Source organism: Excalfactoria chinensis, chromosome 2 (assembly GCF_039878825.1).
Source record: "Excalfactoria chinensis isolate bCotChi1 chromosome 2, bCotChi1.hap2, whole genome shotgun sequence".
Lineage (NCBI taxonomy): Eukaryota > Metazoa > Chordata > Aves > Galliformes > Phasianidae > Excalfactoria > Excalfactoria chinensis.
The window spans coordinates 105,038,111-105,110,199 of NC_092826.1; the positions used below are offsets into that span (position 1 = coordinate 105,038,111).

Consider the following 72,089-nt stretch of genomic DNA (forward strand, 5'->3'; position numbering starts at 1 on the left):
GTATCTTTTGCTAGATATTTTCCTAGAATGATCCATCTTTGCAAATTTCAGCTCATTCTCAAAGCAGCAGCCAAGGATTACTCATGTGGTCAGCACTGATGCAACTCAATTTTACACACACGTCTACCAGTCATGTGAGAAAGAAGTCATCTATTTTGGTATGTGCCAAGTACCAGTACTTCTAGGTATCTTGTTTATTGATTTAAAAACGAACCCGGTAATCATTACTAACAAGGGGTAGAGAAGGAGGAGGAAAATTATTGTACTACTTCCCAAATCTCTGTTCCTAAATCAGAGGAAGAGAGTGACTGCTTTCTTTGTTAAATTTTCCAATTATACTTTGGACTATCACTTCATACACTGGCAGAACAGATCCACATCTTCTGTTTTCATTTGCTACTGTCTCTTTAGTTAGTTTTCCTTACATGCAATTAATATCCTATAAAGCATTTCCCAAGAGGTAGAAACTGTTAACAGCACAGCCTAAGCACAATCAATAAAAAATGAGGTAAATGATTCCCTAAGTTAATAATTCTGCTTATTAATTAGAAAAAAACAAAAACAAAAAAAAAAAACAAAACAAAACAAAAAAACAGGAATCTTTTTGAAGTCTTTTTTTATATGAAAGCAAATTCTTCTCTGCTTTAGTTTACTTGAAGTCAAAGAAATGCTCTTTTCCTGTCATCCCAGCTCTGTCATCAGTGTGGCAGCGGATTTCTTTCCAGCACCATGGAGAGTGCTTCCATTAGCCCTGAGGGGCATCCCTTCAGTTCCCGTGCATGGAAGAATGTATTTAAGTAAAAAAGTATTTACAAGGAATAAAATTGGATGTACAAACGTGTAAGTATGTGAATGTGTATGTTTATTCATCTTGTTAAGCTGAAGACAAGATAGGTGAGTGTGCTAGTGATTTATGAGTGAAATTCCCCCCAGGGAAATGTTTTATTTTTCTGAGTTCTGCATACACTTCATCCTTGTTACTCTTTGTCTGCAATGGAAAGAATGGTTTACTTAAGAATAGGCACACCAGTTTTATGGATTTTTTTGAAATAATACCCTGAAATAGGAATTTGAAAGCTTTTGATTACAGAAATATTTCTCCAAGCCATCTTTTCCTCACACAAAGAGACACTTTGCCTGCCACATACCTTTGTTTATATTATTTGTATTGTTTACATCTCTCAATCATGGTTATGCAACTTTCTTGTGGCAGCAGCAGCAACTGGACACATGGACAGAATTTTATAGGAAGTATTATGTTTTTACTTCACTATACTGGACGGACCTCTTTTAAGATCACTAACAACACTGTAGATCCCAGCATGAAAATGATTCTTTAAAAATTTTATAAGTAAAATAAAAATGGACTCTGGAATCTGTTTTGCTTTGGGGGATAGTTTTCCCAAACAATTTTTCTAATTGTGTTTTTTTAAGTAGTTTTAAATACTCTGTACTGCAACGATATTATAGCTCTAAAAACAGGAAAATGTGTGTGTTAGCAGGTGTGTTCAACAAAGTACAATGAGTTTTAAGTCAAGTATAGTTCATATCACTTTTCTTCTCACTGTTCCATTGTGATGATTATTTTCAGTGCTGAAGAATCCCCTGCTCTTCAATGTTTTTTGAAAACAAATTAGTCAAAGCCAATGGAATTCCTCTCAATACCTAATCAGAAAATAAACCCAGACAAAATCTTACAAGATGTGTTGGTCCTCACTGTCATGCAGTTCTGAAATTGCTTTTGGCATTCTCATAAATGTGATTATACTCATAAAGAGAAATACAGGGTGAGGAGAGAAATGTTCAAATGTGTATTTCAGTTTAACTGCCTTTTTTTTTTTTTAATTCTTAGATGTCATTTTTATCTCATATGTTCCAGACAATGTATGTTTCAGCAGATATTATTCCTTAAGAGAAAGCACTCTGAGCAGAATATAATTGATTTACTAGTTAGGTGTCAAATGGTTGATTATTGAGAAACACACACACACAAATGCTAATTCTGGGGAAAAAAAGTACTACTGTCAAAAGAAAAACAGTAAAAAAAATAACAAGTCTGAAAAAAATCTTTATTGTTTGTGTGTAACTTAGCAAAATGCAGTGCATTGGAAAATAAGTATTATATATAAATTGACTGGAATGTGTATGAAGGTTGAATGAAAGAACCACTTTACAACTGTTCCAGCATTCTTCCTCTGTAAGTATAAGAGTGGATGCATCCATGCATTAAATATTCTTTTCTAATAAGGATAGAAAATGACAGATATTAGTTACAGGTTATTAGTGATTTGAAAGGGGAGGTGTAACACTGGACTCTAACGGCAGCTGCAGAAAACATTTTTGAGGAGAAAAAATAAAATAAAAAAAGGGAACACTTTTTATCACTAAAAGACAGCAGATATGAAAAAGCTCCAAAAGAATACCAGAAACTCCAGATCCATTTCTAAAATCTTGAGCAAAAAACACTTCATAGTTGCTGACATTAAGGAAATGCTATAGAGCTTGAGCAAACCTAATCCCTCGATAAAAGGTTGTCTCAAAGGGATGAAACTTGCTAAAAGATTAGATGGAATCTGAGTTTTAGGCCAGAAATCCATTTGTAACAGGATTCCCTTTTACAGTTTACACAATTTAATATTATTGATTTGGGCATTACAGTGCCCAAAAGCATGTCACCTACTTGAAGAGCTCTGTAATTCCTTTAGTAAAATGACTGACTGTGAAGAAGCCCTTTCCCTCTGTGATAACTGACCCAGAGGATATTACCGACTTCAAAGAGAAGGCACAGATATAATTTTTCCCCTATAAAGGCAGTTTACATAGAAGAGAGAACACAAAGAACCTCACTTTAGGAGAGTATATATTTAGGAAATATATTGATTTAATATATATACTTATGAATAGCCTTTCTTTTTCTGAGCTCTTGATTAGAGTTTCCAGTGCCTGACCACTCTTTCAGAGAAGTAGTACTTCCGAAAGTCCAGCCTGAACCTCCCCTGGCAAAGCTTGAAGCCATTCCCTCTGGTCCTATCACTGGTTACACAAGAGGCCCACCCCCAGGTCACTACAACCTCCCTTCAGGCATTTATAAAGAGCAGTAAGGTCTCTTCTGAGCCTCTTCTCCAGACTGAACAATCTCAGCTCCTTCAGCCACTCTTCATAAGACCTGTCCTCCAGACCCCTCATCAGCTTTGTTGCCCTTCTTTGAACACACTGCAGGGCACTGATGTCTTTATAGCCCCGCTTCTTATTCTTTTCTGTTAATCAGTACTACATATCTGTATCCACAGGTTTATTTTAATGGAAATAAACTCATGGGGAACAAAAATCATGTCTTCTTTTAGCACCGACAGACAACTCAAGTTGTAACATTTTGAAGTACCAGTATAAGCAGGTTTGTTCTTCCTGGCCATTGTCAATTTTTTAGTCATTGAATGATAGTCAACTGGCATGAGAAATAAATCTTCTTGCTTCTTATAACTACTTTCACTATTGAATGCTTTTGTTATTCAGAAAGAGAATAATAAAATATAGCCAAGGATGTGAATCAGTTAGTGGAAATTCAAAGTAAAGATTTAATTTTTAAAAAAGATAATACTTTTAAAGTGAAAAGTTTTATATTAGGATGGTTTATTCTTACAGAAAATCCTCAAAACTAGTCAATAGTTACAATCTTTCTATGTCTAAGGTAGTTGCCACAAGGTTAACACCATCTGTAAAGATCTGCAATATCTGTCATTCCATTTATTACTTATTGATACTGTCTTGCATCACATTCATCTCTTGCATATACTGAATTTGAATGAAATTAATTACAATTAAGAACACAAGACTTCTGCTACAGTTCAAGAGCACTACATAATTTCAGGTTGTTAATCTTACATTTCAGATTTTTATGTTGAAAGAATTTCATTCCAGATTTACACCAGAGAATAATTACAAAAACACGGCATAAGTAATTTTCATCTACATACTAATACATCCTGGTTCTAAATCTCATCATAAATACTATATTTATTATATGTAATTCCCAAAACTACACAGCAAGTAAATTTTCCAGTAGCAAAGCGCATTAAAATGCTTTCTGCATAACTTTATTTTAAAAGCACATTAATAGACATTTTGCTACTGTCAAATAATGCTTCTCGGACAATAGCCATTTCAGTAAAGAAGACAGTATAATTTCAAAAGGCCATATTTTCATTTTATCAAGTGTTAAAGATTACATTAATATTATGTTACAAGTTGTTGACTTTAAGGGACACAATCCTCAACTAAGTGTTCTCCACCATCACTGTGGTGATAGTAACTTTGATGAAATCTGATCGTTCTGGGATTGAAGTGAACAAAACTCCTCATTTCACCATAAGCTCTGTAACCTGGCTTGGTTTTTGATCCTCTCCACAATGAGGCAGAAAATCTGTTTCCTTTAGAAAAATGGTTTTCAAACAAACACATGAGAAAAAAGCCACGTTTCACAGCAGCCTTGGTTGTTAAAATGAGTTGGTCTATATTTCGTCAGCTCCTGTAATTTATCAGTATTTTCCTATTCCTGCAGAATTTTATGGGTTACAAAATCCCCAGGTAGAGTTGTCAGATTACTCTGTACAGGTCTATGGCTGTATTTTTTCTAATGCATACAGACACCAAACAGTGCTGAAGACCAGACTGTTGCACAGGTAACAAAAGTGCTTGTTGCTTGTTGATACACCTATCCATAGGTGGAGACATAGACCTTCCAAGGACCTATTTGAATTTCATGCTGCAGCTTGGCTTCGGAAAAGCTGAAGTAACACATGCTTCTTTGCTCCGTGGGGATGACAAATGAGTTAATACTGACTAACTCCTTGTTTCTTCACAGAATTCATCTCATAGGTTGTTAAAAAAGGTTCCAGTGCTCAAACATGACCTATTTCTCATCCACCCAAGTTTTCTGACCAGAATAAAATGACAGGCTTGTATCATATCCATTTCACATCTTCAACTTTGTAAGAACTTGTTATTGTTTTCTCAGCCATAACACATTTTCCTACCTCTTTTCTGTTGCTCTGTTTGGTCCCAGGCTCACAAGTCTCATTGGAAACAGTTAACACTTATTCAGCAAGATGATGATATTTCCTTATTCAGCAAGATGCATTGATATTGCAAACTAAAGCTTTGATAACGTTAAATTAGATGATGATAAAATAAAATTTAAGTCTAAGATATACAGCAAAGACCAAGAATAATTCAGATGGCTAAAGCTAATACACACAGACTTGACAAAAGCTAATACATAGGGGTTAATAAGTAATGTGACTGTTGAGGGATGACTACTGGAAAGAGTTTTCATTCTTTCCTGCTGGAAACTGGAAGAAACTGGCTCCTTCATCTGCCACCAGAGCTTGATAATTACTGGTAAGCTGCAGAGAAAGGAAAGAGTGTGTGAATCCATTACAAAACCAATAGTTTCTATTTACTTCCTACTATATGTAGCACTGAACTGAATACCATATACTAACATTCCAAGATTACCAGCTCTTTTGTATGTGCAGCTGAACTGCTTCATGACCTTGCTACACCAATCCAGATCCAGAATTGGCTGATTTTCCTAATTCAGTTTCTGTAGAGGTCGAACAACAATATTTAAGAAAATAAAATGTTAAAAATATTCAAATTTTCACTACAGGCATGTCATAATAACTTCACATACTTTTTCTTTTATAACAAGAATAGTATTCAAGAATAGGGAACCGGTGAATGAAAATAAATGCAATTAATATACAAGTGGGGGATTTTGCCCCAAAGGGTATGGTATATTCTTCTTGGTATTTGTGTTGACATGATGATCTGCTTTCTCTGTCTTAAGTAGATGGGATGGCTGTTGGTGGGTATGTGTTAGAGAAAGTGTAATCTATTTGTAGAGGTTCAGAGGTTCGGAGAGAAGTCCAGAAGCTGTAAGTGATGGTTGCCACTTATTCTCTACCACTGAGAAACTGTCACAGATATACAAGAAAATGATTTCTAGACACAACAATGTAATCTTTTTGCAAAACTGCCTTCCTTTCTCCCTGTGTAAATTTCCCTTTCCAGACTGACTCACTCTTTCTACTTAGCATCTGTACACAGAGGATATTTTCACTCTTGCTTTAGGCTGGTCTTCCTTTTTGCAATTTTATTGCCAAGAGATATTTTTTGCTACAAGTCACATGTATATGGGATTTTGCTACACACTCAACCTATTTAAAACCACTAGTAATAAGAATAAAGGATAATATAAAATGGGAAGGAAAACTGAATCTAAAATCAAGTTTTATTTTGGGAATGTATTGATGTATCTATTTTAAAGTAAATTAACTTCCAAATGCAATTCAGTTTGTCAGCAAAACTGAGTAGAGTATTTTTCAGCAAAGAAAAGGACACACACATGACTTTTGGTGACTGCCAAAATTTTGAAGAGTAGAATCCTGAATCCAGGCTGCTAGAAAGCAATGTATCTTTTTGAAGCTGACGTAATAAACTTACAAAGTATCTCACACAACAGGTAATGTTTATGCAACAGCTTCATTCCTTTGTATTCCTACATAAATGAATCCAATTGCTACTAAAAATTTTAAAAGCAAGTTTCTGATTTAAATCCATCACAGCTGTATAGCCAACCTCTTTGTATATTAACCTTTCTACTCATTACTTAGGATCCTACACTAAGTATCTGTCACATATTAAATAATGACAATAAAAGGTTTAAGTATCTAAATTTATTGGATTTATATATTGTGCTGTGTAAAGAGTAGATATGAGACCTGAGGCTGATAGGAAGCATTATCTTTCCATCTTTTGTTAACTGAGTTATAGCTCTGCTCAGATAGAAACAGAAAACTTCTTAAAACAGAAAAGCTATCTTTCTCACCTGAGTAAATTGAAAAAATAAAAATAAATAATCATAGATGGATAAAAATATTTTTAAAAATTATGATAAAACATAGTGAAGGTTATGCTGAGGTAAATTGTCAGTTGTCTGTAGCGGACTGTCAAATACAGCATTCAAAGAGAAATAATTAAGGACACTGATTATCAGATAGTTTTGGAACAGTCTCTTACAATACTTACACTACTGAGAATCATGAAAAATACAGAAAATGAGAAGATGTCTTCTGCAGAAAAAAAAAAAAACATTTATAGTGAAATTATCCGTCATCTTTCATATATACACCATCTGCTTGTGACATAGTTTTCCACAATGCACCCATGCTAGAATCATGTATTTATATAGACTAAATGACTCATATTTTGCCATCAGCTTATTACTCCTCTGTCAGTTGAGACAATGTTGTTACAAAATTTGGCTGGAAATAAGTTATTTTCATTTGTGGTCATGTGGTTCCTGTAACAATGGAAATAGCAGATAGTTTCTGAACTTTTGTGCTACAACCTGGTTAAAGGAGAATAATTCCTCCTTCATCTCACTGTCTTCAGTCTCTTTTCCTCATCTGCTTGGGAGCTCCAGAATTGCAAGAGATAAACATTGTCACTTGGAAATAAGAAGAAATGTTAGAGCGTGACCTCTCAAGGTGTCTGTCCTGCATTTTCAAGTGGCAGGTTTACACTTCCTTTCCTTTCAGCTGTAACCAAGCTGTAACCAGAGCTGTGACTATGAAGACTGGACAGACCACCTTGCTGAGGAGAAGATGGAGAGCATAAGGGTAAATTGTGGTTATTAAAGAATCCCCAGCCAAGTTCACACCAAAGGGATTTTCCCAGGGCAAAATGATCACAGTTCTGTCTCATTCCCCCCCTGAGCACTTCCTCATCCTTCAGCGTCCATCAGCCCCACGTCCTCACTCAAGCCTACAATTACTGTAAATGACTATGACTTTCATTATTGCTTTGCATTTTGCCTAACCAGTATAGACAGGTTGCAAGAAGAAGCCACAAGAAAGCTGTACACTCCTGACTGAACAGAATTTTTACTTCTGAGGCAAATCAGAGCCTATGTCAGTATCTGTGCTGTAATCACAGCTTGGGACTACAATGTGTATTAATTTGCATTAATCACATCTCATTGCTATTCTAAGCCTGGGCTACTTTGGGGAGTATGTTTGAGATTGAGTAAAGCAAAGAAGCCCTGACAAAAATGTAATGTTAAAGAATTACTTTAAAATAATTGATAAGATTTCACATTTAACTTGTGAAAGCACTGCAATGTGAAACTGAATGGAGCTCAAAGAATTACAGCAACTAAAGGAATAACTGAAAGTGTTTACAATATTTAGTGGAAAAATTTGCCTCAGAAAATGAAACTGTAATATTTCTAGAAAACACTGTTGAGTTGGCTTTGCTATCTCTCATTAGAGAAATCATCTTTTGTATTGTTTGCAATCTCATATACTTGCAACTTTTCCCTTCTCTGCAATTGTTCTCCACCTCACTAAGCTAACAGAAGCTCATCGTTCTAATTCACTCTTCCTTTGAACCACAGGCACACAGAAAAATAACTCCTGTTAAATGCAAAAGTACTGGGTTCTCTTTTCAGTGCTGAAAAGAAAAGGTATGGGCTTTTATAATTCAAAAAGCACTGTTTGTTATTCTTCCCCTTTGGCTCTTTTCACACACACTTATGGCATCTGACAGCCAGAAGTGACATTACTTACGCTCTCTTGAAGCTCTCACTTCTTGATAGCCTTTATATCCTTTTAACTAACTGTTCTTAAAAAAGAAAGCCACCCATTTGTTAACAGGGCTTTATTACTACTAAATGAACATTTTTGGATCTGCAGGTGTTGTCTCTTTATAAGCCTAGCTCTTTCTTGCAACCTTTTAGGAGTCTGGAGACAGGGGAGCTAGTTGGGTTGACCTCAGCAGGCACACTGTACACTTGTGCAAGGGTGTTGCCAGGGATGACCAACCACTCCAAACCAATGCTTTCTCTCTGGTTTGTTTTCATGCTTTTGCTGGCCTATGCCCAACCTTCCGCCCTGCTTACAGTCACAGAGGCCTTCAGATCAAGAGAAGACAGCTGGCTGCCTCAGGTGGGTGTGTAGGAGCCACAGCTCTGAGAAGCCAGAGAAACTGAAAAATAGCTTTGCTTCATGGCTGCCTTCTGATTTCTCTTCCCTGGTTGCTCTGAGCAGCAGTACTAGAGCAAGAGGGAAGACAGAGCTGTATGGTCACAGAAGTGCTTGCAGAAAGGACACTTGCAAGGAGGTTCTTGGAGCACAGGAAGAGCAATATCTGTCCTCCTCAGGTGGCAGTGAGCTTCTAGAAAAGCCCAGGGGCTTATGGAAACACACTGAAAAAATTCATCCCCACTTTATTTATTATTATGTTTTTTAATGTGTCAATGTTTATTTGTGTGAATCTTGCCAGAAGTGAAACTAATGAAAAGAAAGAAACAGTAGATTTGTAACATTGTCAGAAAATTATCAAACTAGACATATGGAAGAACAAAACAAACACTGCATGTGTTCAGCATGCATTTTTCTTTTCATTTATTTATTTTTTATTTTCAAGTGTATGGCTGCTTTCATGCCTCACGTGTTCAGATTTCTTTTGTTGCTGTTTCAAGGCTACCTAATAGCATCTGTCTTACATTCTTGCATTTAATCCAATTTTCGCTTATTAAATCAAATACTGTTAATGTCCTGAAGAGAAGGACGTCAGGAATAGAAAATATATTATCCATAAAATCACTAAAGTGACATTTATATACTAATTTTCAATACAGTCTGCATTTCATATAAATGGTTTTATTAATTAAAAAAAAAAAAAAAGAAAGAAAAGAAAAAAAAAAGAAGAAAACAAAAAACTCATGCAAATAGAAAGCTAATAATTATGTTATGACAACATAAGCAGGTGTATTGAGCTAAAACTTATTCTGCAGACTGCATGTGCTGTCTAATTTGTTTGACTAATACCTTCACAGTGAGATAAAAATAGCAACAAATAATTATATGATTATGAAGAGCCACAGGGCAAACACCTACCTAAAAGTTTGAAAATGGCTTCCAGCAGCCCTAATTGTGGTACCCCTCACCTTCTGCTACTTTTTTGTGGATGGAGGTGGTTCGTGTGATGTCTGGTAACACCCATCAGCATCTCTGAGCACCCTGAGCAAATGAACCTTAGGTAACATAGGAACAACTTTTAAGGGGCAATGTAGATGTATCCATGCATGTATCTGCACATCACATCTATGCTGGGGAAGGTCGTAAGTCCTATTCTGTTCTCGGTGATAATTTAAATTCTTATAATGAGGCATGTCAGAATAAAGTATATTCCAGTTTTTAAATGTCATTAGTTAGAACTTCAGCTTTTTTGTTCCTACATACTGGTGTCCTACAGCCAGCACAGGAAAGGAGAAGTGCCACCAAGAATTCCTTTCATATCAGGGAAAACTCCATTGGAAAATACTTGTTTCATGCTTCATGCACTTCCATTTAAAAATTCTTCTTTTAATCATAGTTAGTACTTATAAAACCTGTCTAAATATCTCAACAAAATGATTTTATATAAAAGAAAGCTTCAAAATTTAGACTCATGGTTATATTGTATTTATGGCTTAAACTTAATCTTAAAACTGTTTCCTCTTCTTTTACATGTTGTGTGTTCGAAGCAGGTGCACAGAATGTCACCAGACCAGCTTTCTTAGCAACACCAAAGTCTTGGTTTTACTCTTCAGAGATATTCCTTCACTCTTCTGACTTCAACTACTCAGGGCTTCAATAGGACTCAGTACTCCTTAATTTAAGCTTGTTTTTGATGTCATGGACATGAAAATTCTAGGCATCAGCAGCAGGTTTATATTCTTACCCCCAGCCAGGATCTACATTCAAAACTCCCAAAGTAGTTTAAACTCAGCTTTGAATGAACTATTTGTTGCAAGCACAAGAAGACAACAAAGACAAGTTCAGTAGTAAAGAAAGTACTCTTGGATTTGATAGTTTAGGTGCAGCTCCTTTTCCACAGAGGCTTTTCCAACTACCTCAGGCAAGTCATCCAATGATATCTATGCAACTAAGTATGTTCTGTGAATATGGATGTTAGCATCTCTGTTGTTTGATATCCAAACTCTACTGGAGGTAGTGAAACTTCCCAATTTTACTAGAGTGTTGTTAGCGTGCAAATGCTAAAAATTAGATGTGCAATAAGGTTTTGGTGGTAAGATCCCTGTTCAGAGTCTCATGGTGTTCTGATAGTTGAGATCATTATAGCCTCAAGCAGAAATTCAGAATCTGTATGTGTGCATATGCACGTACTTTTATGAACAACAGAAAGATCCTCACTAAAGGGAATTATGCAAAGTGTGCTTTATATTAACTATGGCATTAACAATTAATATAAGTGATAATTAGAATAAATTAGAAATTGAATACTACAAGCTGTGCACTTTTTACTATTAAATTAATTATTCAGTGCTACAAATTACTTAAGATATCTTCAGTGTTCCACTTATGCTTCGATTTTGCATTATTTTATTATCAGTGCTGTATCTGCAGCTAATTAAAATCTGGGGCATTCCACTTCTAGCTTTTGCCCACATTAGCTGCTGTTTAACCACAGCTTATAGAACCTTCTTGACAGGTATTCTCACTGCCTTTGCTTGCAAGACAGGCTGTTGAACCCCAAGTGATGGTTTCACACCTCTGATGAGGTGAATTAGCAGCCTATCACAGCTGACACCCACGTGGCTTCCCCATTTCTTCCCCAGCACTAACGGTTCACTCCAGCCTACAGCACAGAGCTAACAAAGTGCTTCTGTGAGCCAGATCCTTCCATTAAGCAACAAAAAATGAATGCTTTTCTGTTGCTGGGTGAGTTAGACCAATTAATAGAAAAGCCTGCTGATAATTAGGGACAGAACGAGAAAGGAAGGGGACTTGAGATAACAGGAACATACAGATGAGGGAAAGCAGGAGCAAGAAGCTGGGGAGTAATTTTTTCTTGGTAAGTGAGGTCACTGTTACTCACTGTTAATTCTTACCTTCCATGTGTTACTTCTGTAACATAAATACAAGCTAAAAAGATCACAGAGCAGTACAGGCATGTTCCATTTAGTGGTTTTTATCTGAAATGTGCTTGGTATCTGTTGATGAATCACATCCCAGCCTCAGTCTTCAATTTCAGGGGCTTCTTTTAGTGCTGCCTATGACCAGACACTTGGGCTAACAGCAGCCTTGACAGATTGTCCTCCAACTGTAGGTACAGCTAAGAGCACATGTATCCTGCACCCAGGAACCAACCACCAGCATGTAGCAGTGATAGTCTTTAACTGTGTGGTTGGGAAGTAGTAGGCTGGACAGGAATTGCTTTTCATTGAAAAGAGGTAATAAAATGTCTGTACTAATAAAAAATAAGCAAGTAAATAAATAGAAGCTTGCAGATTTCATATTTAAAAGTCATAAATAATAGAAAATGTTCAGCCAAATAGGTTCTTCTGTAAAACCAGTGGAATAGCTGGTTGACTCTGCTCAGCTTCTAGCATAAAAAAAGCTGCTGGGAGCAAGGCCAAGAAGCTACTGGACCAGCCATGCTCACATGCTATGGTAGATCTCCAGAGAATGTTACTGTGTTGTACTAGTTACAGTAGCACTGACATCTCCTTGTAAACATCTGTATCAGTGATGGTAGAAAGGTGAAAAACTTTCCAAAGTGTTTTCAGAAGTAGAAATAGGTGTGGGTTTTTTTTTTCATTTCTATTGCTTGTTTTTAGGCTAATCCATATGTGGTATGAAATTCAAATTATACCCTTTAAAATAGATGTGAAGCCATCTCATGTCCTGATACTTCTGTTATTCCATATCTTGAATTCTGGGCTTAATTCCCCCTTACGCACAGCTTAGGCCAGCTCTGCCCCATGCAGCCTGTGAAGAGACAGTTAGACCAATATCTCTTGTCCTCACCTCCTGCTTGAGTTTCCCCTTCTAGCACATTGTCACAGAATCAAAAAATCACAGGAACACAGGGACTGGAAAGGACCTCTGGATATCATATATTTCTACCACCTGTGAAGGCAGGCTGCCTACAGCAGGTTACACAGGAAAGTCTCCAGGCAGATTCTGAATATCTCCAGTGAAGGAGACTGTATGTCCGTCCTCTCTGCCCATTCCAGTGCTCTGTCAGCCTCACAGTAAAGAAGTTCTTTCTCATGTTTGTATGGAACTTACTGTGTTTCAGTTTCTGCCTGATGCTGCCTGTCTTAGCACTGCACAACACTGAAAAAAAGTCTGGCCCCACCCATTTGACTCCCACACTTTAGATATTCATAAACAGTGATGAGATCCCCCCCTCAATTTTCTCATATCCAGGCTGTGCAGTCCCAGGTCTCTCAGCCTTTCTTGGTACAGGAGATGCTCCAGGGCCCTAATCATCTTTATGGCCTTACAGCTTGTCAATTTGTGTTTATACACAAGCTGAAGAAAAAAAAAAAAAAAATATATATATATATATATATATATGTGGATAAATGTATATTTTGGGCTTGATGACTGATCTGAAGGCAAAACTATGAGATACTGATGGGACATGCCGCCAGAACAGGCGGCTGAAGGCTCTGAGCACAGCGTGTATGTCTTTGTGGCTGTACTATGAGCAGCTTCACATCATAAATAAGTGTTATGAAGGACAGAGAGAAGAAAAGACCTCACAACTGCAAGGAAAATCAGTGAAGTTGTATTCTGCAAAGTCCAAAGAGATTGGTTTCAGTCTGCTGACATGTGACTTCCATTGCTGCTAAAAGGGACAAGTCCTCTCTGTGTGGCCAACTCTTCTCACACCTCCTTTGAGTTGGATCTTTTCTGCTTGGTCAGCACAGTCAGATGTAAAAGCTGAAAAAACTGAGAATAACACCTTTTATTATTATTATTTTATTTTATTTATTTATTTATTTATTTTCCCAGGTGAGTTACTAGAGTTTTTTCTCAGTCTCTGAACAACCACACAAGTACCAGGATTGCCAGGAAGGAGTCTGTGGCCACAAACACTGGAGTGAGGAAGACCTACCCATCCTGAAGTACCTGGAGATGGCTGTGAAACCACACAGCTGCATGCCAGCCCATCACAGGTAGTTATGTGACAGTAGGTGAATCAGCACGTAAAAGGAAGTGACAAACCCTCAAGATGCTAATTAGAGTGTTGTTAAGTAGTGCTGCAGCTGCTAATGAACTGCAGTGCAATGACCGAGGAGACCAGCACACAATACTGCAATGAGCAAGATGACTTTTTTCTGAGTGCCCACAAGTACAAGCAACCTGAGATGAAGCATAATGTTACATGTTTCTGGAATCCTTGTTGCTCTATATAATAATCATAACTTTGGCAGAACAAGAATAATTTTTAAATAAGAACTGAAACTAAGAAATCCCAAGAATTCCCTCTGGCTCTCTGTAACATTCCCTCTCCCAACCTGTTTGAAGCAAGAAGAGTGGGAATGGGAATACTTACTGTGGTATTATTTGCTGTCAAGCTGACAAAGTTGTTTGGCAAATTTTGTCATATGGCACTCAGTGCCAAACCTTCCATCTGCACCCCTGTGTGATTTCAGCAGCTGCTGCCCAGCTGTTTGCTACCCTCACCTCTGCCTACTGATTAAAAATGTGCATTCCCACAGAGTGAGATTTGATGGTACCCAAAAGAGCTTAGATCTCCATGAAAGCTTGTCCATCATCTCAGCTATGCAGCAGAGCAGTGCTTACCCCAAAGCTCTGAGGTGCCCTGATTGAAGCCTTGGGCAGACCTTACCCCAGAGATAACCACTTCCATTTTTTAATATCTAAAATAGATACATTAAAATAGAGGTCTTATATCTCTTTCTCTTCATCATCTATAAATTATTCTGATCGAAGTAGGCAAAGAGAGAAATAATTTCCATGTTATATTTTCTTAGTCACTTTCTAGCAAGTTTAATGTTTCACCACAGGAAGAAAAAAAAATACAAAGGATATATTTCTCTATCTGGTAAGTGAATTTTGCAGTGCTCATACATTTTTCATTGCAAATGTGTATTTCAGCAGGAAACCGCATGAGACGAATTAGATTTCCTGTTCTGTTCATGGAGAAGCAGAAGGCTCTTGATGTGCCTAGCTAGTTCAGAGTTCTTACCTACCCTTACAGGAGACACAACTCTGACATTAAATTCTTCAGCAGTTCTCTATCTGAAAACTAACATGAATGGATTGAATGACGTCAAATGAGCGCTGTCCACTTCTGGAAACTCCTTGCTGCAAAACATAGCTACCAAGACTAGCAAAGTGCCATAAATTTACAGCCTTGGAAGCTGACTTTAATGTCAGGCAACTATATCTGAACTCTAAAATAAAAATTTAAACATACAACTATAAATTAAGGTGCTTTTCAGAGTCAGATGGAGAGCTGCTCGTGGCCACATTCTTTTGCCAAGCAGAAGAGGTTGAACTTCCTTATTTCTTAGCAACAGCATCTTATAGCATCACATAATTCCAAGGAGTATCTGAAAGCAATTTACTTTTCTCTCTCACGTAATAACTAAAACTTGACGAAAAGAGAAGACTTTTGTTATGATTTAGAACACAATTTGTAACCTTTTGGAGGTTAATCTCAGTAATGTGCATGAAGCTCTATAAAACAGAAAGCACTTTTTATGTTCAACTCAAAAAGATAAAAAATACCAAAGTAAATATCACCTGTGCAACACAGCACTGTTGTTTTCTTCCCTGATTTGTTGACAATGTTTCTTTTAAAGAAAATGATCAGATTCAAGCATTAGTTGGACCCTCCACAACACCTAAAATCAGATGGGGATAGCTGTGCTTACAAGAACAATAGTGTAGGGGTGCTTTCCAGCAAGGTTTAAATTTCATTTTAAAAAAGCAATTGCATTTGAAAGTTTCCAACTGTATGTATATATATTGTATGTGTGCATCCAGATTCTTGTCTAGCTCAGAACTATTCTGTGTTAGACTATGTGACGCAACCTTTTGTTACTTTGGTGATGTAATGGAGAGTACTCTGAGTAAATTTGCACGTGATACTGAAGTAGATGGGACTGCGTGGGAGCTGCAGGATTAGAATTCAAAATGATTTTGATAAATGGGAGAACTGGTCAGTAATCAATAAGATGAGACTTGGTGAAGACAGGTACAAAGCACTCTATTGAGGAAAGAGATAATCAAATGCATAAATGCAAAGTTGACAGTAGCAACAGCACTGTAGAAAGAGACCTGGGTGTTGCAGTAAACCACATATTGAATATGAGTCAATGCTATGATGCTGCTGCAAAGACAGAAAAACTCATCCTGGGACATTTTAATAGATGTGTCATATACAAGATAGGGGTACTAATTGTTTTTCTTAACTCACCTCTCAGAACACATAATTTGGTGTAATTTGATAGGTTAATACAAAAAGAGGTTTTTTAAAAACAAGAAAGATACTTAAAGATATTTAAAAGATGGAGAATAATTAAGAATAAATAAATAATAATAATAAATAAGAAAGGGAAAGGATATACTTGCTTTAAAAACTAAAGCCTGGTGGCAGCTGGCAGCTGTGGCAGTGTATGATAACAACCTTCCAACATGTAGAAGGTTCCCATAAGCAGGGATGCTGCAGACTGTTCTTCATGACATTGAGGACAAGATGAGAACAAACTGGTTTTAGTTGTAGAAGGAAAGGTTTAGGCTAAAATAAGAAAAACTTCTATAAATAGAAATAGACCATAAAGATGCAGTGTAACCTCCAACATTCAGGTTTTAAGACCAAGTTAGAAGAACAAGCATTAGAGGTTCTCCATTCCTTGGAAACAGAGAAAGGCAGTATGAGCTCTGCAGTTTTTTCATTCTAGCTATTGTTGTTAATAGCATCAAAGAAAAAGAAATCTTGTAACTTAAATTACCTCTTTTGTTTTTATACCTTATGTTTTCATATCTATTTCTGACAGTGACTTCACTTTCTTATCTACAAAAATAATCATAGAATCATAGAATGGTTTGGGTTGGAAGGGACCTTTAATATCATTGAGTTCCAATCATCTGCTATAGTCTGGGATCTCCTTCTAGACCAGGTTGCTCAAAGCCCCATCCAGCCTGGCCTTGAATGCTTGCAGGGAGGGAGCATCAACAACCTCACTGGGCAAACTGTTCCAATGTCTCACCATTCTCACAGTAAAGAATTTCTTCCTGATATCTAGCCTAAATCTACCCTCTTCCAATTTAAAACCATTGTCCTTTGTCCTGTTGCTTCATGCACGCCCTGGTGGCCTGTTCCTTGTAAATACTAACATCTGCAGAAGGGTTAGATCTGCTGACTTTGAGCCAGTCTCTCGGTGTAGCTTAACATGTCTCCTGATGCCTGTATGTCTTTGATTCCACATATTTATCTTCACTTGGATTTATTTCTGGACACTTGCAACTAAAGATTCCCCGCTCAGCCTCTCTGATGCACATCAGATCTAGAATTCAGTTCATGACACTTCCTGCTGGCACCACTGGCACTGCTTTTACCTCCAGGTAGACTTATCTGTTACTCGAGTAAATTATCTAACGAAACATGTTTGAAGTTTTTGTCATTCTACTGTGGCATACATAAATAGATACCATGCCCATTTTAAGGATCTTATTTTCTTAAATACTTTAGTTTTGTGTTTTTATGTCTTTGGACACAGGGCAGTTGGGATCAATACACTAATTTTCACTATCTTGCAGCTACTGTGACAGTGGGATTCAGCTGTAATTACTTCTTAAATCAGATCTCATTTGTTACTTAAAACTAAATCTCTAGCACACCAGCAAAGCTACCTACTGCCTAAAGCAGTCGTTTGTGGTAACATGAATTTGGTACTCTTAGCTATATCCTTCTGTGACATATGAGTCACTAATCTTGGGTAGCTGAAATAATCTGTTACTACTAGATTACTTCAACTTGCATCTTTGTGCACTTCTTCTTTTACAGTGGTTAGTCTTCCTCCATTGAATGCACTGACACTTGAATTGACAGAAATGGAGACTTTGGCTCATTCTCAATTTTAACACCTGAGAAATTTCATTAAAGCAAAACTGTATCATAGTGAAGATTAGAAAGCATATGTGAGAATATAAAATTTGCTTGATTTCTTCACTTTCTTTTCTAGAGGTCATTGGCAAAAGTTTCACCTCATATTCCTCTCCTATACCTACTGTATTTGTGAACTTGAATGTATAGGTACATTAATTATATACCTAATGATATAGGTATATTAATTGATTTTGTCAAACAAAAAGCAGTGTACCCATAGGCACATCCTTCATGAAGTATGTTCTGCATTTATTAATACCAGATTTGTGCAGAACTCAGCCACTGTTAGCATGTATGATGTTTGGATTGCATGTGAGCATGATCTGCAAATTACACAGAACATAGGATATCCTCTTTACTCTTACTGTGTACTACAGGCATATAGTTAGTCATCCGAGGTTAAACTGAATCCCAGTTTCTGATCTTCTGTTACTCTGTAAGCTGCTTTCCCTGTTTCACTGCAGGTAACGGTGGATAAGAAGCATCCCGCTGTTACTGAAACACTCGGCAGCTTTCAAAAGCTCATACAAAGTACTAAGAACTATTACCACACCCATCACCACAGCCTCTGCATTCTTGCAAAGTCTTTGCAAGATGAACTGAGCAAGAAGCATGTGTCTGGGCACAACAGTTGTGCTTTCAGCACAGATGCATACAGACTTCCTGACCTAGAGGTGTCATTTCCTGCAAACAACAGGCCGCATAAAGTGAAACAGCGAAGCTGGAGTTACACCAGGTTCAGCTTTCAGTGTAGTCAGATATTGTCACTGATGAAGACAGGATCCCTTTGAGTGTCGTATCTGGCTCTGTGAAGAGTTCTGCCAACACGGATGAAGCAGTTGAGCACTGAAATGAGATTTTTAGCAGATAGAAGTACAATATTAATGGTAAATTTGTGATAAATTCAGCCTTTATTTGGTAAGGTAATAACTAGTACATCTTGATCAACTTTACAGGAGAGGACAACTTAGTCATGTATAGACCCAAAGCATACTTCCACAATATTAATATTCTCACAGCATGTCAGGACTGGAAACACATCAGTAAGCAGAACATGTTTGGAAATGAAAGCAATCATTTTGGTTAGTGGTAGTAGACTTTCCTCAGGTACTTTCTGAACTGCACCAGTGTCACTAAATGGAAAAAAAAAATTATTCTGTACATTCTCCAAGCTCTATGCCAAAAGGAAAGTGTAACTGTGTTGCAAGCTGTCATAGAGTGTGGAAGACAAAACCAGCCTCAAGTGATTTGGCAGGAAGTGGGATGCATAGCTCCTCAAGTTCAAAAAGGCTTTGGGTAAGACTTAGTTTCAGTTTCCAAGCACACAAAAGATTGAGCATAGGAAAGCAAGCAGTAGAGAATAGTAATCCTCTTGAGGTATGCATGTTAATTCCATACTGGATAATGTGATTCTGGGTGTTGAAAATGGGCATCTTTGACCAAACCAGGACAAATCTGTTAGAGGATGTCCTGAAATCAATAAGCATGTTGTATCCTCTGATTTGCTGCAGATGGTAGCTGTGACCTGATGTCCTGAGTAATGTCACATGGATGACATTTCTATATCCTAAGTTAAAGTTCACTTTTACATTGAGTAATGTGAAGTTCATTAATGGTCAGGGTTGATATGGCAAAGGAGTGGGGAGTGAGTGAGCCTTGTCTAGACTGAAATTATTGCATTAATTCTGTTCAGAAAATAAATAAATAGGCTTGGACAAGTTAAGGTCATGACAGTCAGAACTGGAATATTCATTTTTACCATTGGCTTTCCTGGAGTGAGCATTCTTGACCCAGTTCTGTGCTGTTTGGTGTCCCATAGTCTGATGCATCTGCAAAGTGACACAACAGACAAATTCATTCCTTGAATTCCCATGGTGGTTTTGATAATGTTTTCCACAGGCTCCCAGCAGGTCAAATACCTCTGAGTTGGTCCACTTGGAATCACGTGGAACAAAGCCTAGGGAGTGAGCTTGCCAAACACATGATTTCCTCTGTGGCTCTGATCCAGGCTCTGTTTGATTGGTATTGCTATGCCGTCACTGAATTCTTCGAAGCTGCTGTTTTTGGAGCCAAGACAGTTTACAACAGAATGCTGGATTCCAGGAAGGGACCAAATAAGAGGAAAAATATGCACCCAAACCTGCATATACACAAGGAAAGCAACTTCCTGGAAACATTCAGCTTCTCTGACAAAACAGCACCAAGAGCATTAGGGGAGAACAAAAAGACTGGCAAAAGAACCTTTGGGCTGGCCAAAGAAGTTACTTCAGAAAGGCAGATATCTGACACCTGGTCTTGCATAATCTGATCAGATTAAAATTATTCCCTCATTTATTTATGTATTCTCACCACCAGCACCTACCTGACATCAGAATGGTTTTCTATCAACCCAGCATCCTGTGTTTAAGGGCTGCAGCATTATTAATCCAATACCAGCTGCCCTACAACCAGATTTATGGTTTTCTGAAGCCACCGTCTCATTCCTGTCTCTGCTGTTTACAGCTGCTGGCCTCCCAGACCTTTCTGTCCAAATGCAACCTATGTAAGTTCTGGCAGATAGTGGAGAGGATAACCAATGAAACTGGAGTATGCAGCCAGCTGTCTCTCCCTCCCCCTTCACGCCCCCATCTTCTTTTTTTTCCTTTGTAAATCTATTTAGGTGTTACTCTGTTCAGCACAACGAGCCTCCGTGCTCAGCAGAGAAATTCCTACAAGTGTTTAGAAATGTAACTCTGCAGTAGGCACAAAATCAATGTAGGCACTAAGGTATATCTTAGAGAATAAGCCAGGAGTGACCAAAAAAATAAAATAAAATAAAATAAAATAAAATAAAATAAAATAAAATAAAATAAAATAAAATAAAATAAAATAAGGCAAAAAGGGATATAATTTGAGATTAAAAAGAAGAAGAAGAAAGAAAAGCAAAAGAAATGAGGGAGCAGAAAATAATGGGAAACACAAGATTCAGGGAAGTAAGTGCAAAGAGGAAAAATCTGGGAAAAAAGGAAGGAAGCAAAATCAGGGTATTAGGATTAATTGATAATTGATTATTATCAATTTAGGGTTGGTAAGAGAGAAAATTGCACATATGGATACAGAGATGGGAGATCTAAGAAAAAAATAAAAGCAAGGAGCTAAATCCCCACTGGTTAAACAGAACACTGAGTGAGGTGCCAAGCTGAAAGTCGATTTTATTAGTTTAGGCTGCAGTTCAAACTATGCACTCCCTTCTGATGTGGTGCCTGGACTACACCTTTCCAGGATCCTTACCCTTTGGTGGGTCTCCGCTGACTCAGGTTGTGCTCTGTTTGCAGGTATCAGTATATTTTGAGCCTGAAAGGAAGTTGTGATGAAAACTTCTTGCTTATTTTTTCCCTATTTCTGACACTTTTCCTTCATCTGTCCCAACAGCAGATGGGACTCCTGTATCAGTGAACACACTTCATGAGTCCTAATCTCTTTAAATCAACAGGTAACGTCTGCTGACTTATGTGAGAATCCACAGGGAGAAACAGGTATGAGGGGTGTGCAGGGTGAGCACTGGTTCATGTGGGAAATAAAGCCAAAAGAGGCATCCCCGGAAGGCTTAGGTTTGGCAGGAAGAATTTGAACAAGAGTGACATTTGAAATTTGGGAAAGAGTAGGTGGTATAGGAGTGTAACTGTGGATGATAAAGACATAAAAATCTCGATGCCCCTTCTGAAAACACCTACACCACCACCACCATCTTTTATCCATCGCTTCAACCTCATACTGAGCTGAAACAGCGCTTTTACACCCTAAGGCCACATTTCCAAAAGGACAACAGATTCTGAGACACCCATCTCTCACTGAAACAAAGATGAGTTAATTTATCTGCCCATTCCTCACTCAGCCTCCATTTCAGGAGGCACACGTGGCACTCTCTGCCGTATTGCTATTAGCTCATCGGGGTGCAAATCATTCAGTGTTTGTAAGGTCATTTCCTGATGCATCAGTGTGTGACCTGCATATGCCCACAGCTTGCACTACAACCAGTAACAGCTCAGATCACTTTTATTGCTGATTGTTTCCTCGATCTGCGATAGAAAACCTCAGTTATTTTGACCTCTCCTTTATGGTAAAGGATGCATTGGAGGGCTGAGTTTGGAAGCTGTCATCCACAGACCGGCATTACAACCAAATCCCTTCCAAACTGAAGTGGTGCCATCAGTTCCCGGGCGCCCATCATTTCTTCCACCATATCACAACACAGCCAGTTTGGACTTATCAGAAATCTTCCAGAAACAACCATGGGAAAGTGGGGAATGCCGCGGTGAACTGGGGGAAACCCTACCGAGGAAAACAAAAGCACAACCATAATTAACGTTTTTATTGTGACGCCGATCAGCCCATCCCGCCGCAGCCATCCCCTCCCTCTCCCACGCCGCCCGGCCTAGGCCCCCAACGCAGCCGGGCGCCTAAGAACACCTGCCGTTTTGCGCATGCGTCCCCACCACCCGGTGGCCCCTCAGCCCCTCACCCAGGACTACATATCCCGGCGTGCCGCGCGCGCCCCGCGCCGCAGCTGAACCAATGGGGAGGCAGCTCGCTCCCGCCCCCTCGCCACCGGCCGTGGGAAATATCCGCGGCAGGTGGAGGGATCCGTGCCCGCCATTCCCCTGAGCGATACGCCTGGCGAGCGCGACCTCGCTTTGTACCAGCCGGTACAAAGAAGGGGAGGGGGAGCGGACCTCGGCTTCCCTACGGAAACCGCAGAGTTCTCTTGGAGGAGAGGGGCCAGCGTGGAAGGCGGAGCCCCCGCCACAGCGAGAACCGCGCCGGAGCTTCCCGCGTGCTGTCAGTTAGGAGCGCGCGAGGCGGGCATGCACCACCCGATTGGTCGGTGCGGCGCGCGGCCCCGCCCACCGCCTCGCTGGATTGGCTCCCCCTTCCTTCGGCGCTCGAGCGGCCCGGCGGCGAGGTCTCCGTCTCGCCCCGCCCCTCGGTGCCGCAGGCCCCGCCCCCCTCCCGCCTCCCTCGCCCCCCCCCCCCATTCGCGCTGTCAAGCGCTGCACGAGCGCGCGCGCCGCGCAGCCCCGCCCCCTGCCGCGCGGCCCGGGGACGAGCGGGAGGAGGAGGAGGAGGCCGAGGCCGCCCTTGTGCTGTCCTGCTGCCCGCCGGGCCCGGCTCGCGTCCCGCCCCCGCCCCGCCTCCTCAGCCTCCGGCGTGGGGAGCCGCGCTGAGGCGGAGAGAGCGCGAGGGGCGGCCGGGGGCCGGCGGCGGGGCTCGGTTTCCTCCTCAGTGGGCGGCGGTTGGGCCCCGGCGGGCCCCGCCCCGCCGCCGCGCTCCCTCCCCCCGGCGGCGGCCGCCGGCCCGCGGCTGTCACTCAAAGCGGCGGGGCTGAGGCCGGTGGCGGCGGCGGGCGGAGAGAGAGGAGCTACGCCACAGCCCAGCGGCGGCCATTCGTGGAAAAATAGGCCGTCCCGCTCCTCCCCGCTCCGGCTGCGACCGGCCTTCTCCCCGCTACCCCCACCCCACCCTCCGCCTCCTCCTCCTCCTTCTCCTCCCCCCTAGAGCGGCGCCTCAGCGGGGCATTAATGCGGGATGAGCGGTATGTAACCCCCTCCCTCCTCCCTCCCGAGCACACCCCTCCCGCCCTCCCTCCGCTCCTCCCTCCACCCTCCATCCCCTCCATCCCGCCCTCCCGCGTCCCCCCGTTTCTTCCCCGGGTCCCCCCCCGCTCACCCCGCCCTTCCTCCCGCGCCCCCTTTCTTCTCCTCCTCCCGCCGTGCCGCCCTCCTCCGTTCCCCCTTTCTTCGCAGCCCTCCCTCCCGTGCACATCCCTCCCTCTTTCATTTCTCTTTGCCTCCCTCCTTCCTTCCCATGCACAGCCCTCCTCCTGCCCCCTGAAGCATCGACGGCCACTCAGTGGCCGATGCTTCAGGGGGCAGGAGGAGGAGGAGGGTTGTGGGTGGTTTTCTCTTGCTGTCTCCGGGAGAGGAAACCAAACCTCCCCTTTCTGGGTGTTAACTCTCCAGCCCCCATGGGTTGGGTTTCAAACCACGTTTCTTAGGACTCGGTTCTTTTGTAATAATGGTTTGCGCCGTTGTTTTTACAGAGAGATACGGGCGAGAAGCTGGGAACCAAAAAGGATACGCTTGTAGGTTTTGTTATTGTATAAATGAAGGTGAATAATTAACCTGTTACACTTGATATTTTTGCAGATCAAAAGAAGGAGGAAACTATGCCCACAGAGGGAGAGAAATCTCCCGAGGCAGAGAATAACAACAATAATAATAAAAAAGGGAAAACTGGAGGCTCACAGGTAAAGCACGCACTCCCAAATTGGGAAGTGCGCAAACTATTAGCATTAAAAATGAAGTGTTCAGCTAACAGCATTCCCTGCTGAGGGCATCTTTCTTTGGGTTGAGTGAAACCTCATCGTTGGAGTGCAGTATTTTTACTGTCTGGACGTGCTTTTTGACTATGTTATATGGTGATCAGCTGCTTTCCATGTCATAGAGGTCCTTGCAAAATTTGCCTTTATTTTAGGAAAAAAGACTGGATTGAGCAAGTGGTAGAGGTCCTGGTTGTCACATACTCATTGATCACCACTGGCTTGTATGATTATTTACAGAAACGTATACTTCCCTATTCAGAGCTGTATTGTTGGTCTCTATGCAGAAGCATGTTTTTGTCTGCTTCCTGTGTAAATCTTGATGCTTACTTCTGATGGTTAACGCTCATGCTCTTCTCCTGAATCTGTTCTGTTTTCTCTCTCTCTCTGGATAGGATTCTCAGCCTTCACCTCTCGCTTTGCTAGCAGCCACTTGCAGCAAAATAGGAACTCCTGGTGAGAATCAAGCAACTGGACAGCAGCAGATTATTATAGATCCAAATCAAGGTTTGGTGCAGCTTCAAAATCAGCCACAACAGTTAGAATTAGTAACAACTCAGCTTGCTGGAAACTCTTGGCAGCTTGTTGCTGCGTCTCCTTCTGCTTCAAAGGACAATAATGTTGCTCAACAGGGATCTTCCGTTGCCTCGAGCGCACCAAGTCCCTCCAGCAGTAACAATGGAAGTGCATCTCCTACAAAATCCAAATCGGGCAATTCTTCTGCAACAACCCCTGGACAATTTCAGGTCATTCAAGTACAAAATCCAAGTGGTAGTGTCCAATATCAAGTGATACCACAGATTCAGACAACAGAAGGTCAACAAATTCAAATTAATCCTGCAAATGCTACTGGTCTACAAGATATACAGGGTCAAATTCAGCTCATTCCTGCGGGAAATAATCAAGCTATCCTCACGGCTTCAAATAGGACAGCTTCGGGGAATATTATTGCTCAAAACCTAGCAAATCAGACAGTCCCAGTCCAAATCAGGCCTGGTGTCTCCATACCGCTGCAATTGCAAACCATTCCTGGTGCTCAGGCGCAGGTTGTGACAACTTTACCTATAAACATTGGTGGAGTAACCCTAGCGTTGCCTGTGATAAACAACATGGCAGCTGGTGGAGGGTCAGGTCAAGTTGGCCAGTCTACAGAGGGTGGAGTTTCCAATGGAAGTCAGCTTGCATCTACACCGGTTACTTCTGCTTCTGTTAGCTCAATGCCAGACTCTCCTTCTTCATCATCCACTTCTACAACTACTGCTTCAACATCTCTGACCAGCAGTGACACTTTAGTAAGCTCTGCAGAAACGGGCCAGTACACAAGCACAGCAGGCGGCAGTTCAGAGCAGCCAACGGAAGAATCTCAAACAACTGCGACAGACTCTGAAGCCCAAAGCTCCAGTCAGCTTCAGTCAAATGGATTACAGAATGTTCAGGATCAGTCAGGTTCCCTTCAGCAGGTACAGATTGTAGGTCAGCCTATTCTACAGCAGATACAGATTCAGCAGCCACAGCAGCAAATTATACAGGCCATTCCTCCACAGTCATTTCAGCTCCAGTCAGGGCAAACTATACAGACCATTCAGCAGCAGTCTTTGCAGAACGTTCAGCTGCAGGCAGTAAGTCCAACTCAGGTGCTCATCCGGGCTCCAACTTTAACACCATCAGGGCAGATCAGTTGGCAGACTGTACAGGTTCAGAATCTGCAAAGCCTTTCAAATCTTCAAGTTCAGAACGCTGGGTTACCCCAGCAACTCACCATTACCCCTGTGTCTTCAAGTGGTGGTACAACCATTGCCCAAATTGCTCCAGTGGCTGTTGCCGGTACCCCAATCACTCTGAATGCTGCCCAGCTTGCTTCAGTACCTAATCTTCAAACAGTAAGTGTTGCCAATCTGGGTGCTGCAGGTGTTCAAGTTCAAGGAGTTCCAGTTACCATTACCAGTGTTGCAGGTAAGTGGTCTGACAAAGTGTTGGGTTGGTTGGTTTTGTTGGTGTGTTTTTGAAGTGTTTGGGTTGGTTCTGTTACCGTGGTGAGAAAGCTAGACAGTTTTTAATACTTTCTATGGGCTTTTTGTAGTAGTAGTAGTGGTGGTCATAGACTTGAAATCTCTGACTTTAGCACTGAGATTCGGATTTTAAAATAGCTTGCACTTCTAAACACTGAGCTGTTTCTATCAACTGTCTTGCTAAGACAGAGGAAATGATCATTTAAGGATAGTTTATAAAGAAACTTATTGTCTTTGGGAGGGAACGTGAGACTTGAGAGATATTGCATTTAAAAAAAAATTATCTAAAACTAGCAATGCAAAGTTTTTCCAGCAATACTATTTTCTGTACATGGGGGATATAGGATGAGGAGAATGACACTGAGGGAAATCCTGCGTCATGGTGTACGTTTATAGTGAATTTCATTGTATTCTCTACTAACTCCTACAGTTGTTCTCTCGAAAGTTTGAGTTTTATAAAGAGATTGAATGGAATGAGGTGTGTGCTTACATGTCATTCCAGTGACTTAATCTTTGTTTTAAAAAACAAAAACCTTGTAACTGTATATTGATACTTGATGATGAACTTCTGATAAGTATTCTGAAATACCTATTTAGTTATGTTGGCCTAATCTTGGGGGGTAGGGAACTATGAAAAATTTCTGGGCTGGAACGGAGAACTTTGTGTAGAGCTTTATAACTAAGTCACTTTAGTGACCCGTGAGGGCAACTCTATATGTAAAATTTCCAGACTTCCAATTTAGGGTCACTCTTTGTCAGTTTGTACACTCCTTACAGGAACTCGGTTTTATTTCATATGAGAAGAAGTCTTCTATTTTATTAGTTTTAATAAACTTATTTTTTGTCTGTCAGCAACCCAACTACAATCAGTTATATTATGAAACTATAAGGAAAAGCTTCTAGTGTCCCATCTGTGTGAATAATGTGGTATCATATTGACTCTTAATCTATTTTTTTTTCTATAATCATATGCTATGACATGAGCAAAGGAAATGGTTGTGCCCTTTGGTTGAAGTACTTCTGAGGAGACTAAACGTACACTGATAACAAGAAATTTGCTGTTGGAAGAATTTTGTCAGTTATGGTGCTCTTTAACACTTAATGATATGTTGAAATACTAAGAGATGGATGCGTTAAACTTGGATGCGTTAAACTTGGTTGACTTAAGGAATGTTTTAGAAACATTAATCTGGGGTATGAGGATTAAAAGCTTGACCTTGTGTTTGGCTGTAATGCTTCAAGAAGAAATTTCAGCTCACAGGAGCTGACCAACTTCTACAAAATCCTGCAGAACACTTCGACTTGGAAAATAGTTCTTGATGGGAAAGTGCTGGTTGGCTGAAAGTAAGAAGGGTTTAGAGGAATGGAAGGCTTGCTTTGGAAGCAGGCTGGGGGGTGGCACAAAAGAAATCTTCTTATATGCTCTTAGTTGTTTGTTTTTTTCTTCTTTGCTTACTAATTGGTTACAACTGTAGCTATTCAAACAAGGTATTCTAGGTATCATCTTGGTTACCTTGACTGCACCTCTGATTGTGTGTGATGTCTTCTGGAGAATGGATTTGAAGAGCAACTTTTTACGTTCGTTGCTCTGAAAGTAATGCCTCCTATTTATGTCAATGGAACCTAACAGATAAAGTACAATAATACAATTTGACCTACAAAACATTATTTTTCAAAATAATCACCACCATTAGCTCTGCATTTCTGCCGGTGATGGACAGGAGCTTGCATACCACTCATAGAAATGATATGTGCCAATGGAAATGGCCTTCTGTTGCTGTCACCACTGCTGAAAAGCACCACCCACCACCTCACTGTGCTCACTTTCACTGTTTGGTGGCTATAGCTGTCCAGCAAGCATCAGTCATAATTTTGCTTTTGCTTCACGTGCACTTCCATGTCAGATGCCATTCTGTCAGACTGCCCTTCTGCTGCCATCTGTTGTACGTCAACAAAATGTAATGGAATATTGAAGGGAAGGCTCAGTCTCTACTGTCATACTACCAGTATCCACCTCTGATGTCATGGACCAATATAATAAATACGAGGTGTTGTTTTTGGAGCAGCCCTTGTACGTGGTCTGAGATTGACAAGGGGGAACAGTGTTAAGCTCAAAGAAGGCAGGTTTAGGTTAGACATTAAGAGACATTCTTTACTCAGAGGTAGTAAAGCACCGTAAGTAAAGTAAAGGCTGCCCAGAGAAACTATGGATGCTCCATCTCTGGAGGTGTTCAAGGCCAAGTTGGACAGTCTGATTCTAGATAGCAGCAACCCTGCCCACATCAGGGGGATTAGAGCTATATGATCTCCAAAGTCCCTCCTAACCCCAGTCATTTTATTATTCATTTTATTTTGTGATGATTTAGTTTTGTTACTGAGAATGAAGGGAGGAGAATGAATCAAGTGTAATCGTAGGGAAGTGAAGCCTTAGTCATACACGGTTTGTGTGTCAACTGAACTTAAACTGTATGACCGCTGAATTCCTTACTAACCCAGGTTAGCTACTTCTGTGGCACTTTTATGCCAGCAGCTGTGAATCTGCCAATATTTTCTCTTTATCTGAGGTTCTATTTCTCCATCCCAAGAACTGAGGTTCTAATAAAGAACTTTAAGTTATAATTTCCTTCTTTATTTATCTGTACTCACCTGTGAAACTTCCTGTTTACCATTTCTGGAGCAATGTGACACGGAAAGGAGAGTGAAGAGTATGATCTGTTTTACTGCTATATCAAGTATTCAAGAAAAGAATGGTTGTGAAATAGAAAATTAGGTACTGTGCCTGTGTTTGTCAAGTAACCATAAAAAAAAACCTTTAGCAGAGATAAAATCCACTCAGATCAATTAACTTCAGTTAACATCATCTTAATATCAAGCTTGGTACTAAGGCTTTGCAGTTAGAACTAAGGACAAAAAGGTTTCCTTGCTTTCTGAAGGAAAGAGAGGTTATTGGCTGTCTCTGAGGAAGTAAGGAAGAGAGAACTGGAGCTAGACATTGTCCAAACCAGTGAACGAAGGCAGTCAAAGCCTTAGTCTTTCTCTAAGTAGGTCTGTATCTGGGCAAAAGAAAGAGAAGAGGCGCAATTGTCCAAGCAGATCTCCAGCCACTACCAAGTACTCTTCAGCAGAGAAAGAAAAAGTACTCTCGAAATTTCTTTTGTGTGGCTCTTCATTTTAATATCCAGATTCTCAATTCTTTAAAATGCTAGAGGCATTACCTGCTTGTGCGGGAAGCCATCTGAATTGCCTCTGACTGTTTTAATGGCAGATTTTGTGCAATCCAATGAATACAGGACCCTCTGTTCTGCAGTGGTGAGACCTCAGCTGGAGTACTGTGTCCAGATGTGGAGTCCTCAGTACAGGAGAGACATAAACCTTTTGGAGTGCATCCAAAGAAGAGCTCTCCTTTGAGGACAAGCTTAGAGAGCTGGGACTGTTCAGCTTGGAGAAGGCTCTGGGGAGACCTGACTGCAGCCTGTCAGTATCTGAAGGAGGAAGGGTCTTTAGTATGATCTGTTGTGATACTACAGGGGAAAATGGTTTCAAACTAAAAGAGATTTGGATTGGTTGCAAGTAAAAAAGCTTTTTACAGTAAGGGTACTTAAGCAGTGGAACAGGTTGCACAGGGAGGTGGTGGATGCCCCATCCTTGGAGACATTCAAGGTCAGGCTGGACAAGGCACTGAGCAATATGATCTATCTGTGGGTGTCTCTGTTCATTGGACTGGATGACCTTTAAAGTTCCCTTCCAACACAAATGATTCTGTGATTCTTTAAACATGCTAAAGTCTAAACTTCTTGCCAATTGTAAAGAATAAGCTGTCTTGTTCAGGGTTATTAGCTGCCTCAGATTCATTTTTTTTGTAGTTGTTTTGTATTTTTAATTTGAAGTTTATTCTATTGTTATTGCAGAGAGCCTTCTAAAAAATAAACTGCTCAGTTAACATCTGTGGATTGATATTTCCATTTTCTTTTCTGCAGCATCTGAGCTTGTCAATGTCAACTCTTTTGTACGTTAATTGAACTTTCCAGAAGTGGATCATTTGCTACAAAGGAGCAGTGAAAGTAGGTGTTAGAAATGAGCAGTACGGAGGATGTCCAGAAAGTGTCAGGGAAGAGATTGTGAAGAATTCAATCCATCCATTGATTCAGGTGCTCTAGCTTTATTAGGAGAAAAAAAAAAGATGTTTCTCTGTCCTCTGAGCAAACCAAATTGATTCAACCAGCTGAGTTTCAGGAGATAAAAATAATAGTAAAACAACAATAAGTACGTGTCTGAAATAACTATTCTCTTATTTGTGCCGTATTTCTGTTCTATGAACATTGGTTTTCCAAATTAATTTTACAAAATGGTAATTTAAGTACCTTTCCATATTTGTTTCAGTAATAAATGAAACAATAAAGCTGTAGAGTGGCCTTGCTTGAGCGAGCAGTGACATTGAACCAAGTGACTTTCAGATGTAACTTCCTGTCTACACCACCCAAGGATTCTGTGAAGTTTTACAGGAAAATAAAATGTAGAAAGTGACATTCAAAAGAAGAATTAAAAATAGAGGGCAGCAGGGGGAGGAAGTTGGATGAGGAAGACACAGAAACTAAATATTAGAGCTTTAAAACAAGATGTGTGAACAATGATTTAGTTAAGAGTTAATCAAACCTAAATGCAGCTGTGATCACTTGAACATGCAGGGATCTATAAACACCTGCCTCGCTACGAGATTAATATTAGTTCTGTACAAAGTAAACTGCATCTTTCTGTTCTATGTGAGTTCATGTTATGTTATACACGATTCCCCGTGGAATGGGAAGTCTGTGGTGTTAATCAGAAGTAAAATAGCTAGTGACTTTCTGAGTTTGACCTGGATGAGCTTGGGTTCATGCAGGTAATAGACAATTCTCCTGCCTTTTTTCAAAGCTTATGCTGTGATAAGTGTAGATGCAAGTTTAAAAGATTCTCCCCACCTTTTAAAATAAAGTAGCCTTTGCCTTTTTAAAGCTTATTTTCAGTTCCTTCTATTTGTCAAATGTGTTAATTGATGAAAGTGATTTGTTTTAGTACTAGATGGTTCTAAGAAGAGTAGTTCATAAAGCTGTTTCCTTTTGATGAGCTAATTTACTTTATCCCTCAACACATTGATCTTGGAGTATATTTGTACTAACAGTAACATGGAATGTGAGTATTTGTGGATGCTGATTAATATGGGGTGAAATAAAACATCCAGTTTTATTAAGACCTGTTTTACTGTAAGGAATTGATGACAATTCATGTTTTGTCTGTAAGGGTTTTGTGTTCTGCCTGTTCTTATACTGGGGCCTTCAGAAGAGGTTTCAAGCTACTTTTGAACTTGTTCATTGTTTTTGCTGGCAGTAGGAGTATATGGATCCTTTCCTACTGGTATAAACAATGGCTTTAGAGAATAGCTTAATTTCTTAGGGGGAAAAAATAATAGATCAAATTTGCATTTATCTTAATTACGTTTCTTAAATATCATATAACAAAATTATTTCAGCTTTTCTTACTAAGTTGTTTTTGTTTTAAAAACATTACAGTTACAGCTTTGTTAGTTGCTTTAAAGATGAGTCACCAGATCCCACCACCTTGCAATTTAAGTCCAAGTCATTTTAAGATGGATGGTGGTGTGGCCTGAATTATGGGGATTTGGTAGTTCATTCATCAGGACAAAATGGAGGAATGACTTGTGTTCAGTGGAAGGGTTTGCTGCCTGGCACTACTGCAACTAGGCAGTTTTAAGAGGCTTCTATAAGAATATGCCATGGATTCTAAAACAGTTGTTAATGACAATGTGTGGTCAATACCAAGTGTTCTCATTAGGACATTGGAAAAAATGTTATGAGCCTCATCCTTTGCTTTCACACTGTTTAATAATGTGAATTTCTAAGGCTTCTTTTCCTTTCTTCTTGACCAACTTTAGTAGTTACACAATTTACCAGCATCTCTGTTCTCATCCTGTCTTGTATTTCTTAGATTTGTCTGCATCCATCTTGTGCTTTGTCTTAACTTTCCTTCTTTATTGACTCTTCTTGTGTGAGTCACTAATTCAGACTTGCTGTTCAGAAACAGAAGAGATTGTTTATGTATTATCATCATTCTGGTTCAGACTTTGCAAGAGAGTTTAAAGAGTGTAGTAAAATGTTTCAAATAGGAAAAAACTATGTAAGAGTAAATGCATGTAACTTAATGACTGTGAGTCAAAGGTGTTTCTAATTAAGTATTTAGTTTCTCATTATGTCTGATGTTGATTACATACAAAAGTAATCACTTTTTCCATATATTCTTCCCACTCACAAGTGATTTGATTCTCACATCTTCATGAGCCAAAAGTGCTACTTATTACACTTGATCTTTGATGTATTATTTTTCTTCTATGAACTTATCCTTTTTTTTTTTTTTTAGTCCATATAATTTTTTTTTACGCGTTCGTTACTTTTCTGCAATAAATACACTGACTTAATTGCTGTGTAAAACACCTTTTATTTTGTGTTCTCAAACTCTTCTATTACGCGGACTTAAATGATCCTTTGTACTACTCAGTCTTCTGTTATCTCATTCATTTATGTTAGTTACCAAGGAAGGGAAACGGTTTAGCCTAAAGTCCTGGAGTATTAAATCTGAAAATGTACTTTCACTTAATGAAAATGTAATCAGTGGATCTCCATGCTCATATTAGTGTGACAGTGAGTATGTATAGAGTCATAACATAGTGAGTTGCTAAGCAAGGAGGGGTAGCCATAGGCAGTGACAACATGAAAAGGGTTTAAAATAGCCATGTTATATAGAAGCAAACTGGCATATGTAATTACCCAGTGTGAAAATCAAAGGAGCTAATGGATGGTGATTGCATGAGGTTTTCAGAACAACATCCAGTGTTTCTCTGGATGCTCACTGTGGCAAACACCTTGAAAGAAACACGGGCTGCAAAACTATGGAATCTTCAGTAAGAAAGATAAGTGAGAAGAACTGATCTGTTTTCGACAAAGGCAGAAGAAATGCAGGAGTTCTGCTTAGCTTTTGCAATTTTTTAATGTTTCTTGGCTCTGGGGATGTAGTTGGGAAGAGTATCAAAACTTACTGTACTTCTTCCAAAGTCATAAAAGGTCACTTGCATCTGTTCTCAGGTTGCCTTCAGCTGAGAATGTTGCAGACCCACAGTGTTCTAAATGTTCTAGTACTGGTGTTCTTTTCAAATGCTTCAGGGTAATTAGAAACATTTAGTCTTCTAATGACTAAATTGCTTTGTTGGATTTTCTTAAACTGAAGTTGAAAATAGTGGTAGAAACAGTTTTACAATAAACTTTGCCTACTTGAACGTTTGCTGTCACTAGCAATGGTAGTTTAAAAATAAAGTATTGATATGCTGTTGTGAACTTTATGCATGAGTGCACGATCTTCCTATTCAGCTAAATGGAGAATAGTATAGTAAAAATGCCTCTGTAAGAGAACACTTATGCCTTATCTGTGAGTAGCAAGGTGTAACTTCATTGCTGCTTCCAGGGAAAGCAGGAAGGGGAGGTATTTAAAATACTTGCTTTGCTCATAACTGCAGGGTGAAATAAGTTTCTAAAGAGCTATTTCTGTGCTGTCATCTTCTAGAATTAGGTTCTAGTTCTTAAGCTTTTCGAAGAAAAGTTATTAAAACTATTTCCCTATTTTATATTCCTACAAAAATGTTACTAGTTACCAGTTCTTGCCTTACCTCTCTTATACCCTGTTGTCAGAAACGACGATATATACAGCAAGAAAATAAGTAGCTGAATTTTCTTATTCAGAAACTATCAAGCAAGCACACAATTACATGCGTACTTCACAAGTTCATCAGATTGTTAGTATTTAATCCATTTTGTTTTAAGATACTTTTGAACCCATACTAAGCCAACCTACTTGTTCATTTGTTACAGCCATATAAAGGATAGAGAAAGAAGACAGGAGAGAAGAAAAAAATATATATTAAAAATCTGATATTAATAGCTTCCTCACTGCAATGTGCATTGTTACAAAGTTGAGAAGTACTTAGCTTCACAAGATTCTCATTGTGGTAGATGTGAGAAATTGCTTCATATTATTTCAGTATATTTAAAATGGCGGATGTTAATGATGATTACTTAAAATCTAACTGTATTATGTAGTGGGACAGCATGTTTTGAGGCAGTGTTAATTTCAAGTATAAACTGTATTATTACGGAAAAACAACTAAACTTTTCAATGGTCACTAATTTTAATTTAGTTAAACTTATTAATATACTATAGCATAGTAGTCAGAACTACATATGAAATGTCATTTTTTTGGTTGTTTTGCTCTTCTGATGAAACTTTCACCAGAGCAGAAGCTCTGGACATCCATAATCTTTTGCTGAAACAGCATTGCGGCATCTGCTTATGATTGTGTGGGGTATGATTTAATGTTTTTTTCTTAAGAATGGGGTTAGGTGTGTTTATTACTGCTGATGGTTGCTCGCAGCGCTGTACACTGATCAGCTGGTCATTGGTAAGCCATTGTTATTCCAGCACGCGTTGTTAGTCTTGATAGATTGGGAGACTAAGTGTCATTCTCTTATAAAAAAGAAAATGGCTGCTTAATATCCTGTGGGAAACGGCTTGGCATGCGTGTTAGGGACTAGTCTGACTTTAATTAATTGAGTGGTTTCAGGTGTTGATGTGACCAATTTTCCCTTGAACAAAATACTGAACCCAAGAAGGTATGGGCCTTGGTTGACATGTTTTTGTGATTGGTGGAAGAAACTGTGTAAAACATCAAGCTCTTCAGTTTGTTCTGTATCAGAAAGAAAGAGATAGTAAGAGTCACTTTTACAGGGTAACAATGTGACAGAAGTACTGGCAGAACTTTCAAAGGCCTCTTTCATAGATTTACATGGCTCTTAAGATGTAGCTCTCTTGGTCCTTGCCTGATAGAGCCTAAAGGTGACAGTATAAAAAAACAAACTGGTCTTTATTGCCAATGTTGTGTTTTTTTTTTTCTGAACAGATTATCCAATACTGTCTGAGTTAGCCTAGCTTAAAGTCAGCTAACTTCATTTCTGTTGAAAGGATTTTCCACTTTCCACATATGTACCTGTTTACCAATGCCTGTTGTGCATAGAGGCACAAATATTTTTTATCTTGATCAATATAAAGATAGCATTGCATGTGACCAGAATGTTTATTTCATGGACATTAATGAATCTTCTAGTCTGGCATGGACAGGAAAACATAAAATGTTAACTAGCTAAACTATAGTTAAAAGAAAAAAAAAAAGCAACAACAAAGAAACAGAAAGGACGGGATACCGAAACTTTAACTTGTTTTTTTGTTTTGCTTTTGTTTTTTCCCTCGTCAGCCTCCTTCTGTCCTTTTAAGATTAGACTGTTGCTATTTGCATCATAATATTCAGAAGTGGAATCAAGGTGCTAAAAACAGACTTCTGAGAAATTCCAGAAAACAGTATTTTGATTTCCATATGGCAGAACTGTGTAGGATGGGTGTGTAGCTTCTTTATTGTTACAGTTAGTCAGTTATTGAGTTCTTTTAGTCAGATGGTAGAGACTGACAGCAAGCTTCTCTTTTGTCCTTTTGCTATTCATTTCAAAGTAAAGGGGAAGAGATGCAGGAAAGGATTGAGTTAAGTTCTTTTGTGGCCATGAGCTGTAGGATAATCTGGGAATTGGGATGCTGTGGTGGAATAGAGAGAGATTTTCATTAAAAGTAAACTTTAAGGGCTGTGTTTCTTGTATCTATTATTAGTTTCCATGCATCTCACCTGACGTTGTGCAGCACTGTTGGTAGTTGGATGTTACTAGTTTCCATCTGCAGAGAAATGTTCTTGAGTATTTATTCTAAATACGCTTTTTTATTTGACTATTGGTGTTTTTTTCAATAGAAAGGAAAATAAGTTTTTCGCAAACTTTAGCAGTAGGATAAGAAGATATTTTTTCTGATTCCAGCTCCTTTATTGTAAATAGAGCATGTTTTCTTTCCTGTCGAGGCCTATTAAAAACACAGCAGCAATCCAGAACAGCCAGAGTTCTTACCTTGCTTTTACTGAAAACTCTACTTGGTTGTACAATACCAAGTTTTGTGCAAATGCAGCTCCATATTTATTTTCTTACATCGTTTCTGTATAGGTCATTCTGTGTTGTATTTGACATAGCTCTTAGCTGTTTAAGGGTAATAAAGATGAAATAGGTTTTCTGTTAAATTAAAAGTAATCCTAGTGAAACTTTTTCTTCTGTTTGAAAATACTGAGGTGACTTCAGGCTGTGCTAATGCACTTGTGAGAAGCCTAACAGTTTTTCAGTTATTAAAGTACCTTCGTGAAACTTGTTAAGTACTATGTTGTCTTTGTGTTGCCAGTTTTGTGAGGAAACGTCAGTGGTAGGTGGATGGTCAGACAGGATAATCACGGAGGTCTTTTCCAACCTGGGTGATTCTATGATTCTATGAATATGATTCTTGTACAAAAAGAAAAACACTTAATATTCTTTAAGCACTGAAAACTGACAGACTTTTATCTTCTGTCTTAATACTCATAGTTTTAAGTGGTATTTTTCATAGAAGCTAAGCTTAATCTGATGCTCATCATTAATTTTTGAGTATACTATTCCATTTGATGTGGGATGAAAAGGTTCCATAGAGAAGATGCCAAGTTTGTATGAATATTGTCCAATCAGACAACAGGCAAAAGATAGAAACTTGTTGCACTGTCTCTGTAGGAAGCAGAAAAGAAAGATGTCTGTTCAGTGCTTCAGTTTGTATTGGAATTTGCATGTGCTCCTGTAACGTCTGACCACAATGTGCTGTGATAGTCCACATTTCTTAAAGTAGTCGGTTGAATCCAATTCCTTTTTCTCCATACTGCTCTACTCTAAAGATCATGTGGGTCCTTTGCATCAACACTTGTCCAGTTTCTCTCCTGGTAAATACAATGCATCATGCATAATTTCTTTGTCAAAACTTTATAAATCACTTCTTCAAGGCAAAAGATGAGGCAGCATTATCTGCATACTGTTTTAGTAATACCAAATAACATTGTCTTCTGTGTCAATACTGAAAGTCACTGTTGTCTCTCTGTCACTATTTGATTTATTAACTTAATGACTCACCGTCTCACGTTTAATTTAGAGACATGATTTTCATTTCATTCTTCAACTCAAAACCTTTCTAGTAGGCAATGTTGGGGGGGGGAAAGATTAACTGTGAAATATTGCACAGACTGCAGTTGGGATGTGCAGGGGAGAAGAGGAAATGAGCCCTCTTTCTCCCACTGCTTTGTCTTGGCAAATGTTTTAATGGATGAGTTGATGTGTCAGCTCCAAAGCAGCCTGTCATTAACTTTATTTTAGTTGTCCTGTAGTAAAATGCATTGAGTTATAAAAATCACTCGCTATCTTCTTCATTTCTAAGCTATGCAGTTAAACAGTGTTTTGAGTTTTGTTGTTGTTGTTGTTTGTTTTTGTAACAGTAATCAGTCTGACTCTTGTTACATTTTGCTAAGTGTCTCTCAGATTGTGCTGTAAGGTTCGCACTACTGTCATTAATACTGCCATCACTTTAAATGTAGAATAATAACTGGCTGCACAGCAGCAACAGGAACTCTATGCAAATTGTTATGCGGAACTGAGTACCAGAAACTAGAAGTCCCCTTAGTCTTAAATTTCTCTTCCTTCCAAGATCTGTTTTCTAAGGTTTCTGCGGATCATCAAAGTTGAAGTTTTCCCCTTCTATCCTACTTGTCTCAAAGAAAAGGCTTTTGCACTTACTACTACAAGTGAACAAGAACAGTGATAGGAATGTGTGTACAATGTGTAATAAAAGGAAATTTCTTTTGACTTGTGATGGATGACCAAGCCTAGTGACAATGATCTTCAGTTGTAAATCACCCTTTAGAAATCATTTCTTAGATAGAATGCATTAGCTTTCCTTGTCATCCAAGTTGTGTTATTTGAGCTCTTATTTTGCAAGTCAGCTTTGAAAGCTGAAGAAGTGATGCTGAAGAATATGTGATCCTGTGTGTTTTGTGATACTGGTTATTAACTGCTTGAATGTTCAAGGCTAGTGACTAAAATCATGTAGGTTTTTCTAGTTGTGAAGTCAAAAAAATGTCTATAATGTTCTTACTTTCAGTCATAATCATATGTACAATGTTTTAATGGGAAAAATTCTAACAAGAATTTGGATATCAACTGCACCTGATTTTCAACATAAATATTGTATCAGGTTGCTTTGTTTTGTTTGACCACACGACAGAATACAGTGAATACTATCCAAAAGAAACAAAATAAAATGAAGTAAGTGATGTCAGTGTTATAATATATGGCAGCATATTGTAGTAACCTCAAGTTGTGACCTGACAACATGTACAGTAAAGTTCAACCTTACACAAGTTTGGTGATTTTGTTGATCAGGAGCGTTTCACAGCTTCAGAAAAATCACCATTAAAAAAAGTCACAGGAATTTTATGAAAAGCTGTCTTCTACAAGCAAGTATAAATGTGCAGTGCCTACTTTGACAACTCATCTGTAATAACACAGATGAAGTGAAGTGTGACTTTGTTCCTTTATGTAACAGTTTGTTTAGACGACTTTCTGAAATCTGTGTTGAAACACGAGAGCTTTTTTACTGCAAGGCTTGATTATGAATGGTAAGTACAGTGATACTGAGCCTTGTGGTTTGGAGTAAGTCAGAAGGAAATAATGTTAAGAGATTTCAAAATTTTAGCTGAATTTTTAAAAGTTTTTAAGTGATGTTTTTCTGCCTACTGGCGAGTCATATAGACTGACTGCGTTGTTCTGTTCCCATGTGTATAATTATCTCAACTACCTGTTTTTTAAAATGAGCAGAGTTTTATTTACTTACTTTTTAAAAAGCTAATTTGTAACCAAGTCATCTATTCAAAACTCCTTACACATATATATGTATTTTTCCTAGAAGGTGCCTCAATTTTGTTTTTGTAGGCTAATAGCCAATTCATATCAACAGTTTTTTTTTCAATAAGCTTGATTTAAAAAAAAAAACAAAAACAAATTTCTCATGTACATTTACCATTCTTTTCCAAATTGTAAAGCCTTTTTTCATTGGGATGAGTAGAAAAATTGCGACGGTACATTCACCACGTTTTAGTTCACTTCATCTGGTTACCTGCTCTGGTACCATTCCATAGTTTGTACTGTGGTGTGTATAAGTTCTGTTTTATCTCGAGGGACAGTAGAAGCTTTGCTTATACGGGATCACAGAGTTGTGGGCATTGTGAGGGACCTCTGGAGAGCATATATATAGTCCTACCCCCCTGTTATGGTAGATTCCCTAGAGTAGATTGCAGTGTTGGGGCCTAGTAAACCTACTCCATGTCTGATGATTGCTGCAGCTTTTACCATAGCTCATTACTGCAAAAACTTTGATATTCTCCTCTAGCAAAGCAGTGCTAATATTTGTCTTCTGTTCTTCGGGTTTAAGTTCTTGAAAATTTCTTGTTTCCAGGAGTTCCAGAACTCATTGTTTTGGTCAGTCTCGTGGTCTCAAGTGACTTTCATTTCCAATATTTTTTTAAATGCTGTGTATCCTTTTTTCTTCCCTTAAGTTTAAATGTTGTAAAAGTCAAAGCCTTTGGTGTTCCATTAGTGGAACCTGGAATGTAGTTTAGAAAAATCAAAACCCTCTACCACTTAAGACTACAGTGATGTCACTTTGAGATCTAGACAAGAGCATGTTCTAATTGCTTTTGGTGGGCTTTTCTGGTGGTGTTGGTTTTTTTCTTGGAGGGGGGTGAAGATATCTAATTTTTCTTCGAAAGAGAAAACTATTTCAGTTCATCAATAGTCTACTTATTTTACTGTTGAGATTTTTAAATACAGAAGAAAAACAGATGCATTTCTTTCTTTCTTTCCTGTTTGCTGCTATTGTGCTAGCTTGTTTGGGTGCAGGAATTACAATATTGAACTTCTAGGTGTTTTCTTTGCAGGGATATATATATTTATTATGTAACTGTGCTTTGCCCAGTTATTCTTTTGCCTCATAAAGTGGAGATTTGTTCATTGAGTACTATGGTCCGGTTCTTCAAATATGACTGTGTGGTATTTTGAGTGTTTCAGAAACTTCTGTACTGATCTTAGTATGTAGAGTACAATGGACAGAAGTTTAAGGTAACTCCAAGAGCTTAATCTAGAGAAGAAAATCAACATTTACATTAGAAAATATAGCAACTTTGTTAAGAACATCTAAAGAGAAGTCATTTAATTACTCTTTAACTGAAGCAATATGGAAAATGTAATTGTTTGCCCAGCAACCTTATTTTTGTCATTTTCTGTTTTGTGTTTTCTGCTGTTGCCTTTACAGTTATTGTGAACAGCTGCTCCTGAGATGTATTGCTAAATCATGCTTAATGAATAGATTATGGCTGTAGGGTGTATAGAGTTGTTCAAGGTAGTCCTCACACGGACCATGCAAGTATTCACTGTAGAGCAAACAGCAAAGATGGAGGAAGGTTCAGGATCAGGAAAGTATGTCAGCTGTTGTGCTGAATGTTATGAAGAGATGTCAGAAGACCCTTGTGTGGCTGCTTGTCTTTTGGTTTAGGCTGAAAGTTGATTTGCATCAAATCAGTGAAACAAATAAGATTTTTAGAAATACCAGGCAGGCTTTCTCATAAATTCAGGTTGTTCAGATCCAGAAAGAATTGTGTGTTAGATTCTCCTCATTTTAGAACTAGTCGTGAAGCTAAAAAGTTTTTAAAAAGAAACCCTGTGCCATGGTTCAAACTGTACTGGAAAAGCCTGGCAACCCGGGAAATGTTGCACTGAAATTTCAGTATCAATTTAAAAAACTCAGAGGGAAAAATGAGAGAAAATGGTTAGGTTGCAGGCCTCCTTTTGTCAAGTAACACTTTGATATGGGTGGAGTCATCCCTTTAACAGAATCTGATGACAAAGAATAACTTAATGTGCTTGAAAGCACACCCGTTAGTGAGAACAATAACGGAGGCCACAATACGTATCTTCAGCTTTTGTGGTGACCATCACTAGACTGACATCTACTGTAGTGTTGGCCCTGTGGATTAAAGTTTGCAACTTGGATCTCTTCAGCACACCAAGAGAAGTTCATGCTCTGCAAAAGACTTCAAGTGAAACCAGTACCCTCTTAATTTATTTACCTTTGTCTAACTGAGAACTACAGCTGGTTTCTAATGCAAGCAATCACACGAATACATTAAGATAAGTGTTTAGATACAACAAAAACAGTCAGCTTTCTTTGATTTCAGCTGTTCATAGCACTCAGTCAACGCTGCAGCAACCTAGCAGCATGACAAGGTATCACCCCTGGACTAACACTATGTTCAGAAACTCTTGTATCCTGTTATGCCACTGACAGACACAAGTGCTAAATATTACTATTTGCATTTATACCTCAATGTTCTCCTTAACCTGCCACGTTCTCCCTCAAGGACTGCTTTCTGAAGCAGTCTGAATGTTGTTTATTTAGCTTTAATTTATGGCTGTTATGTTAGCAGTTACATGACTAAAGTAGCTGTTATTCTGTTCTGCATTGTATATGGACTGACTTGGTAGATAGACAATTTAGACTTCAGGAAGAACATTCTTCTCAGTCTTGTCCTCATGGATGACTTCTGTTACAGATTCCCGAGAAGTAAGTTGGGTTACTCAAATGAATACACTGAGTCCCATTGTCTCTAAAGGATTTCAGAGTTTTAAGTTAGTGCTTCAATACTGCAGAGTTTCAGGTCTTGGAATGCTGTTATTTTAAGAATTCGGGCTTTTTACACTCTATCAGTAAATTGTTTCTTCTTATTTCCCATTTGTATGAAGACAATGAAGTTTTGAAAATAGCAGCATATTAATATACTTTTGTCCCATTCCTCTTACTGGCAGAACTGGCATTTGGTGTTGTCGTACTGCAACTGGAAGTCATATATCTGTGTCAGATTATGTTAAATTATTTTCCTAGATCTTATCACACTGCTTAAGAAAATGTACAGTAACCTGTGGCTCAAGAAACTTCATTTCTTAGCTATGTGAGAGTACTCTTTATTTTGCTTGTAGATCAAGACAATCAACCTGCATGTCTTTGACTGAGAAAGCCGATGAGATCAATAAGCTTCTGCAATGAAACTGAATTGTTAATTCATCAAGTCAGTCTTAATTCCATTTAATTCATTCAAGCTCATTCAGCAGGCTTCTTAAAAATGTACTTCCTTCTGCAAAACAAAACAAGCTCTGCTATGCTAGCTTGTTCAAGTCTAGTCCTATAACATTTCTTTTTCTCTGAACCAAATAGGAACTTTCACAGTAGTAATTCTCCTAGAGTTTGTAGGAGAAGAAACAGTTCTTTATATATCATAAAGCTACTTTCAGATTGAGCTACTTTTGGTTTTCTGAATGTAGATGTGTTTTCTAAGGCAAATAGATTTAACAGTGCTTCTAAGATTTTGTTTTTTCATCTGAGCTTTTGAGGGGAGAAAAAGAGCACTTGTTAAACTTGTTCACGTTTCTTAATATTGTTCAGCGTTTTGTAACCTTGTACTGTTATAACAAATTATGTTAAACAGGACAATCTAAGCTAGCAGCTACACCCTCTGGTAGTACTTGCATTAAATCCAGCCATTTTTCTTTTGTTTTGTGGCTTCCCTTAGCTATAAGTGGATTTTCTTTTCTGTAAGATATATGAGGTTAATTTGTGCACTTACTGAAATGGCTGAGAAAATGTAGAATCTTTTTCATTTTACAGGTCAACAGCAAGGACAGGATGGAGTGAAAGTGCAGCAGGCTACCATAGCCCCTGTTACTGTAGCGGTAGGTGGCATTGCTAATGCAGGAATTGGTGCTGTTAGTCCTGATCAGATAACACAAGTGCAGCTGCAACAAGCTCAACAAGCTTCTGACCAGGAAGCACAACCTGGCAAGAGAACAAGAAGAGTTGCCTGCTCGTGTCCTAATTGCAGAGAGGGAGAAGGAAGGTATGTATAAATGTTATTAATGTATCTTGTCACACTTAATGTCATTTCGCCTTTTAATTTGCTTGTATACTTTTTTAGTGCTCTCTACTGTGAAGTATGTTTATATACTCCTTTTTAGACAAGGGATTATAACTATCATCATGAAGTAATTTTCTACAACAGTTAGTAGTGTTTTGGAATAAAATTACTTATCTGTTTATATTTGATCTTTTTAGAAGCAGCAATGAGCCAGGAAAAAAGAAACAACATATCTGCCATATTGAAGGATGTGGTAAAGTTTATGGCAAGACATCTCATCTTCGGGCACATCTGCGTTGGCATACTGGTGAAAGACCATTTATATGCAACTGGGTTTTTTGTGGCAAGCGATTTACAAGGAGTGATGAGTTGCAAAGGCATAGAAGAACCCACACAGGTTGGTTGGCCTTCTCTATGTATGTAATACCTTGTGTCTGGATCATAGAGGCCATGGTTAAACAGCGATATCAAAGACCTCATTAGGGTCTCTGAAAAATACTTTTAAATATAAATAAAGCAGCTCAAAATGGTAGGCTTCAGTTTTCACCAGTGCAAACTGCCCAAGAAATCAAATAAGTAAAATAATCTTCTGAAATTTCCTAGTCTAGAAAAAAATATTACCTTTTCAGTGCAGATAGCTGATATATGTTGGTTACACCCAATGAAAATTTGACAGATCTTCTTGGGTTGAACATAGACCTGGGTCTTGTTTTCTTCACTTGGATTAGATCAATCCTTAAGAAACTTGTTAATCTAGTTCATGTATCAGATTTGATGTTTTTGGGAAGTTTCCTTGATATTTCAGATGATGATAAAGGAAGCTCTCCTAACAGTTCAGATTAGAAAGGCAGACCTTTTAGAAATTAAGGATGTTATTAGCATTCATATTTTAAGCCCTCAATAAAGGTTCTTTTTGTGGGTTTTTTTTTTTTAATCCACTCAAACTTGCAGCTGCAGAAGATTGCGCTCAGAGGAAACCTGATGATATTCAAACACTGTCAGCCCTTGTTAGTATGGTGAATTTTTCTCTCAAGTTTGATTTTATACATTTTTATAAGTCAGAGTCATGGAACTCTGGGATTCAAATTTGTGTCCAAATTACATTCACATCATTATAATCTAAGTAGAAGTATGTATTTTTGTTTAATGCTATCAAGTAGCATTACTTAGTCTGTCAGATTTATGGAAGGTGAGGCAAATTCTCTTGTGATCTGAATTTCAAACTACTCACTATGTATTTAGAGCATAGCAAGTGTTGGTTAAGAATGTTTTGATAGTGAAGAATGGCTTGCCAAAATCTGAAAAGACCTGAGAATCAAGTAAGTAGAGAAGATGATGATGTATCCTTTGAAAGATATTTCAAATGTTCTATAGAGAAGGGTCTGATTGAAATGGTCGAACAGAAATTATTCTATGCTCTCTTTTGCTAACGTTTTGGTTTTGTTCTTCTTTAAAAAAGGTGAAAAGAGATTTGAGTGCCCAGAATGCTCTAAAAGGTTTATGCGAAGTGACCATCTATCGAAACATGTCAAAACTCATCAGAACAAGAAGGGTGGTGGAACAGCCCTTGCTATTGTTACCTCAGGAGAACTGGACTCTTCAGTTACTGAGGTGCTTGGTTCTCCAAGAATTGTCACTGTTGCTGCCATTTCTCAAGATTCAAACCCAGCAACCCCTAATGTTTCAACAAACATGGAAGAATTCTGAAAGGATAATCTATATGGACGCCTAGTGCTGCACTTAAGTTTACATGCCTTTCAGGAAATGGAAGTGTAAAGTGGATTACAGAGAAGGAAATTGTGTTTTCAGTCTTGACTTCTGTAAGTGTTCCAGGTTGGAGGGTCAGCATGGAAAGTGTACATTGGTGCAACAAGGCAAAATTTCAAAAATACAAACAGCGCAAATTGATGTACTGGATAAACGGATGGGGAAATATTATTTCCATACTGTACTTTTTTTAGTTATAAGTCTGTATATCATGTAATGATTTTAAATGAACTTTTCCCTTCTATTTTGGCATTGTATGTTGATGTGTTTGTAAAATCAGATAATATCAATGTAAAACAGGGTGGACCGTGACTAGGATTAATATCATTTTATGAAGGTACTTTGTTTTTAATATGAATTTGTAATATTTTCATAACATCCTTTTCCCATAAAGCACAGCAAAACTGAATATAGACTGAAGGGGAAATAGTTTAGGTTTTTGCTCAGTCCACAGTATGTGTTAGTTTATTTTGGCCGTCTTTTCTCAAGTTTTGGAGTTACTCAACTAGCAGCTGGATGATACGTGCTGTGAAGTGGATCTGAGGTGGACCTCAGATTTATTTTGACCACTACATTGTAGTAGTGCGTATAAATGACAATCAGTGAGTTCTAATTCCTCTCTTTCTTTGGAGAGCTAAGATTATGTAGAATTAGTGTATACAGTAGGAAAAAACGAAACCGTAGAAAGAGGTTAACATAAGATTTTACAAAACTAATGGTGTCTTTATGTAGGAGGAAGAATGAATATGGCAACTTTTGGGTCAATTTTTGAGTATTTCATATTTTAAACTATCAGTGGTCTTGTTTCTAACTCATAGGTAACAAATAATAAATACTCAATATTTAAATGTTTTAATTTTGTTACAATTCATGGAAATAATCAGAGAATTGTCTCCATGAGTGTTGTGAATCACTCTCCAGTATCTCCTTTCTGCGATACTAGCTATTTTCTTGTGGTTAATGTGCTGAGTTCTTTATGCTTTGACTTAATAGCCAAAGAGAAGAATTAATTACCACATTTTAACCAAAAAAAAGGCACAAGTAAACATTTTCTCTCCTTTCCCCTGAATGCTACTGTCTTTATTTTCTCTTCTTTCTTGGGCTGGTAATAAATACCTGTTACCTATCAAGTCTTATGTTGAGACTCCAAACATAAAACAAAACAGAGAAAGGGGAATACAGTTATCACTTTATTACATGGCTTTTGATGTGAAAGGTTTCTTCGTATTTTCAGATGAATCAGATCAGTAGGAATATAGAGGAAATGGAAAGCAACAGCAACAGAAATCTGCAATTCGTATGTGAAAACCCCCGCATGTAAAGGGAGGAAAGATGGCCAAATATTTCATACTCAGGATTTTGAATTATTTCCCATAGTCATAAATGTAACATTTTACACATACAGACATTTGGTGATAATACTCATGACCAGTATTTAAAAAAAAAAGAAAAAAAAAAAAAAAAAAAAAAGGTATGCCAAAATATTTTAACGTAACAAAAGGAAGTACAGTGTAAGAAAGATAAGATTTTTCTTGGTTTTTCCTGCAAATTAAAGAAGAAAGAATGTGTTCGGTAGCTGTTGGTTTGAGACACATAACAGATACCCTTTGCATTCTCTCACAAAGCTTATACTTCTCATCTGAATACTTAATCAATCTTGTGGTGTTTTGCGTATTTTTGAAGCAAGAGGAGTACCAATCGTTGTTTACACTGTGTACACTTTAGGCCAGCCCTTTGTAGCAAAATATTAACTGAGGGTATTTATACTTTCAGTTTACATTAAAAAAAGAAAAAGAAAAAAAAAAAAAAGAAAAAAAAAAAAGCTTTGAGATTAAAGAAAAACAATTTTACACTGTGGTTATAAATTTCAAGTTTCTTAAAGCTTTTGTAGACTTGTAACAGTCTTTAAATTTTAGTTGGGTTTTGTACATTTTTTTGTATATTTTATTTAAAGTACTCTTAACTGATGTATCTGGGCTCAAAACATCAGACTCAATTAGATGTTACATTTAATACAGATGAACATTAGGTAGTATTAACTGTTAATTTTATGATATAGGAAATGAAATGTCAAATATATATTTTATCATTATGCTTCACAATCAGTGCTATACGTTTCTTTATGCAAAGAAGAGCTTTCCTAATGTTGTTACCATGTTTCCTAGAGGTTAACGATTTTTGTAAACCGAAGTTACGACCATTCTACACAACCATTTCACATATAATTTTTCCACGCATACTTACGTATGCTGATAGGAAACTGAAGTCCTTTTGAATTGACGACGAATCCCTAATCTAGAAGTATCAAAACCTAACTCTAGTTGGCTTCCGAGTATCTAAAGTACGTTAACTTGTGTTAGCAGGTGCACATTTTACCACTGGAATTAGAAGCATTTTGACGGTCTGTTCTGCAAAGCATTCTGAATCCACTTTTCTATCTTAAAAGGATCGTAAATGTCAGTGTCCCTTATTTGACTCGGTGGGATATAGCTGTTGTAAGTAATAGGGCACAGATGTGCAGTTGTATCTTGTTTAATGGCATTTCACTGTTCATTCCCTTTGCCACCGTTAAAAATTTTGCTTTGTTGTAATTATCAGTGCAAAGTGTATTTACCATGGTAGAACTCCGGTGTTAGGATAGTTTTTTTCTTACAATATGATTTATTTGGTTAGATTTGTGTATGTGTTGCCGATTACATTAGAAATTGGTGTTAAGTCATTATTTATCACATTCTTTCATGAGAGCAGTAATAAAAGTGTGTAATCTAGGAGAAAAAAAGTTAATTTGTCAAAGTTAGGTAAGCATGATGTTTAGGTCCTATTTTTCAATTTTATAACTGTTTTACTGCAACAATATTTGTATTTAAGTCTTCATTTTAATGCCTTGTGGTGTTTTTTTGTTTGTTTGTTTTTTTTAATGCATGTCACTGAATTGTCATCCCGCAAGAATTGATGTGCAGCATAGGGTGTTAAATCTACATAATGATTTTGAAACAAGAAAAAATAGTTGATGGTTAAAAAACAAAACAAAACAAAAAAAAATGTAAATGTTTTTCAAAAATTCCTTATAAAAAGTTTTGTAGTAATATTTCACTTGTAAATTTTTCTAAGAAAAAACATGGAAAAGGAAAAAAATGAGAAGAGTTAACATTTCCCCACATCTAGAATTTAGAACTTAATTCTGCCAGCAAAGCCTGTAAGGCATTAATTTGACACTTTTACAATGCTGATTTGTATGATTTTTTTGGTGGGTTTGGAACTAAAATCATGTACAAGTTGTTGCCTGCAATAACGTTTTGCAAGTAACCTATTAAAATTCCCTTGAGTTTAAAAGGTTTCTTCATTTAATTACTTATAAAGCAGCAGTGAGTTATGTCTGAATGATAATCTGTTCATCGAGAGCACCAGAAAGCAAATGCTTCTCCATGGGGAAAGGTTGGCAGCAGCATCTGGATTTGGATAATTAAGACCCATGCTTGATGGTCAGCATTTCCCAACTGGCGGGCTCCTAGCAGGGAAATAAAACAGCAGATTCCAGCTCGGCGTGGATTCAGTTGGGTTTGTTCAACTCTTGGGAACGGAAGTTATTTCTGCCCAAGCTGAAGGAGTGACGGAAGGGAAAACTTCTCTAAAGGTAAGGGACAGGAGCACCCATCTGGTGTGCACACACTTTTTATACAGAGAGAAATAGATGATAGAAGTGTCACAATAGTATTGCGGAAAGGAAATGAACAGAATGAAGCAGTGGAAAGCTGAATGAATTGACTTCAACATGTAGAAACTATACTGAGCTTTATTCTTAGTGAATTGTGAATGGGTGTCTGCATTGTCTTGGACTAAAAGAACTTTGATGTATACTGAACTGCTGATTATGAAAGTACAATAGCTGCTAGGTTTGGTTTTAATACTAAAAGAACTTACTTTGAAGGTAAGCCCTCAAAAAGCGCTGTAGACTTGCAGAGAACGTGTAGTAATATTTAAGAGGAAGAAATAAGTAACTAGAAGACCACTTGCTTGTTCAGTCTTGAAAGAGAAAATGGTATTTAAAATGTCTGATTTTTGGTGCTGGACAGAATCCTCTTCTAATTCAGACCTTTGGTGACTTATTTTTACTGTATGTTTGAAATACTGTTTTTAAGTCACATTAACATTTTAATGTCAAACAAACTTAACTAACTGAAGTCAAAATATGTCGTAGTTTAACGTAAATTCATCTGACAGACTAAAATACTTATTGCCCATCATTTTGATGTTTTGGTACTGTTTGCTTGTTTAGGTTATTTATAGATTATATGAAAGTAGTTGTACGCTTACACAGCTACTAATGTGTGTTTCTTTTTCCACATATAAGGTTCGTATCTAATTCATACTAAACTTCTTACTGTCACATTCACTACCTTATGTTTTCCGTGTCTCTGCTTCCCTTCCTTCTCTCTTCCCCAAAGCTATTTGCTAAGCTTCCCAGTAGTCTGAACCTTGCCATTGTCCATAGCAGTGCTGTGGAGAATGACAGTTAGAACATGATCTATCTAGAGTAACTGTCAAAGATACTTTTTCTAGCAAAACTGCTCTGCAATAGAAATTGCCAGCAGCCAGACAGGTGATGTAACCCAATGATGGGAATATGGCTAAGGTGCTTCCTTCCTCTGAGCTAGACAGGTATCCTCCAGCACCAGAGCCTTTGGTTCTATTTGCCCTTCCCATATTGAAAGTCATTTACCATTAATGGAAATGTGATGGTGGTGAGACACTGAAACAGTTTGCCCAGTGAGGTTGTTGATGCTCCCTGGAGGTGTTCAAGTCCAGGCTGGATGGGGCTTTGAGCAACATGGTCTAGAGGGAGGTGTCCCTGCCTATAGCAGTGATGTTGGACCAGATGATCTTAAAGTTCCCTTCCCACCCAAATCATTCCATGATTCTACAATTTGATGAAATGATCCATCCTCTGGAAGTATAAAAATTTAATTACTTCTAAATTGCCGGATCAATAAATATCATGCACTTATTTGATTTAGTGCAGCACTAAGCAGCAGTGTTCAGTGTAAGCTTCATAGTTTTTAGATTCAGAGCTTTGCCTATTGCTTGTACTTTCATTAATGATGGTTTTTATCATGACATTTTCATTGGAAACAAACAAACAAACCAACCCACTGCTCAAGTCTGTCTAGGTCTCTGAATGGCATCCTGTCCCTCAGGCATGTCAGCTACACCGCATAGCTTGATGTCATCCACAAACTTGCTGAGGGTTCACTCAATCCTGCTGTCAATATCACTGAAGATATTTAAAGAGCACCAGTCCCAGTGCTGATCCCTGAAAGATATCATTCATCTCTCATCTCCATCTGGACAGTGTGCCATTGACTGCTACCCTCTGGCAACAGGTTTTTCATCCATGGAACCAGCCCATCTGTCAAATCCATATCTTTCCAGTTTGGGGAGAAGAATGAGGGAGATTGCATAAAGGCCTTATTGAAGTTCAGATAGATTATATTGGTGGCTCTTCCCTTGTCCATTGGCACAGTAACACCATCATAGAAGGCCTCTATGTCAGTCAGTCAGGCAGGACTTTGTGAAGCCATGCTAGTTATCCCATACCACCTTCCTCTCTTCTATGTGCTGCAGCGTAGTTTCCAGGAGGATCTACTCCATGATTTTCCCCAGCACAGAGGTGAGGTTGACAGGTTGGTAGTTCCCTGGGTTGTCCTTTCTAACCTTAAAAATGGATGTGAAATTGCCTTTCTCCAGCCACCAGGAGCTTCATCCGATTGCTGTGGCTTTTCAAACATTGTTGAGAGTGGCTTGGCAACACATCAGCCAATGCCCTCAGGACTCTGAGCTGCATTACAGTTTTTACAGCAGTGCAAATTTTTATGATAACTAATACACAAAACCATGTAGGTGAGTGGAGCAAAGCCAAGGAATTGAAAAGCAAAACAAGCAAATTAACTTTTCCTAAACACATATTTTACTTTTATCTTGTTTACTCCGAGCAGGAGTCAGCCAGGTATTCATGACTTTCTTTTGCCAGATCCCAATAGGAAACATCCATAATCAGAAATAGAAGTGTCTTTTGAAAGGTAGAAACAGGTTTCTGATTTGTGTGTTTTTTTCCCCTAAAGCCTTAACTTTTTTATAGACAGCTGTTATTAAAGCTTGCAGCTGCTTTCTGTTATTTCTAAAGGTGTTTAATACAAGCTGGCAAAGGGAAAAGAAGTGTAAGGAGGAACTGAAAGAGGTAAAGAGAGTGGGATGAGAGGGATGAGAAAATATGTAATTAGCAGAAATGGATACTAAAAGAGCACGTTATCAAATAGGAGACTAAAGGAGAAGAATGGGAACAAAGCAGAATGGGATCTAAAATGATCAAAGAGGAAAGGGAAGAGCTATGGTTTCCAAAAGGAAATGGAGAATAGATAGGATTCACCTTCTGCAGATAGACAGTTTTTATGCTTTTGAATATGGAAATAACACTGGCCACACACGTCATGCAGGCAGCTTCTTTCTATCAGAAATCTTAGATTCATTACTAAAAGTTCTGTGAAAGTGGGAAGTAGTGCATCCCTAAAACTGCTGGAGATGCAGAGGAAGGCATGGAAAGCAGAGTCCTCTGGGAGCTGTGCACAGACATAGGAGATGTCAGTCATCCTGGATCCATTACCATCTGTTTACACTAAGGCAGGCAATCAATTTTTACAGGCTGTCATAAAACAGAAAGATTTTTCTCCTTGCTAAGGGAAAAAAAAAGTATTAATTTCCCTCAGCTTTTTTCTGTCTGCTCTTTTATAGCAGTGTGAAACCTCTCAGAAATCAAGTCAATAACACTGATGGAGTGAAAATACTCCTGTTTAAATAGCAAGAGCTTAAGACACGAAATGAAAAATCCCTTTTAAGCTTCTACTTCTAAATATGGGCAGAACCAACGCCCCAAATATGGGCATCTACCAACACCAACTTGCTGAAAAAGTTCAGTTGTTGTAATTCAGATGTCTTGTTGTCAATATGGCTTTCATATCAGTCCACACTTTTATACCACTAAATATAAATCTCACTTCTGTTGAACTAGAGAGATGACTTCTGAAATAGATAGAGAAACTTTGGGGTAGCCTTTTCTTGTCATACGTTAAGCTTTCAAACCTGGCATGCTGTTGTGGGTCACCTAGAAACCACTCTGACTTCTATCTAGATAGTAATAATGAGTGATCGTACCTTTGTTCTTTAGTTATGACAGTGTAATATCTTCTATGTTCTGTTTATGTAGTGTGGTAGTCTGCTACCATGCCATTAGAACGTAAGACTTTTTAAGAACTTAACTGTTCATTAAAGAACTCCGGTACCAGATTTTTGCCTAATTGATGGTAGCCAACTGATTTTCCAGCAGCATGCAGGTAAAGAATCCTCTGAAGAACAATAAGAGTGTGTAACAAGCAAATGTATATAGAGGCATTGCCTACAAAAATGATAAATCAAGCCCTCTATTTATTCTCTTCAATTTTGTCATAATCTGCCTTTGGCTTTCATGAAAATAATAACATTAATAATAATAGTAGTAGTTCATTACCCTTGGTCTTAAGATTTGCAGCAAATATACAGGAATGCCCATGCTGCAAAATAAACTGGCTGAGACAAGCATTTATCGAGCCAACCAGCCAGCTGAACAGCAGTGACTTGTTAAGGAAAATCAGAACTGAAAATTTCAGGGAAAGATGGTAACAGATTTAGAATGTATCACAGCACTCGAGAAGGAATTTTGGGGGATTGCCTTTTTTCATACTAGCACAGCCGCCTGGAGAAGCTGTGGATGCCCCATCACTGGAGGCACTCAAGGTAAGGTTGGGTGGGTTCCTGGGGAGTCTGATCTAGTGGCTGGCAACCCTGTCCATAGCTAGGGAATTTGGAACTAGATGATCCTAGAGGTCCCTTCCAACCCAAGCCATTCCATGATTCCTTGAAGTTACTTAAGGCACCACCCTGCTACCTGTGCCCAGCTTTCAAACAGTCTTACTTGTAGTGCTGCAGTGCCTTGGGTACCTGATCCCTGTTCACCTGCCCACAGGTGCTGGTTTCAGGGCTTTGATGGGAATAGAGCTCAAATCATGTTTAGTTTTGCTTCAGTGTTACCTGTTTCTTGAAAGCCATTGATGATCATGGAGGTCTTCAGGCTGTTGCTGTGCTCATTAAATGGGAAAACAAAACCCAATATTTTGGAGATCACCCGGCTTATGGCTGGGCTGATCATTGATTGGCAGCACATCATAGGGGGTGATGCAAATGAGCAGCCACTTGCCAAACTGTGAAAACCTCAGAGAGAAATCACTGTCACACACCAGATCAATGTAGCTTTCTCTGTAGCTGATAGTTTTCTGAAGCAGACTTTTGCTTTTACTGGGTCAAAAACATATATTCTTCCAAGGTCTGTGCGTTGTTTGTGCTTAATCAAATACAGTCAGGCCACTCTTGTGGTAGTGAAGGCAAACATTAGAGACCCGTTCCTTCTTTCTTCAGAAAAGCAGCTCGAGGAGCAGAGCGAAGAAACCCAGCTCTATTCTGCAGAGAGCGGGGCTGCGCAGGAGGCAGGCGCTGCACTCACGGTCCGAAGGCAGCTCCGAGCTGCTAGGCGAGGTGTGCACACGTACTGAGCGAGCTATATGTGACGCGTGTCATCACGGATGTTTTCAAGTCCCTCCCTCCCTCTCCTCTGTTGGGGCTGTACGTGGGTACCGGGCGGGAGGAGCAGCCGCGGGGACGCAGCGGGTCTTGGGGGGCTGCGGTAAGCGCGGGGCTGCAGAAGAAGGGCTGCGGGCTGAGCGCTCCTCGTGGTTCGCACAGCGGCAGCAGACGTGAAGGGACAGGGAGCGAGGCTGAGCGCTGCTCCGCCGGAACCTCCATCCGGCCCCAGGGCAGCCAGGCGGGTGGGATTCCTGGTTCGTGTCGGTGTGCTCTTCTCCATGGCTTTCCCAGTACCATTGTGTGAAGACTGAAGAAAGCAGAGGGATTTTTCTTTCTCTTTTGAGTTTCGTGTTATTTTGGAAGTCTGGAATTCTTTTCCCCCTTCCCTCTTCTTTCTTTTCCTCCTTTTTCTTTTTGAGGGGATGAAGAGTAGAAAGCAAAGCTTCAAGCTAATTCCAAAGTCTTCTTTTGACCAGCTGTTCAGAAATCAACAGTCCAACTAACCTCCTTCTCTCGTCTGTATTCATCTTCTATGCCATTTACTTTGACAAAGATCATTGGCTACTTCTTCACTCTGCCGACTCGGTGGCACATGTGCTACAGATCAGCAATACAGTAACTGTGCAAAGTGTGCCTGGTTAAAAGCCCTTCTGACCGAGCAGTTGTTGACATGAGTATTGAGTTTGTTGGGAAAACCATGGGAACTCTGAAGTTATGCACTGCTCCTCTTCTCTCCCACCAACGTAGTGCTATGCCAGGAGATTTGCTGTTTCTTACCACTGGTTGCTGAGCTGTGCCAGCAGCATGCTGACCTTCTGTGAAGGGAATATGTTAAGGAGCTGTCTCAGTCTATCCTAACCCTCTGCCTAATAGCAAGCAGTGGGCTATGACTTAACCATAAACATCACTTAATGTGCACTTGTGTGATGGAGTGAATAACCAGGCCCAGGCTCAACTAGTTCTCAGTAATCATTTCTAACTTCTTCTGATACATTTAAAATGTTCTGCTTCAATGAAAATTCAGATTCAGTGTTTCTGAGCAAGCAGTGGCATTCACAGTAACTTACAGAGCTGCCAAGTCATGAAATACAGGGCCCTGGCTGACAAGATTTTGTAGGGTTTGTTTTTGGACATGCGTCCATCTGTTTGGTTACAACTTACAGTGAGATTATGCTGTTGGAAACATTCTTTTGGATCCCTCTAACATCAGAAGGAGCTGTATGTGTGCGCAGACACAGTTGAACAGAATTTGGTCTGTGCCAGTCTTATCTCATGTCCTATATAAAATACAGCATCGCTGGTATCTGGAGGTATAACCTCTGCTCTGTGTCTGCTGACTACAGCATAGGCTTTGCTTGCTTCCAGCTGGGAGGATGAGAGCAATACTGCACCTTGAAAAAGCAGGGAGAGTATAGATGACTGAATCCTACTGTGTTTGTGCAAATATGATGCTGGCAAAAGGTGGTATGGAGCGTCCAGGGACAGTTTTCAAAATGTCATTTGCATGTTTGAATTCTCAAGCCCAGAGACTTGGAGAAGGTCAGGACATCCCTATAAGGAAGCTGGAAAAGCAGGTTGAAGAGAATGACTGGAGTTTAGACATGTATATGTACTCATGTATAGGTGTTATAGAAAATATAATTTGTGTTTGCAACTTGTCTATCTGTCTTTCTCCACTTGTTCCAAACAAAGCTCGCTGAGACTTTAACTTTTATGATGGATAAATTGTCAGGGAGCTCCAATCATTGGCTGAGGCTCTCCTCACCTCATGTATTCATCTCTGAGTGGTAGTGCAACAGGAGCAGCCATGAAACTGATGACCTGCACCTTCCTCCCTTCAGATGCTCCGTGATCCAGTACAAAAAGCTGTCTGGCTGTCTGTGCTGAAGAAGACACAGAATGCCTTAGGATGGAGAGCAATAGGAAGGACTAAAGGCCTGGGAGCTGCCTTCAAAACCCTTGGGCATACAGCACCTTCCATAGAGAGGTATTCACAGCCATATGCTTGTAATGAAGCAGGGGAGCACGAGTGGCGAGTCACCTCCCTGGTGGTTTATAGGAGTTATTAGGATTAAGCTATGAAAGCAAGTAGGTGCATGAGATTCTCCTTAAAGAATAAGGCATAATAAATACAATTCACATTTACACCTTCTTTTAGTGTATATTAGTCTCAAAGTTTCCACTGAAAGCTCATGTTCATTAACAACACTGTCCAGTAGATATTCAGAACTAGAGCTGGATAGAAAGTAGATTTTTGTCCTGAAAAAGTTCTGAAAATGACATAAAATATTTCGTATTGAGTGTAACTGACTGCATTTCAAGAATATATATATATATATATTCATATATATATATATATATATATACACATAATTGAAGAAATGCTGTAATCTGAATCAGCCCCAGGTTCAAGACCAAGTCAGCCAAAGAAGTTTCACTGATCTAGTTTAGTTGTCCTTCTTACATTTCTGTGAAAAACTGATCTTTCCAAAAGGGAGTAAATGCATTCCAGTTATGCTGCAGTATTACGAATGCTGTCTATATAAATACTGATGGCAGTGACAAAATAAGTGTTTGTCATCTTTCTGTCTTTTAGCACTCTTTGTTGGTAGCATTCATAGTTTAGGCTGGTCATTATCTCAGCAGTTTGAGAGGAAGTGATGGTCCCCTCCTGATCTTGAGAGACAATGGTTATGAATAGAAGCAGTGATGGAATCACAGCTTTCCTACTGGGAGTGAAATCTCTTCCTGATTGAAGTCCGTGACAAAACTCTCATCAGCTTCAAAGGAGAAAGATCTCAGCACAGCAACTTGAATGCCTCTGAAATCCACCCTTGGGCTGTTTAGAAAGGTCAAGGTTTTCTGAAGGAAAAGAAGAAGAATAAGATTAAAGTTGTGAATGGCATAAAGAGGAAGTTGTTAGATAAGTTCACAGTTCATTGCTAAGTCTGTGTTTATCAAGGAAGCTGATTTTTGTGAAAGCTAGCATAGGCATTCAACTGGCTATATGGTAAGAATGAGAATGGGATTGTTTCTTCTTTGGTTTGATGTTATGGAAACAAATATTTAAGATGTAATTGACATAAACATTATTTGCAGTTCAGTTTTGGCTATTAATTTAGCAAATATACTCTGCAGAAAAAAGCCAAAACTTTCCAGCCCTAGCACCTGCTAAGCTTTTAATTACCTCAGAAGTGCCATTCCTTGTGTGTTGTTTGTCAGTGTAGCAAAGAAAGTCCTCAGGAAAAAGTGCATACAAATGTTTAAAATCTTTTGAAAATGAGAAATGAAAGCCTAGGGATTTTGATGTGACCTTAGTACTTGCCTGGTGCATGCACAAGAGTTTAGCCCTTATATCTAAATCTCATCTCCAGATTGCAGTAACATCTCATACTTAGACTTTAGTGTTCAGCAACAAGGGGAAAAAAAATGGTAGATTTAGTTTCTCTTTTCCTTAACAGTGCAAAGCAGGGCCCTGTCATATTTATGGAATTAGGGAGGTTTAAGACTTTTATTGCTTGAAGGGAGCTTTAGATTTATGGGTTAAGAGAAGTTCAGGAGGTTTGTTAGTTTAAGGGAGTGTAACTTCCTAAATAAAGCCACAAGCAAACTCACTAAATCAGTGTATCTCTTCTGTGTGTAAACAGCACGCCCACTGTGAGCAAGAAGCAGGGAGAGAGCTCAGCAGAGCAAGCTGTAAAGGGCTGAAATATCTCTGCGGCCACAGGAGCTCCTGCATTGTACAAGGCGTCCCGTGTACCAGTTCTCTGCTCAGGACAGGTTTTTTTCTGTGGCGGTTCTTCTGTGAAGGGTCTTCAGGATGGTGGCTGAGGAGGAAGGCTGGGCCCAGGAACTGGCTCTAATGACAGATCTGAGGGCTTTTAAGAGAGGATCAGAGGCCATGCTAAAGGCAGGATGCCGTGCTCTGAAACATTTGGCTGGGCTCAGGTGGGCCTCGAAGGAATGCTAACTTCCAAGTGCTATAGAAACCATTACTCTGAGAGAGCCTAGAAGGTTAGATTTCAGGGAAGAGATGTTGGTTAAAACAGATCATAATCAGCACCACGCTTCTTCTTCCAGCTGCTTTAACTCATGTTTAATCAGCTAGCTTACATGTCACACTGAAGCAGCAACTGCAAAGCAACAGGTATGCCAAGGCTGCTTGGGAGCTTCTCAAGTCCTCACTGTCAAAGCAAGCAAAACTAAATGCTATGGCAATGAAATGTTTTGAGCCTTATAATGTGGCAAGAAATTGGGGGATGTCTTTGTAGCAAAGGGAGGTAAAAGTTTTTAAATAAATGTTTGAACTGCTACAGATTTCCCAATCAGTGCTATGTATTTGCACCACAGAAGAAATGTCTTTTATAAAAGGCTTATCACAGGCACCTGTTTCTGGGAGATTATTTTAAACATGAGATTGTAGCTTGCAAATAAACTAACTTTAGGTATTGCATATTTGTGGCTATTCAACCATTGAAAGGCAAGTTTGAGATACTCTCAAAAGTTATTTCTCCTGTTAAGAGAAAATACTGAGTTAATGGTTATAGCTTGTTCTGGCTCCCATCTTCACCGAGCTCTTTGTTTTGCCAGTGGAGGAAGCAATGTAGGAGAGAGGCAAGAAAGACAGTGTGTCATCTGGGTTTCTGAAGCAGTTCAGTATTCATTTTCAGTAGACTGATTAAAAAATCCTTTCCCAAAACATGATTTCCATCCGCAGTATGGTTTGTCTGAGATTCAAGTATGTGTTTATGTTGACAGAAAAAAGATAACATAGACTTGATTATAATTTAAGTAGTCGTGAGTCTGAGAGAGATGCCTTGGGTTAGTTTGTTTCAGATTTAAAGAAACAGTTTGTGAAGCTTCACCAATAGCCAAGTTACTGTTATTACTGACTTGTCATGTTACTTTTCCTGCTTTGCCTCCAGATATTAGTTCCCAGACTAAGTAATAGGAAAAACCACAGATCCTGGCCAAGCTTCTTTCCCAAGATATGGAGCGGAATGTGGAAGTCATGAGAAACAAAACACAAATTATGAGAGGACTGATGTCAGAAAGAACTCGTCTTCCCATTCCTATGGTGGGAATAAAGACTGAGTTACATCAAAGAAAAATAAGACTTCTGTGTGATGTACACAACATATTCAAACAAACAAAAATCCTTTTGGTGGTCTCTAGTCTCAGTTGTAAACTGGTAGCAAATTGCATTAGCAAGAAAAGAAATGTCCAGTGTTCCAAATGTAATATTTTTACCACTCCATATTTCAAGCTACCAGATGTTGTATATTTTGTTGAATTTATATACTTTAAAGACTGTAATTGTTATGTCATATGAGAACATTCATTTCAAGACTTAAGCTATCATATTCGCCATAGTTTTTATTACACAAATTTTTGAAGTCATTTGAGTATATCTTCAACAAGTTTGTTGATTATATAAAGGAGAGTGGTGTAATTTATATAATGGAAGCAAGGAATGCTATCCAGAGTGACCTAGATATGCTTGAAAAGCAGGCCCATATGAACCTAATGAGATGCAGCAAAACCATGTGCAAGATGTTGTGCTTGAGTCTTGGCAATCCCAGATATGTTTGCAGTCTGGGAGAACTCACTGAGAACAATCCTATGGAGAAGGACTTGGGAGTTCTGATGTATGAAATGCTGAATGTGAACCAGCAGTATGTTCTTGCAGCCTTGAAGGTCAACAGTATCCTGAGCTGCATCAAAAGAACACTGGCCAGCAGGGAGAGGGAAGTGACTGTCTCCTCCATTCTGCCCTCATCGTTCTCCATCTGGAGTACTGTGTCCAAATCTGGGGGCCTCAGCACAGGGCAGATGTTGAACCTTTGGAGAGGGTCCAGAAGAGGACTTGAGACACCTCTCTTCTGAGGAGAGGCAGAGGGAGCTGGGCTTGTTAATTTAGAGAACAGAAGGCTATGGGGAGACCTCATTGTGACCTTCCAGTACTTGGAGGGAGTTTATATGCAGGAGAGAGACTGTCTTTTTACATGATCTGATATTGACAGGACAAGGGGGAATGGTTTTAATTTAAAAGAGGGGAGATGTATATTAGATATTAGGAGGAAATTCTTTACTCAGAGTGTGGTGTGATGACTAGGCACAGGCTGCCTAGAGAAGCTGTGGATGCCCCATCCCTGGAGGAGTTCAAGGCCATGTTGGATGGTGCTCTGGGCAGCATGATCTGATGGGTAGCAACCCTGCCCACAGCGGACTGAAACTGAAGGATCTTTTAGGCCACATCCAACACAAGACATTCTAAGGTTCCATGCTTCCAGAGTACATACCAAGGGTATTTTGTTGAATTCTTTTTTCAGTGTGTTTTTGTCTCTGTTGCCCTGACTCTTGCCTTTAACTCTCACAGGCATCTTATTAATTTCAATAAGAAATTAATTAACAGTGCTATCTCAAATGTTGACATCAAAAAGGAGAGAGATGTTAATGATTGTGATTTACATCTGTTATTTATAGAAACAGCAGTAATATGAGCCCAGGGAACTTGTAGTTTAAATAAAATAAAGGCTTGATAAAAGTTTATGACTGTCTGTGTGCAGAGATTATTGATTATCAGTTGTAGGATGAGCTGAAGTTTACAGTCCCATCAATATTTTTTTCAGGGTCAGGGTTAGCAGCTTGTTGTAAGCCTTAGCTATGAAGCAGCTGTTCCAGGTAGAATAGTGCAAGTATGGAATTAAAACTGAGGCAGAATAGATGAATTAGCTAAAATATTAAATAAAATTAGGACTGAAATATAGAGCAGGAAGTGGAGAATGTAAATACGGGTGGAACATTAGAGTTAATTAAAATTTTACAAAATTTTGCCATGTATTGCTAGTTTATCTAAACACTGGTAAAGTTCAATAAAATATATATAAAATATCTATGTTAACTTAGAGTTAATTCAGGCACTAAATTAGTATGTATTTTACTTATTACAAAAGTCATCAATAAAATCCAGATGCAAAGAACTGTTCAAAGGGTCTGTTGCAAAAGTTATGAGGATATTTGGCTATGGTCTTGATTAGTAAATGGATGAAAAACTGTGACACTCATCTTCAAAAACATTTTTAGTTCATTATTTTTCTTATGTCTATCCTTTTATCAGGTCTAAATTCCAGACTTTACTGTTGTTCATCTTTGAATGTAAAGGGGATACAGGAAAATCTCTCTACTGTTATTGCACAGTGCTTGCTCTAACATTTGGGAGCTTTCTTCCTGTTTTGTAGCCAGACTCTAATTCAGGGCTAGTACTACATGCCACTGAAGACAATGGTTATTAGGTGGTTGCATCAGATCTAAGACTCTCAACTAAAAATCTGAATTTCTTCTGCATGGACTTTAGCCAGATCCCAACTGAGATGAACTTTTGAATAGCAAGGAAAAACAGTCTTTTATATAGAAGTGTGCAGGTAACGTCATCATTCTTTCGGATGTTTTTTTTTGTTGTTTTTGTTGTTGTTGCTTTTCACGTCAATAATATTTTTTACATTTGCCCTTGTATTCTGAAAAGTGAGAGACCACAATGTCTTTTTATATTTATTTTTAACACTTGCTGCTTTAGAGGTTTTCTAAACCACTTCAGGTTTTGTGTATATTACCAGCAAAAATGGGGCTAAAATGGATGGTGGAATTTAGCTGTGCAGATCCACATAGCCATAAGGACATTGAAACACTCCATTGTTCTTATCCATCTCTTCTAAATTTCTACAAGCTTGTGCTGTATGTTGCTTTCATAGTTAAAGGCAAGGAGCTTTAATACTGGTGTTGAAGATCATTGCTTTCAAATTGAATATGGCAAGTTGTGAAGTTTGCCCTGTTTTTATGGTGACATGTTAAAATGGTTTTTGAATGTACACATGGGCAAGAAGAAATGCTCTGATGTTTATGAATTCTTGTCTTTTTCTATTTCCTGTACTTTTTTGGCATTCATCCTACTTGCCACAGTTCTCATCTACCTGGATCGTTGAATGTCTCGCTTTGAATAGAGTGCAGATGTGGGGGACAAAATGAAGGAAAAAATGAGTCAGGATTTGGATTGGTTTATTATCTGATTTTCTGTTTCATTTCAAATCCTTTCTCCTCTGTAGCTAGAGTATTTATTTCACTCTTTTTGTGCTTTAAAAATCTTTTCCTTTCCTATCTGCCTTTTTGTCTAACAACCCCACTTTCCTTTTTGTTTCTGATACCCTTTATGAAATCTCTGTCTCCAACTTCCCAATAGCTCTACTGAAAAATAGCAGAAGGCTCGGGCACTTTTTTCATTAATGTAGGAAAACAAATTTTGACTTCCATAAACCAAGACATTCCATACGTGTATGAAAGACAAATAGGAAACAATTCAGACATTCAGTGTAGTTTGGAATCCTGTATTTTAACCTGTTTTGAGTTGAGATTCTTTGTTTTTTGTTGTCTCGTTTTTTTGTTATTTGTTGTCTCGTTTTTTTTGTTTTTTTTTTTTTTTTGTTGTTGTTATTTGTTTTTAGGTTATATAAGCATTAAAATAGATTTAATTCATAAGAAATATGAGTTTGGTTGAGAAAATCTGACTGTAGAGATTAAGAGGGTTGCTATTTTGATTCGTTCATTCTCTCCAGAAAACTCCAGAGAAAATGAGGTTTAAAATTGAATGTCTAATGGGGAAATTGGTGCCAAAACAAGGCTTTGAAATTAATACTGTGGTTAACAACCCATGATTTTAATCATTTGCAATTGAAATTGCTCTTTTTAATTTAAAAAGATACAGAAGGGTGTTTACTTTCCAAACATGAAATACTGTTGGGAGCTGTTCTTAAGTCTCTGGATCTTCTGTACTTTTATCAGTGCTGCTGCAGTGTCAGGTAAGCAGACACTGCAAAGAGCCCGATTCAGTGGGAATGCTGAAAGCTTCTGGGATCATTCCAGGGGCTTTGGTTGGCATGGATCAACCTTTATCTGCTGGAAGACTCGAGACATTTATTCATTAATTCTGTGAGGGAAATTGTAAGTTGCCCTAATTCTCCCTTCAACTCTTTCTACTCTTCTGACAGGTAACCATGATCTTTAATTGTTTTCTTTTCTTCCTCCTTTGTTAAAATCTAGCTACAGAGTGCTGTTGTTCAAAAAGCAATTGAGATCTTAGAAGCTAAAGAAAGCAGGTATTGTGGTGCTTCTTGGAATGTTTTCAAGGATGCAGAAGATAGAAGGTGCAGAGCTAATGAGTTGTACACTTTGTATTTATGTGTGTGTGTTACAGAACAACCTGTAATTTTGTCTTAACAAAAGTCATGATGGTAGGATGTATCAGGGTTTGAGGAGGATAATCATAACAGATCAAGGTCATTCGTGCACTAAACTGGCACTTGTGAGGTTTTATTTTGTTGTTGTTGTTGTTTTGGTTTGTTTTTTTAATTTTATTTGAATACTTTTCCTGCCATAAAAATAGAGGAGAGACAATAGGAAAATCTAAAGTACATGCACATTTTTAATCACTTTTCATTCTTTAGCTGCAGTGAATTGGTTGATAAATAGTATTGCTAAAACCCATTAAAGAATGCAGTTAGCAATAAAGAAGTATTTGGCCAATATGCTACTGTGTATAAAAACAAACTTTAATGGATTATAATGAAATTCTATCTTCTTTTGTAATGTTATTCATTTTTAGGAGATACTAGCTCTGCAAAAAATGCCTGCAAGCTATGTATTGCTTATTTTACTTATGGTTAAAGATCACCCCTCCAATTTGCCATCCCTGTAATAGTACTTCAGTCTCTTGGTGGGTAAGGCAATATTGTATTAGTGAATCAAGACATATTTAAGTAGTTTTTCTCTTGAGGTATGGCTAAGAAAATCACTGAAAATTGTGTGGTTCACCAAGAGACTTTGCTTAGCAAATACAGTGGCAGAGTGTAAGAACCTGCAGGTGTCTTCTGGGCTTTAGGGGCCAAAAATGTAAGTAACCACTAGACAATGGAAAAACAGTATTCAACATCTTCTGACAACCTACAAAGGTGGGTATTGCTCTGTAATGTTCACTTTTTAACAGTTTTGAGTAGTAAAAGGATAGATTTTATCCACACTGACCAGAGATCAAACCTAGTTGCTTGTATGAGTCTGGATAATTACCATGTTTTCACACAGGAGCAGCAGCCCACAGCAAGCTTACTGAAAGGCGGAACACTACTGGATTCTACATTCTAAATAGAGGAAGACTGCCGGTGTCTGTTAAACACCCATCTTGAAGTCTGTATGGAGTGCTTTCCCTTTGCTGCAAAATCCCAAGCAATACTGGAAGGTGCAATGGGACACAGCCCTATCCAGAACATTCAAGTACAAGATCACCCAGGAGCATGTTTGTAATCAGGCTTAGACTGTCCACTAGCTGAGCCTCTCTGCAGCTTCATAAAGTCTTTGGATTAATATGCAACTGAAACCTGGTTGCTCTGAAAATTATGCCTCCTGTTTATTTCCATGGAAACTTCAAGAGTTACAGAAAGCTCAATAAAGCTCAATAACACTATTTGACAGAGGAGATTCTCAGCTACAGAACACTGTTTTTCAGTGAAGTCATAACCATTAGTCAATGTCTATGGACAAGCTGATGGAGACACTATTTCATGGTGTGACAGCTGTACATGGCTGTCTGGAACATGGATTGTCTTTCACATCACTGTCACCACTGCTGAAATGCACCACCTACTACCACACTGCTCCCATCCATTGTTTGGTCTCCATAAATGTTCAGCAAATATCAATGAATGTCAGTGTGTGTGAATTTTTGTGGAATTCAATTCTACACTTTTTCTTCATGTGCATTTTACGACTGCCCCACTCCTACCACATGATGCATGGTAACAAAATGTAATGGAATGTTGATGGGGAGGTTCAACCTCTACTGCCATACTACCAGCATCCACCTGCAATATCATGAGCCAACATAATAAATTAGGAGGCATTACTTTTCAAGCACCCTTCATACATTCTCTGTTTGAATGAACAAAGGATAAATTTGAGTTTCTCATTGAAGCTAGGTTTGTTCAGATATTGTCATTTCTTAAACAATAGCAATTGTTACTCTTTTACGTTTTACAGCACTTGTAGGAGCCCAAGATGCTAAATTGTAACTGAAATCACTGGAAAATAGATCAAGCTTTTTCATATGATGGAGTTCGCAAAGATCCACAATTTAATCCCTCTTTTATTTCACACTATCTGACTAATTCGAAGTCACACTAGATTCTACAACATACATGCACAAATAGTAGTTTTGCTGCAGGAACTGTTTGATCTGCTCATTGAGCAGGCAGCTTCAAGTAAGGGCAGTAAACTGCAGAAGTAGCTAATAAATAAATGTTAGTTGTTATATCAGTACCAAGCACAAGGGTTTAATGTATTTGTTCATTTTCTAATAATAAGAGTAATTATATTTTCAATACACTCAACCAGTATTAGATAATTAAATTGTGAGATGAATAATAAGTCAGCTGCACCATTCACGTACTGTGTATTTAAGAATGAAATGTGTGTATCATCTATTGAGAGAAACTAGTTGTTTGAAAACCATGTGCCCTCTTCTGGTTGTGCTGTTTCTCCTTAGCTGCCCTCTTTCCATATAAGTTTGCTGCTTCTTTTCTTTCCAGGTATTTGCTTTCATGGACTGCAAAATGTTAATAAGAGCAACACAAATAAGAAAAAGAGGGGTCTGCAAACAAGCTGTGAATGAGTTGTCTTGATGTATTTTCATTCCTACCATCAAACTTTTCTTATACATCTCCTGAAACCCATAACTTTGGTGGAAGTATGAGAGTTTCCAAATGTCTGTAAGCAACAGTATCTATACACTGCAAAGCCACATTTGCCACTCCTTGAAAACTAGTAGAATTATAGATGACAATTCTGAAGGCTCATTCATTATTTTTGTGTTGCTACATGAAGTGGAAAATAACTTTGAGTGATGTGATGACTGTATTCTAAAAAATTCCGTTATCCATTTATTTATATTCTAGTCTAGTTTGTATCTTTTGTCATGAAACTTTTTCAAAAGAGAAGATGAAGAAACACTGGAATGGGTGAAAATAACAAAAAAGCATCTTAAAAGGCTTCAGGGATTTGTTCTTCTATCTCAGGGACAGATGGAAAAGTTAAATTCACTGTGGCAAGGAATTTAAACCATGGGATTTCAGACCTGAGATGCTGTTTGATATGATTTGATATGTTTCTCAGCTGCTTACAGAAGATTGAGTTATTAATAGTAATCTGACTTGATGATTAAAAGTGTAGTATTTGAGAAGCATAGCCTATTTGCAATGATACAATTATGTTTGGGCTAGGTGTGTGGGTTCGGCTGTCCATTGGCAGCAGATAGGTCTAAGGGCTTAGACTGGCAAGGTGCTGATGCTTATGAACAAAACTGTTCAACAACTCTGTGAGAGCTGCCACTCCCAGCTATCAGAGCTGTCCTATACAGTCTCTACCTGTGTAGGTGTTCACCACCCATTAGGAGTCTGCTTGGAGATCCTGTGGCTGTTTGGCTGCAGAAGAGGGATTGGATATTTCTAAATGCACTGGGATCCAGCTGTTTTCATCCCTCTGGGGCAGAAAACAATTACTACATTCAAGTGAAATTGGAGACCATAGTAATGCATTTGGCACATGTTACAAAGCAGGTTATAGTGGGTTCACTCCCACCCGTCTTAAAAAAATTTGTTTAATTTTCATAGCAATGTTTTGTGTAAGACTGTATTAATAAATCATGTGTTTATACATTGAAGTATGTTTAGTGGTGTATGCTCATTTCTGATCAGACTTCTAAAACTTAATCTGCTAAAATTAAAATGGAATTCGATATGTATGTTCAATGGAACAGTTCATTTCCAGTTGTGTTTTAAGCCTGTAAATTACTCAGCCTGGGTGAACCACTGCTGGAATTACCTGTTGCTCTTCCAAATTTTTCATATTAATTTCTGAAGATATTTATATGTTTTAACTTCTTATTCCGCCAAACCAGAAGACAGAAAATCAAATGAGCCCAACAAATCTCAAACGTCGGAATTGTTATTGCCTTTTTCTTTCATAGTTGTTAATTTGATTAATGTGTTGGAATTTCAAAATCTGGAAACACTGGAATTTGGTGGTTTCAACAGGAAAATTTTAAATGAGCAGGTCTCCAGATGGAAGAGTTTTTTGAAAGCTATTAATAGGTTAGAAAGAGAATATATGACCTTCAGATTACAATAATATGGTAATATTTCACCCTGCGGGTGGGCATTTATACCATAGTTTCCTCATTTATTTCAAAGTGAGCGTGGAGATTATGGCACTGGGAAATTGATAAGGCTGAACAGAAGTAGGCATGCCTACAACTTTGTGTTGAACCAGAAATTCATTTTCTTAAGAAAAGTCTTCCTGGATACTTAGTCCTCATCATGAGATTGAATTACTTAGAAGTGCCACTTACGGAGAAGCATTTAGGTAGCTGTTACTGTCTGTATAGAAATTCAAGTGAATAAAATGTGGATAACATGAAACAAAATCTCACACTAACATATCACAAAATTAACTAATTAAGAAATATATATATATATATATATATATATTTCCTGGGGGTTAGGGTGCAGTATCTGCACAGCTCTGGTGTAAATAATTAATCAACTGATTCTACTTAAAAATATCAAAGCTTTTAAAAATGCTCAGTGTTCAGTGATATCTTGCAATGATAGTTAAAATATTTCCCTCAAACTATATCCAATAACAGCCACTAAATGAATGTTTGATGAAACAGAGTATTTATTACTGTTCTTTCCACATAAGCTTTTAGGTTGTTTTAATGATTCCAGTGTTAATTCATTGATATAAATAACTGCAAGCTTCGAAATGGGGTTTTGTTCTGAAAAGTTTGATTTACTTTTGATATCCATTCAAATAAAGCATTACCCATCCCATCATTTCCTATTTGGCACAGCTGCCTCCTGGCTCAAGCACCCAGTTGTCCTCAGCACAGGCTCTAATCCAGCACTTGAGATGCTCTGAGCATCTACATTAAATAGTGACTGCAGATACATGAGGAGTATAGAGCTGCTCTCTCCCAGGTGACTGCCCCAGCCACTGGCCAGGGCTTGTTTCGGCTCCACCTGGGGTTTCTGGCAGGAAAGCAGCCAACTGGCAGAGGGCATGGTCCTGGTGCTGAGGGGTGTGATTAAAACCCATTGAGGTGGTGATGCTGCTGGATGCAGGTGTGCCTCATGCAGGTGTGTGCCCCAGGGCCCAGCAGCAACTGCAGGTGCCATGGGTGCCCATTCTCTGACATCAGTTCGAAAATGTGCAACATGAGCAGGATGTAATCACTCCGAATAATCTACCTTAACAATATACTTAAGTCTGTTTGCTGACCAAACTCCATTCAAATGACATTATTATCCTGTATTTCATGACCAGTTGTAGTTTCTACTCTTACACCCCTTCAACCACAACAACAAAATCCTCAGACCAGACAATTGTCCCTATCATTTCTCTGCACTTCTGATGCTCCTGTGTGCCCACAAGCCTTGCTGGGTTTGCACAGTTGGGCTCAGCCCCTCTGTGAGTATGAACTTTGCTAGTGGGTGGGAGCTCAGATTTGCTCTTTTTGGAGAGCAATTGCAGTGTATGCAACAAGCATGTATTTTGGGTAAGGTGTTATTTTTACAAGCAAATTTTCTGAAACAGATCCAAATCTTAATGTTGTTATTATTAAAGTAATAATAATTATTTAAGAAATAGGGAAAACTGCTGTTGTATTTGACATGGTAGGAAACAAAGCCTCTGTGTTCATGCATGCTGATATTTTTTTTGCAAATAAGTGATTTAATCTTGGTGATTAAAACTGGAAGAAGGAGTGTGAACTGGAATTGTATAAACAGTGCAAGTTTAATTCATGCAGAAGCCTTGCAGTTATTTGTGCATTTTGGGTAAAAATCCTGGCACTGCAACATCCAAATCAGACCATCTCATGTCCTGGTGTGGTACCTATAAGGTATTACTAAATGTCATCACTCCTTGTAAACTCCCTTATGGTTCATGCTAAGTTCCTGCCTGTCCTTGCACAAAGCTACATTTCTTTTCCTCCTCAGCCACTTGGAAGATTTCCATTGAGTGCATTGATAACATTCTGATTGAAGGCTTATTTAACACCACAGTGTGTTCTTCAGATTCCTTTCTGGAGAATTCAGAAGAAAATTTGAAGCCAGCTCCACTTTTTCAGACACAAATGACCCTTACTGGCACAGAAATTTACTTTAAACCTCTTGATAAAGAGGCTGATGATGGCTTTTATGACCTTACAGATGAACTGCTGGGTGTATTTCTGAATGTGTGCCCAAGTGAAAATAGTAGAAGCCCACCTGGAATCAGAACATTATGGGATACAGTTTCTCTTCTTGTGCTTAGAAATAAAGGATCTAAATAATTGCAAGCGGCAAGAAGTTTATTTTTAGCTACAAGCTCATTTAATAGCATCAGCCTTGAAATTCTGAGCCTCATCTGTTCTCTCAGTTGCAAAGCTTATAGAAGTGTAGTCCTGTTAATTTCCAAAGGATTACTCATGCTTTCACCCACTTCTGCATCTGTGAGCAGCAGAATGAAGTTGTCCATTTTACGCAAAGCTGATTAAAATTAGCTGAATGCTTCTCTTTCTGTTCCATGCTGAAATCAGTAGATCAGAATGTAATAGAAACTAAACCTTAGAAGTATGAGAATAAGGGAATTTCTAGTAGACAGATGATCAGAATCACATATAGCACATTTACTGATGAATAACTTAAGAAAGATATGTAGAATTAGATAATCTTTAAATGGCTTAGTTTTGAAGGTACATTAAAGATCAACTAATCGCAACCCCTGATGTGGGCAGAGCTGCTACCCACCAGATCAGGCTGCCCAGGGCCCCATCTAGCCTGGTTTTGAATGCCTCCAGGGATGGGGCATTCAAGATGTGGAACACACAATCTCCATACAATATTATCCTCTGTGAAGAGTTTCTTTAATATATTTAACATAAATCAGAGCCCCCTTAATTTAAAGCCATTACCCCATATATTCAATTTGGTTTAGTGCATTTATATGGAAAATATAAACCCAAACAAGGAATAGCTCAGTGAACTGTAATTTTTCTTGTTAATAGATTTCTAGGGAAAATGTGTGGAATTCCAGTTTTTCATTTATACATCAAAGCAAGTTTAACCATTTGGCATTACAGTTTCTCAGTTACTGAAATAATAAAACTTTTCCTTTAATTTGTAGGTTGATATGAACAGTGTGTTGGATCTGTCTAAACTCAGTCAGGAGAATACAGAGAGAGTAACAAGTGTCAGCAACAAAACCCTGGTGTACAGAAGATCTCATGATATCTATTCTTATCTCTCAGCCTGAGTTTATGAGGTAATTTCTTGTGAATGTGGTTTAATGTCTATTCAAATATCTCTTACAGATGAAGTCTCTTGCTGGCCTCCCCCCACTAAACAGCGTAAAGAACAGTCAAGAATGCAACCAGTCTTAATAACTTGTCATTTAGCAAGAAAAATAAGGAGTTGTAAATCTATGTTTTTCTCTCCTCTCCTTTAGATTAATATCTATGGAAATCTATGTTCACATGAGTAAGTCTGAAGACTCAAGAATTTTTGAAAGCTGGATTAGGGTGATCATGTGATCATGTAGCCTTTCAAAATAACCTTTCTAAATATTATTAAGGAGTGGAGCTGGATGTTTAAGGAGTATCTTTTAAGCTACATCATTTTCAGGTAAAATGGAGTGCACTATAATAATAAGGTCAGGGTATTTGCGTATGTAATACTTCTACACGTAATACACTGAGCTGTGTTTGTTGCTTTTTAAAGATTTTTAAGAGTTATTTTTATTTGCTTTGGTTTCCTAGGTATTGTACTTGTATATCCTCTTGGGTTAATTCTCATTAGTACTTGCCATATCTGGAAGTTGGACTCAAACTCTCTTGAAATTATATAGTTTTACAACATGAGTGCCAATAGCAGGACCAATAGAGCTTAGTACATGTTTATTCACTACAGTAAACAGTGTTTGCTGTGCTTGTAATTTTATCTATCTCTCTTTGATAGTCTGATTGACTTCAAAAGCTTTATTAAAGTGACTGACACTGGACTTCAAAGAGGGAGGCATTATTGTGCAGTGGCAGAAATCACTGGTCACCTCTTGGCTGTGAAAGAGAGGCAGACAGCTGCTGGTGAACCTTTGAACCTTTAAAAGAATTGCTGCATTGTTGGTAAGCTACAGACAGAAGATGTCAGACCAGGTTTGCATCCAGGTAGAGGTACTGTATGAAGAGTAATATTCCATGTTTACATGTGTGTATATAGCAATGTTTGACCTCAGAGCTGTAAAATAATTCCATTCCTCTTTTCTCTCCTTCTAAAACACCAGATATAAACAGTTAGCTTTTATTAGGTTTCTTAAATAGAATTTAGTTCATTGTTGCATTTTGTTCTGAGGAAGTCTGTATTAATTTTTTAACTATATATATATATATATATATATTTTACTAGCAAAATCATATTTGTATTCATGTCTCCTTCCAGAAGCTTAGCCATACAGAATCAACCTTTTTTGATGTTGCTTCACATTCCTTTAAGCAGTTAGCAGTAATCTGGGACTCTGATTAGGCGTGGATTCAAACCTGGGATTTAATGTCAGTCAAGTGATACTTTCAGGTATCTTAGCCGTTTGTTACCACGCATGGTCTGTTCCACATCCATTCCAGTATAATTATTGAGGCTGGCAAGCGAAATAAGGGGAATGTCAAATGGCAGAAGGAAATGCAGTTGTCCAAGAAAGGGTGGGATATGAGTGATTATGTTAATGCAGGGTTTTTTAAGAAGGAGGTGTAGAGTTAATATATGCTATATGAATGCCACTTTCTTAATTTGCTCCTATATGTGTTTATAGTTTTGAATTTAAAAAATCTTACTGAAGAGCACCATATTCTTTTTGTTTTTGCAATCTTCTTGTTATATTTTCAGATAAACAGATTAAAAATTTCTCTAATCTCAGTTTAACAAGTGTCAAGACAGCTCAAGATATTCCAGGCTCACTTCAAGCTCAATAATGGTAATTTTCTGGAATAGTTAAGATCAGTGAATAGAAATTCTAAAAACCAGAAAAGTCGCACTTCAGAATTGATGAATTCTATGTGAGAAAGTTGTAGAAGGTTACAAGCAAGACCATTTCACCAATGATTATATATCAGTTAGATCTTCATTCCAGAATTGTGTGAGTAGGAAATCAGCCTTCTGTTTAC

The 72,089-nt window shown here is 38.5% G+C and overlaps 1 protein-coding gene across 2 annotated transcripts; it reads left to right on the forward strand.

The window, feature by feature from the left end:
- Positions 1-23,348: 23,348 nt before the first annotated feature.
- Positions 23,349-48,453, forward strand: SP4 (Sp4 transcription factor). 2 transcript variants are annotated; one of them, XM_072329614.1, is made up of 6 exons: positions 23,349-23,575; positions 24,189-24,289; positions 24,757-26,314; positions 43,117-43,345; positions 43,561-43,760; positions 44,823-48,453. In XM_072329614.1, exons 1-6 carry the CDS (start codon positions 23,569-23,571, stop codon positions 45,068-45,070), a joined length of 2,343 nt encoding a protein of 780 aa, XP_072185715.1. In that variant the 5' UTR covers positions 23,349-23,568; the 3' UTR covers positions 45,071-48,453. The 2 variants fall into 2 exon arrangements, with proteins under 2 accessions (XP_072185715.1, XP_072185716.1); XM_072329615.1 differs by lacking the exons at positions 23,349-23,575; positions 24,189-24,289 and adding an exon at positions 24,099-24,124.
- Positions 48,454-72,089: the final 23,636 nt, after the last annotated feature.

Excerpts from the sequence above, each read along its gene's own strand:
- SP4 (XM_072329614.1), top strand. Across the intron at positions 26,315-43,116 it reads TACCATTACCAGTGTTGCAG|GTCAACAGCAAGGACAGGAT; the intron begins GTAAGTGGTCTG and ends TTCATTTTACAG. Across the intron at positions 43,761-44,822 it reads GCATAGAAGAACCCACACAG|GTGAAAAGAGATTTGAGTGC; the intron begins GTTGGTTGGCCT and ends TCTTTAAAAAAG.